The sequence below is a fragment of the Platalea leucorodia genome, assembly GCF_965183815.1.
Source record: "Platalea leucorodia genome assembly, chromosome: 7".
NCBI classification, from domain to species: domain Eukaryota; kingdom Metazoa; phylum Chordata; class Aves; order Pelecaniformes; family Threskiornithidae; genus Platalea; species Platalea leucorodia.
Genome location: NC_138829.1, coordinates 27528132 through 27600220, shown reverse-complemented (window position 1 = coordinate 27600220; position 72089 = coordinate 27528132).

Genomic DNA, 72089 nt, shown 5'->3' with positions numbered 1-72089 from the left:
TGGATTGCGGGAAAATTATAGTATGTGATAAAATCAATATCTTGATTGAGTCCATTATTTCAATATCTCCCAGACTTACATTTTAAAGGTATTTGTAGGCCTGGGTTGCAACAAGACTTCCTCCACTTGAAACTGATTTGTTTTGATGGCAATTGTTTGCTTTAGTGAGGCTATTAGGGTGCGTAACCGAATAGGGTTTGCCCACACGTTCCATGAAGCTATACAATGTACTGAATAAGGTGTATATATATTCAGTGACATGGGTGGTGGGTTATGTGAGGAAAAACCACACACAGAGGAGCCTGGGAACACTGTGTATTTCCCACTGCTGCCTTCTGGATAACTCCGCAGAAGGTGGTGCTAGCAGCAAATTGCTGCTAGCAAAAAATTCTGCCTTGTTTTATATATTTCTGTACTTAGCATTCGTTTGTTTCAGTTTAAGCCTATGTAGAGCTACTCCTGTCTGTAAAAATGAGGTCTTTTTTTGTTAAATAAAAAAAGAACTCTGATTTTGAATGAATTTTTTTTTTTCAAAATAGAAAATTCTCCTTAAATGCCTCAGGAACAAATGTCTCAATTGATAAACTCAATCATTATCCCAAAGCCCTTGAGTTTATAATTCAAATTAAAATAAAGCCTCTAAAGGAAAAGCAGCATGTATTATTATTTTTGTTTTCCAACTATACTAGTGACAATTCTCCAGTCATTTGAAACAATTTTGCCTGACAGGATCCTCATTTTTGTAATTCCAAGGTGTGTTTGGGATGAGCGCCCCAGGTCTTGTGCTTCTCTCAGCTGAACAGAGCAGGAGGACCAGTGCAATATGATTTCCCTCTTTCTGCAGGTCCACCTTTATAGTCCAGCTTGTCACAGTCAAGGTCTTGAAGGAAAAACCAGTGAGAATTAAAATGAGTAGAGTGGGACAAGAGAACAGTAGCTATACACGACTCTGTGCCATGGTTTATGCTCTGTGGAGAGCGAAAACATGGAAAGACAAGAAATAACCATTGTGTGAGCCAGTGTCCAGAATGACATTGAGAGAACAGGAAAAAACTGGACTGATGTGTAAGAGAGTAATCCTGGTGTTCCTCCATAAATCCTTGTAATACTGGATTGGATTTTGTTCTTTTTATTTTTCCTCTCATGCCTTTAACTTTTCCTTTGATTGGAAATTTTTCTTATAAACGTTCTGTGGTAAAAGTCAGTTACTTTCTTTTTTTCACAGTTGAGCTTTACCCTGGGATGTGGAAAATGCCTAGTTATTTTTGGAATAGACCTGGCTGCTATTCCAAGGGGGAAACAGATTAACTTTTGTGGTTTTATCCAGATGAAATCTTTTCACAGGCACAGCTCCAACTAAAGCAAAGGAATATCACCCACCGACTGTCTCCAGTCCTAATCCAAAGCTGAGAGGCTAGTTCTGATAGTGGTTTACTGATTTACAGTACTGAAACTAAAGGAATTGCATGAAAAATGCTGCAACTGCATTACACACCGTATCCATAAAAGATAAACATGGTTTGCCATTTAAAGTATGCTCAAACCTTTTTGACCAAATACCATTTTACCAGGAAGCTCTGGGGGGGATTAAGTAACACATGTTGTTCTACATGCACCATAAATCTGGTATAAAAACCTCTATAAACCTCTTTTTACAAGGGCTCACTGATTCACCCAACTTTGATGGGTGATATGGCAGTGCAGAGATCCAGAGTTAAGGCCTGTGAAACCATGGCCTCAATATCCAATGCTTTTCTAGTATTAATAAGAACCATGAGACCTTAGTGAAAGTTATGAGGGTACTTAGAAAACATTATTAAAGTGGAAACTTTCCTAAAGCATAAAGATTAACACAAGTTATTCAGTTGGCTATCTGACTGTAGGATACCTGACTTTCTTTGTACATTTGAAAATCTGTTGTCAGTCTGAACAGGAGTGCACTTCCAATACAACACACAGGGAGTAAACCAACAGCTACAAAAGCTCACAGTTAAATGTGCAGCAAAATCCCCACAAGGATTGTGCTTATCAAATGCTCTTTTCCACAGTCTTGAATTGCAAGTTCACGTTTTAAATTCAAATTCAAAAATACTGTGAATCTATGTGCTTATAGCTATATACATTATGGGGCAAATAAATGCTTGCCACAGATGTACGCCTGATGTTAATTTTGTTTGCTAGATCCTCAGGGAAGGCTATTTCAAAACAGTGCTGTTTTCAATGAAACATCAAAGCTTTTCCATTTCTTCAGAATAACTCTCTTATTGCAAAGCCGTAATAGCTCAGTTAAAGTGTATGTGAATGTATATACCTTCTAGCACATGAATAACTGACAAAAACCAGTTTGTAGTCCCCGATGTTATATGCTACATTACCAAATCCCAATCAGAATCACCCAATTTATTCTATTAACTTATTCTTCAGCTGTAAAGGTTGCAAACTATGCAAGTTTTGCCATTTTTAGGAATCTAAGCAGGTTTTTAAATTATTTGACTGATTTTTTTCTTCAGTTTTATGATCTAATCTACAGCATTGTCTGCTGGGACATATTTTTGAATGTTAAAAATGAAACTAGAGTAGCATTTCTCTTCTAAGAGGAAAAAATCTTTGCCAAATAAACGTCAAGGATATATACTTAAATAGGAAGATTTTTTGGGAGAATCCTTCCATAGGACATTTCTCTAAGTGCTTAACCTACAAAACATACACACCAGAAAACTTCAGTAATTCAGACACTTCTTTGCCGGGATGTTAAGTCACTCTGAGTTGAGGTGAATATCTATACCTGATCTAAGTATTCCATTTATAGATGGGAATAAAATAGGATTATCATATTCCCATAGACACACATGATCAATAGATAAAGATAGATAAAGACTATACCCAGATATAGATAAAGATAGATAAAGACTACACTCAGATATTTTTAAAGTAAAAAGAATGGCCACAGATTTTATTAAATTTCTCAAATTAAAATATTAATCAGAAGACTTCTTTTCTCATTCAGGAGAAAATTCATCCACAGTCCACAAGCAGACTCCAAATGGGCCTCAATTCAGTGGGATGAACGGATAGCCCTTTTCTTGTGCTTAAAGCTGAAGTAAAGCTGAAGTAAACCTTCTTTTTTTTTCTCTTGTGGAGAGGGATGTGTTACAATCTTACTAGCATTGTGTTAATGACCATGTCTCTATGTTGTTAAAAGGTCAGTTTTTAAGATTTCTTTTCAAAATGTTTTGGTGAGAGGATTTGGTGTAGTCTTGTAAACCAATCCTGAATTCAAGGGAAGATATTGTAAAGAGAGTAAATATTTTTATTTATATGGAAAATGCTCACATTTAGCACTTTTTAATCCTAATAAACAGCTGCTTATGCTAGAAATGTCATGTGTGACTTTCTTTCTTCCATCCTGATATGACTGCAATGCTGATTTTCATTTGACAGCTAATATGTGGAGTATCACCATTTATAACAAATACCTAGATATAGTCAGCAGAGAAAGCTCTCTGGGACCTTTAACTGATCACTGCTAAAACAGGAGACTTTTAAAGGCTTGGGGAGGAGTGGCTGGAGAGCTGCCTGGCAGAAAAGGACCTGGGCGTGTTGGTCAGCAGCTGCCTGAACGTGAGCCAGCAGTGTGCTCAGGTGGCCAAGAGGGCCAATGGCATCCTGGCTTGTATCAGGAATAGTGTGGCCAGCAGGACCAGGGAGGTGATAGTGCCCCTGTACTCAGCACTGGTAACGCCGCACCTCCAGTACTGTGTTCAGTTTTGGGCCCCTCACTCCAAGAAGGACATCGAGGTGCTGGAGCGTGTCCAAAGAAGGGCAACAAAGTTGGTGAAGGGTCTAGATAACAAGTCTCATGAGAAGCGGCTGAGGGAGCTGGGGTTGTTTAGTCTGGAGAAGAGGAGGATGAGGGGTGACCTTATTGCTCTCTACAACTACCTGAAAGGAGGTTGTAGTGAGGTGGGGATCAGTCTCTTCTCCCTAGTAACAAGGGATAGGATGAGAGGAAAGGGCCTCAAGCTGCACCAGGGGAGGTTTAGGTTGGATATTAGGAAAAACTTCTTCACCGAAAGGGCAGGCAGGCAGGCACTGGCACAGGCTGCCCAGGGAAGTGGTTGAGTCTCCATCCCTGGAGGTATTTAAAAGATGGGTAGACGTGGTGCTTGAGGACATGGTTTAGTGGTGGACTTGGCAGTGCTAGGTTAATGGTTGGACTCGATGATCTTAAGGGTCTTTTCCAATCTTAACGATTCTATGATTCTATGAATGAAGTCTCCATCCTGCAATCTGCAGTAAAAGTCAGGATAGCCAATCTGGGTACCAGCTGTCTCTTTTCAATGAGACAACCATTTGGGATGGAGTTTTCTGCAGTTCTATACAGCTATCAATTATTCACTGCCACAATGGGCCATTAAAGACCCATCAGTCAATGATTCATGTCTGGTAGTTATTTTAAGAAGTCTAAAAGGAAATCTCCTACAGAAAAAAATATCTTCATAGTTCCTAAATTCAAGAAAAAAATTCTGCTTATAAGAATAATCATAACTCCAATGTAGGAATGAATTAAACTTTTTGGAAGATCCCCAAAATGGTATCAGCAGCTAGACCTATAAGTTAGAGCCAGGCTGGAATGGGAAGGCAACGAGGCAGGTGTCAACTGAAACGGGATCTGAGGTCTTCTAGAGAAGCAGAGCATTGAGCCAAGCCGCTGAGTATAGCTGTGTATGAACCATGGTCAGGAGAGAACCAAGGTTCAGGAAACTGGTCAGGCTGGGATGCACAAAGATGAAGAGCTAAATAGCAGCACCACAAGAGACTGGGTGAAGGCCAGAAAGCTGACGACTGTGAGTAAGATAGGGCCAGGGAGATGGCAGAGACAGGGCTGAACAATGTTGGACAACCCAGTCACCACAGCAATTGGTGCTCTGCCAGGAGTAATCAGGGATCAGGAATCAGGTGTGAAGAGACAGAAGGCAGGAGCCAAAAATTAAGACAGAAATGGAGGGAGAAGAGGAGCCTTAACCAATATCAGGACCCAAGACTGTGGAGGAGGAGATGCAAACAAGGATGCAGATGAAGGATGCAGAGACAAGAGAGACAAGAGCCTGATGCACAGCAGTAACCAAAAGGAACAACTGGGAGCAACAGATAGGATTGTCTCACACCTCCAATAAATGGGGCAAACCGCCAGCCAGCCTCAGCACCCATCCTCAGGAGGCCTGGCCTCCCGATCCTCCTGGCTCCCCAAAGCACTGATGACAGGCATTGTCCCCAGAGCTAGATAATGTGGCTGAGGCTGAAACAACTGGAAATAGGTAAGATTTGGGATTTCTCTGGGCAAATAAGGACTGTTACATTCATCACAAACTAGGGTTAAAAAATAAATAAAAACTTCCCTAATCTGCTTCCCAGAAAAAAAAGAGGTACTTTGGTAAACATTGCACTGAAGTTTCCTAGAAGTCAAATAAAGATGGAGCAAAGGACTGTGACTTGACTAAAACCAATACTGCAATACAGCAAAAAGAAAACATTTTTTGCTTATGAGTGAGATGGTTTAGTAGGTTTTTTTTGAAAAAAAAAGTTTACAAATTTTGTAAATGGTCACTAAACATTTCAGGTTTTGGTGGAATGAAGTTGTGGCAGCACATGTGCCTGTGTTGGTGTGTATGTGTGTGTATGCATGCATGTGAGTATACAGTTTCCCCTGCCCCCAACCAGGTCTAATCCAAATCATTGCATAATTTGCATCTGATAATATGCTGGCGGTTGTTCTGTCTACGTAGAGCCATCAAAGGACATTAGGAACTCTGATATTTTACATAAGCATTTTCCAAGCTATTTTTATCCCATATACTGCCATCTCAGAGAAATTCAGCTGTTCACATCTCCTGCTTATTAGCTTCAACACAGAGCTGTACTCACACAAAGATATTGGCAACCTTTCTGAAAAGTAGCTCAAAATATTACCCTTTCCAACTTTCATCTCTTCCATGCAGCTCAAGGGAAACACTTGGAAACACTGGTATCTCAAGCTTTGAAATAGTGTTTCAAAGACAACTCCTCAGTAGGCATGAACTAGTTATGGACATTTTTCATCTCGTTCTTAATTCACAGAGAATTACAGCAGTCGGTGATTATCATCTTGATTGCCTCAGAAATAAAAAAAAAAAAAAAAAAAAAAAAAGAAGTAGTAGAATCCCACAATTTGAATAAGTATATTTAATCAACCCTTCTACTGGACCAGATCCAATTATTTATGAGTCTTTTTTGGAATCAGTAAATAGCTTTTAAAACTACTCCTCTAGAGTGACAGCATGTCAATCTTTTAAGAACATGTTTTTACTGCATTTGAATCAGATCAAGATAAAAATAGAGATAAGAGTTATAATGAGAGCTCCAGTACTTTCTGAACTGACTAGTCTGAATGACTTTGCTCATAAAAGATGGTAAATATTGGCAGTGATGCCAGATCCCAGTTTGCTGTAGATGCCATATGTAAAACTTTAAGTCTTACATAACATGCTCAAACTAAGGAGGAAAAAAATCATATTTAAAAAAAAAAAAAAATCTTAAGACTATCTTATGTGGGCAAACATTTCTCCTTCATTTCTTCATAAGGGTATGCAAGCCTATCTACAAACTCATACGCTGATTCATGGGGATCTAAAATAGATTATCAGGTTTTTGTGGCTGAAATTCACGTAGAATTTTCCAGAGTGCCTTAGCCATATAGGAACTCTTAAGTAGCTATGATGTGTTTAAATAGCTGTATTTTGTGAAATGCCATATATATAAGTATATAATATATATATGCCATATTTTTATCTTTATATATATAAAATAGCAACATACATTGTTCATTTCATGGATTTATTTAATATTGAGAATAAAAGGCATCAGCTAATATGCAGCTTCTTTGTTTTTTGAAACAGACATGACTAAACTTTCAAGTAAATTTGTTTAGTAAAGTAGATTTGGGAATATAAAATCTTTGTGTAGCTCAGAAGGGATCCAGAAATCCTTATAAAATCATTTTTACTGGAGAAATTATTTAGGCTGGTTCAGTTATCTGACAAGTTACTTTTCCTTCTGATAGCATTAATTGCTTGAGGGCTGTGATAGATAGGGAAAAGTCTGATTGTTAAAATTTAACTGCAAGAGAACAGTATTACATCTGCCAAGGAGCTACTGAGTAGCTGAGTGATAGAAAAGGTAGCATTGACATTCGTTGCAATAAAACCAGAAAAAATGAAGTCAAATTATGAATCCTTCACAGTAAATATTTTATTTTCCCCAGTGTATTCAAGCTAGCAATGAAACAACTGGTATTTCCAATATTAGATTTTATCTTTGACCATATGGTACAGCTTACAGAAGTAATTTTGGCAGAACCTGATGTCTTTTTTTATGTGCTTGCTAAGTTCTTTTTTGGTACAGGCAGATGCCAACATTAAAAACATATCACTGGGTACTATTAGAGTAGGTACATTAGCTAGACATTAAAAAAATGAGTCAGTCTATATTTTCCTCAATGAACAAAGATGCAATTCACACTGCTTTAAATTCATAGGTCTAAGCCACTGCCCTTTATATATGATAGTCATAAAGGACATATGTCTGAGCCTGTAGTTCTACCCAAAAGCTTCTCATACGATCTAACCAGAGGAACCTTGCTGATTATTGTTTTGGAAGGGAATGTGATTTGTGGGTGGATGAGCGACAGCTCAGGTGGAAAAGCAAGAGGCTGCTTTCAAGTTCAGAGAGAGAAGGACATTTCAGCGCTGCCTGAAGCCACACTGCTGTGTAACTCTGGCAGAAATACGAATGAGTCGTTGCACAGGTTGATGCTAAAAGAGGGTTGATAGTTGGATCAGAGAAAACATTTCTGGAAGTTTGTTTCAAGATAATGTGACTTTCACTACCTTATAGCTAGCAATTACCAGTTTCTCATAAAAAGCAAAGCGTACAAGATCTTGGATTTTGGCTAGGTTGGAAGTGTTAGCAGCACTTTATTCGATACTGCTGTATGCAGTAGTGCTGGCTCCTTATTGCAGGTAGATTAACTTGGAATAGCTGATGCAGCTACTCCCCCCTCTGCCTCTCCCAGCCTTCTGCCATCCCTCTAGCAGATGCTAAATACAGTGTCATGAGTCAGAGTCTGGATCCAGAGCCACTAAATTCAACAGGAGTCATTCCTTTCTGGCCAGAGGAACTGAACCAGCACTTCATGTTTCTGTGCTACCTCCCTAGGAAGGCCATGGAAAGATGCATCCCGGCTTCCCTGGATCCTGTTGCTCACTGAACACAGTCCATCAAACCTCAGCATAGGCAGCTACAGAAATAAGCAGTTTAGGCAATGACTGTGGGGAAGTGGATTGCTAGGGACAGCCTCACTTACAAACAGCCTTACAAACGCTAATGTCACCAGGCTTTCTTCTGTGCCTAGCTCCACGCTGGCTACGCATCCGCCTGCTCACTGCTGGGAAGCAGCATGGGGGAGCAGCCGGCAAGCAAGCTGAGCAGCAACCGCTGAGCTCGCTCCCCGCAGAGCCAGAAAGCAGCGAGGAGGGGCTGACTGCTAGTTCTTTGGTGCTACCAGGTGCTGGACCAGCGATGAGCTCATCATCCAGAGAAAAGAAAACATGTGAAGACAAAAGAGGTTTGCTCAATCCTAATGGGGGCTCCTCCTGATCAGGAAAAGATGGCAGATTGACATCCTACTTGCAAACTTATTTTGCTCTCAAATTTTGCCTGGGCTGCTCTGAATATATGGAATTATTCTAAATTCAAGATGTTTGTTTGCTTTTACTTTACTGAAAATCACAATTTTACTTTAAATTTAGAGATTAAAATTCTAAAAAACACATTTTATTTAATTGAGTCTTTAAGGGTTTTTTTGCATATTAAAAAAAAAAAAAGCAAAACCAGTGAATGTAACTAGTTACTTTGCCCCAACAGTTAAGGTGCTAGCTAAGCATGGATAGCTGCAGCAGTAATGATTTGTTTTGCAGCAGCATCCAATGTTCAGTTAAATTTGTCCTAATGTGATAGGAAATATATAAACACCTGGGAGGCAAAGATCTTCATTACTTTAACTGTCTGCCATTTTGCAATCCCTTCTTACACCACCTGGTAAAACAGCCTTTCCTTTTGTAGCTGTTATTAAAGGGTTATACTAAATTCAGTGTCACTTTCTTACGGTATTTCTAGTAGGTAGATTTAGGATATAAAGGGATAATTGTCAGAGGGAATTTTAACATGCACTGCTGATGTAAAATCTAAATGAAAGATATAATTTTCCATCAAACAGAAAACATCAACTGTAATGTTGAAAATATTTCCCTTTTATTACAAGCTAAATGATCTAATCTGTGTGTAAGCCAAGAAACTTTATAGCTGTTTCTATTCATGCAGTTCATAAATGCCCTGTTTATATAAGCAGATTATGGAGGTATTTATGTAAAATGGCATCAAAAGCATAAAAAAAAAGACACTGAATATATAAAATGTTATATTACAAATCTGTCTTGACTCCCTTTAAAAATAAAAAAGTTATGTTGTGAAAACCAAAGAAAATCAGCAAACTCTGACTCAAAAGGATTAGCCACACAAACTAACACAAAGTAAAAAGTTACCCTATGTCAGCCAATATGTAATGACTATCCATCTGCATGCCCTTAGCAAATACAAAGTACTTTAAATTAGCTAGGTTCTTTGTAACTGAAAGCCAAGCTAACTCAAATTACCTGACATTTTCTGTAGGCCAAATAAGGCATTCATGCTGAGTCTGAGCTAAGAGCAAAGGTTCATTAGAAGAGGCAGGTAATTATCCAACCTAATTTCCATTTCTAAAATTAGATTCCTTGAATACTCCTTTTTGGGGTGCACAGATGACCATGTGTATGTATTTGCAGGTGGTTTTGGGTTTTTTTGTTACCCTGTTTGCTTCTGATCTTTAAGTGTGCATTCTTTACTCAGAATACTGAAAAAAACCAAGGGATGAAAGAATTTTCTTTTTCCAGTTTGCTTTCTCTTCCCAGCTGCATTTCATTGCTATCTTCTATGCCAACAGTTTGTTGCTCCATTGCATCCTCAAAGGAAGACCTCAAGACCCTTGCAGATTCTTGTATGGTTGGCTTGCTCCTCCTGAGATCTAGGATGCTACTTCGACAAAAGTTGTTTTAGCCAAGGTGAAGAAAAAAATTACAGCCTATACAGAAATATAGCCTGCTGCAAACAAATACAAGATTTGGCACGGATATGGGACCAAATATTATCCAAAAGACAGCTAAGAACCCAAGGCCAGATTAAGAACAGATTTATACAACCCTATCTAAATAATATTTCAGACATCTGTGTCCAGGAAAGTGACCCTCAGAAGTCTCACGTTGCCAACCAGGAGTCCTGCTATGTTTTCTCAAGTAAATCACTTAGATCAGGCACCTAAAGTTTACTACATTTGTAGAGGAATGCTTGGCTGCAGGACATTTAAGGCCAAGTGATGTTCACATGTCAGGCATCCCACACCTCAGTCTGGTGAAAGGCTAGATTCAGAAGGTGTGCTCAGAATTTGCCAGCAACACTCTGTCAGTGTCAGAATCACATTCAGTACAAAGCACCCCTCTTTGAAAAGAGAAAATAATCTGAATGCTCATTTTATTGTATAATAGTTAAATGATTACTACACTTCACCAGGGCAGCTCAATTCCTTATTCAGCCTGAGAAGATTCAAATGTACATCTTCAGCCTCTGAGGAAACTGTTCATCCTCTTTTCATAAAACAGGCTGAACTGAAGCACTCTCCATTCTGCCTGCTGAAGTGAGGCCACTAAATGTGAAGTAATGTAAGATACCTACCACTGAAGGAAAACAGGGAAGAGGAAACTTAACTCTGAAGCCCAGTGACAACTGCATTCCTCTGGAAAGAAACTTCTCAGTTGTGGGGCCTCCTCCCAGTTCCACATCACTTTATGCATTGCATTTAATGATGTTTTAATGCACAGGATATTTCTGGAAAAACTGGGAAAAAGAGAGGTGGTCTAAGCTGAACCTCTTATTTTGCAGTTGGGACATACTAAGAGCTGTGAAATGGTGAGTTAATGTAAGTAATCCAACAGGCTAAAACTTCTTAGAATTAGACAACTTGATCAATTGCCATCATATGAGTATGCTAAACGTGTTATCAATTTTTGTAACAAAATTAAACCTAGAAGTTTAAATTTAATTCATTTGCATATGTTATCACTTCTTGCAGTAGGAAACTAATGGCAAAAGACAATCACAGAAAGGTTTGCATTGAACGGTACCTTTAAAGGTCATCTAGGTCCAACCCCCCTGCCATGGGCAGGGACATCTTTCACTAGACCAGGTTGCTCAAAGCCCCATCCAACCTGGCCTTGAACACTGCCAGGGATGGGGCATCCACAGCTTTTCTGGGCAACCTGCTCCAGGGCCTCACCACCCTCATAGTAAAGAATTTCTTCCTTATATTGAATCTAAACTTAGCCTCTTTTAGTTTAAAACTGTTAGTCGTTGTCCTATCACTACAGACCCTGGTAAAAAGCCTCGCTTCATCTTTCTTTTAAGCCCCCTTTAAGTATTGAAAGACCACACAATAAGGTCTCCCTGGAGCCTTCTCTTCTCCAGGCTAAACAACCCCAACTCTCTCCACATACCGAATGTGTAAATTATGTTACTCAATGTGATTAGTTATTGCAAACAAACTTTTCCCAGTTCATTATTCAGGCTCTAAATTGCTTATATGGAGCCATGCTTAGGCTGTTCAGAAACTGTTTACTCAGAAAGCTGTGCATGAAAAAGACTGCCTATTATTTCATGTTCCCCTCTATTCTCTGTTACCCATTCCTTTTGTTTGTTTGTTTTAAACAGGTATCTGATGACAAAAGAGGAGACTGGGATTTGAGTAACTACCCATGTTCCATGGTCAGTTCACAAGTGAACCAAACAAGGTTTGAGTGAGTACAGGCTGAAAATTGCTCATCCAGTCTATTGGACAAAGACTTACTACCAAACATTTCAGCAAAAAATTGATCAGTTCACAAAATATTTGCAAATAAGAAAAATCGGGTTGCTTTCATCAGATACAATTATTCATAATGAATAATTTAATGTTATTTTTAGTACTCTGAAAGCATCAGTTCCATTTAAATGCCCCAAACCTACTATGTGTTTTGATTACTATTGACAAACAATCATCATCTGTCTATAAAAGTGCATTTTTCCTGTAGGGATTCTGTGTCTTGGACCACCGCTACTTTTTTACACTGAAGGGAGAGAAAAAAGAATAAAATATGCTCTCTTCCCATAGTAAAAGCAAAATAAATGTTAAAATGTAGAGACTGTTATGAGATAAAGTTGTCTCCAAGAAAGTGGCATATCCTGACATGGAGAGTGAGGTGGTTTTTGAGACCATTTTTGTTACTGACAGCAAAAAAAACCACAGGGAATATATGATAGTCAAAACTAGAATGTAATGCACAGCTCCCAGATAAACAGAGGAAATATATGTGAACTACATTTAGTGAGGTAAGAACCACAACATCCAAAGGGAACAAATGGCCTCATCTTTCTATAAGGACAATGCAAACTTGCCAATTCTCCTTCTTTTCCCAGTGTAGAGCAGTGTTTATTTTTATACACTGTACACAGACTAATTATTTTTGGACATTTGCCCATGCCTCTGGGACAAGGAAAGGTACGTATGCAACAATTTTATATTATATGCACAGGAAGCTATGTTGGACCTATTAAATAAAGCCTGAACTACTGGATCTGAGCCTATACAGCAAACTAATACAATTTACATGCAACAGATTTTTTGCCCAGGAGCTGACCAATTGCACATCACTTGCATGATAGTTCCAGTACATCTGACACGAAAAACATTAAATGCTTGGTATGCATATATAAGCATAGAAGTTATTGTCCTTTAATTTCAAACGTGCAGGTAGGATACTATTTAGACAGGTCAATAAGGCTGAGTCAGTAGCATCTGTAAAACAGTGTCTTACAAGAAAAAGACAGATCAAGCAATCAAAATCCAGTAATATTGAAATTCTGGTGCTCAGATATTATAATGAGCACTTTACTAAATAGGTTTGATCCATTCTAAAGCTATCTACTGAAGTGAGCCACCCAACATGTGTTTTCCAGTTACAGTAAAAAAGGTTCACTGATTTTTTGAAAGTTCATGGCAGAGTTTATCACAGAGACCATCGGGTTCCAACACCAAAAATAATTCATTTGATCATAACATCTCTTGATGCTTAGTTATGACTGAAAACTAACCTTCCACCTTCTCATGCTGCACATAGCACAACGTATGAACAATATGTGTCACCATGTACTGAGCATATTGAAACTGTCTGTAGTTTCAGACATTACTATTATAAGCCCTATTTTAATAGAACAGGGTTTTTTACACTGGATTTCTGAGTTTCAATGGCTTTCCAAGCAGGATTTTTTTTCTTGAAGGGACCAGAAAAAAAAATAGTACCACTATTTAAAAAAAATAAGAAAATGGAATATTGTTTATGGTTTTTAATCTTATTTTAATAGCTCGCATTTAAAGAAAAAATGTTTCAGCAGAAAGTTGAAACAGCTAAGCAAGCTGCATCATTGAAGAAGAAATTTCTTTATAGACTTAACAATCTTTGATTATATGAATTCTTATGTCTTCCAATAGGACAACTTTTATCCATATGTCTATGTAAAAAATATCTGTAGTGCCCTGCAAACCCTGATATACACATAAGTTACCAGTGACAGGAGCTCTGTGCAAATGCACAGAATTAACTGGGATAATCTGGGCCACAGAAGCCCTTTTCACAAATGAGGACTAGAATTTGCTACGTTCGGCCTAGCAACACAGAAATGATGATTCAGATGTGATACATGCTTTGTTAATTTCTGTAAAGGCAACACTTTTCGAACAATTTATTTTATATCAATAGTTGTAAAAACAGGATTAATATCACACATGTATGCTAACTGAAAAACATGTCTAGCCCCCATTTCAGAGGCAAATAAGAAAACAAATAAAAAATTTGCAAAATTTGAAAACAAATAAAAAATTATTAGAATAATTAGTGCCAGATGAATTGAACTAAAGGAAGAGTCAAACCTGCCCTAGCTGACCCTAGTTTGAGCAATGGAGTTAACCTAGGCAGTCTCCAGAGGACCCTTCCAACCTCAGTAATTTTGTGCTTCTGTGAATCTGATAGTGAAATATCTGCCTTGGCATTTAGTTTCTGAACTGCTTCTGAAAGGTGCCAGCTGACTGCAGTTCTGAAGCAGAGACCTACAGCTGGGTTTATTAGCACTTAACATTTTCTTGTAGCTGTTGTTATCCTAACTAATCAAGCAGCCCAGGCTCCCCTGAACAACCCAACAATTTTCAGCACTGACAGTGAACAAACCCCAGAAAAGAAATGCATTGCAGGAAACATTTGTGTTGCCACTGGGGACAAGCTAGCAAAAGACCTGTAGTAGAAAGGGGAGTGGATCAATGCTTCAAATCTGCAGCATAATGAGTTCCTCCTGTGTATAACAAATGTCACCTTTACTGCTCAGTTCCACTATAAGAGGAATGGAGAATAATGGGGGAAGAGGTGAAGGAGAACACTCCTTTTTCAGGATGAAGCTGCATTATTTCTTCGGAAATAAGAAGGGAAAATGCAATAAAGTTAAGGTGGTAGCAGCTAGAAACAATGGTGCAACAATATTAGCAAGCAGAAAAGCAGTCTCAGGAACACTGCAATTTAACATCATCATTTTCAGAGAGCTAATTTCCAGAAAGGTATGCTGGGAATTACTCATATAAAAAAGACAACCTTAGGAGCAGTTGGCAGGGGATAAGAACATTGTTAAGAAGTGCCTGTCCAATTACTTTGCAGTCTGCCATGGATCTCCATTTCTAATGGCGCTGAATGAGGCACGCTGCAGGCTGCTTTTATTCCGGCTTAACAGGGAATCAAGTTTGCTGATATCAAGAACAGCACAATAGGGGACTTGGGTTCCACAGAGCTTCATGAGATTGGTTTTCAACCAACCCAGAAAGCAAATAACTGAAAAAGTGCTGATGTTTTCACCTATCCAAGTCATGTTTTCAAGCTTTTTCTCTGAAATTATGCAGGTTAAAAGGGCTTTTAGAAAGCAGAATTTGCTCTTTACATGCAGCAACATCACTACAATATAGCCTTTCCTTTCCCCCCAAATATTTATGAGAATCATGATTTTAAAAATGTTGATAACATAGAGAACCTTTTTGTGGAAAAAAAAAAAAAAAGTAACACTGGTTTTAGACACTGTCCTTATTCATCTCCTGCTTCTCTTGTAGGACTGAAGGTCTTGCAGAAAGTGACCCTGGATGACAGCATGGGCTTACAGGTGCTATTACAGTACAGTTAGTAGGAGCAGTGCAGTCTTTATTGTAGAATGCATCTGTGTGTCATATCTTCAGTGTCATGTCTTCAATATCGTTTTTTCCCCCTCTGGACATAGCTAGCACTTGACACAAAAAACATATGTGCTTTCTTCTCATCTAGAACCACTTGTTACAATAATTAATTGATAGAATTATTTGTGCTGTTCAAATTCAATAGGATTCACACCTTAAAATAGCACACCTGGTCCTCCTTTATTTATTTGCATTACAGCAAAGCTTCTGTGAGTACAAACACAGAAGGGAAAGGTGGCCTCTGCCTCGAGAACCTTGCGGTCTGAAATGAAAGAAAGCATATATATATATATATATATATATATATATATATATATATTTTCAAGTGGACCAAGGGGCCAAGGAAAGAATGAGACAACACTAGTGATAATCATGTAGCACACAGACAGCTCACCAGTGTAAACTGTTGCACAAAGACTGTAATAGAAAGTTTATGGATTATGTATCTGCCTTACAAGGACCCTACCAATCAAGAGAGCAGCCTGGGAACCCATGGTATGAAAAGTTTGGAAACTACTACCAAAAGAGAAATGACAGGTAAGGGTGGATAAAAATATTTGTCCTGCTTGGCTACTCAGTACCAGTTTTTTTGACCTCAGCTTTCTCAGCATATCCAGGTGGGACTGAAAATAGACGCAGGCTGGAACAGGAAAATAAAGTAACCATTTTCCTGATTCAATTCATACTACAGGGGTTATGAATTCTCCTCCCTTTGTGTTTTCCTGAGTTCAAACTTTACAAGTTTGGGCTGGAGGAAATAGGAGAAGAATGGTTTCTAGTGTTATTTCCTGCAGATAAAGCTTTTATCTAAAATGTGAGAGATGTGAAAATGGTGAACTTTAGAAGCTGACTGATGATCTTAGGCACAGAGCAGGTTAGGTGTTTTGGACTGGGCCACTGAGTTTCATATTAAATCATGTTTAAGGCATATTATTTAGTGCTGTATCAGAGCACAATGCCTTTCTCTTATCTTTCTAAGCATGCCATCACTATTGAAATGCGAGAAGACTGAGCTGAAAGTAAGCCTTTGAAAATGGTACAGCTGAGGCTGGATTCCACAATACACCTCTGAGAAGTCTGCAAGGCAGGAGGTGCCCAAAAAGCCTTCCCCTGTCCTTGCTGAGCCCAACAAGATCTCACCCTGAGCAGCACAGAGATCCTTCCCAGCCATTCTCACATCCCCTGTGCAAAGCAGGTTCCCATAAAGGCTTCATTGAATAAGCAGTACCTCAGATTCTTAAACAGAAGTCAGTGGAAGCTTCACATATGGATGTTTGATAATTAGCACAAGGCACCCACAGTGCAAACCCCAAGCCAGAAACTTGATCTGAAGTGAAGGATCTAGAGCACAAGTCTTATGAGGAGCAGCTGAGGGAGCTGGGGTTGTTTAGTCTGGAGAAGAGGAGGCTGAGGGGTGACCTTATTGCTCTCTACAACTACCTGAAAGGAGGTTGTAGTGAGGTGGGGATCAGTCTCTTCTCCCTAGTAACAAGCGATAGGATGAGAGGAAAGGGCCTCAAGCTGCATCAGGGGAAGTTTAGGTTGGGTATTAGGAAAAACTTCTTCACCGAAGGGGCAGGCAGGCACTGGCACAGGCTGCCCAGGGCAGTGGTTGAGTCTCCATCCCTGGAGGTATTTAAAAGATGGGTAGACATGGTGCTTGAGGACATGGTTTAGTGGTGGACTTGGCAGTGCTAGGTTAATGGTTGGACTTGATGATCTTAAGGGTCTTTTCCAATCTTAACGATTCTATGATTCTATGAAGTGCAACTCCTTTCAGGCAGTAGAATGATATCCTAGCTATTGTCACCTTTAGCAGTATGTAAATGGAATGTGTTTTCCACTGAAAATAATTGAAAGACTTAAAAACCTCTGCAATGTCTTTTCAAGCTTGATAAGCATTCACTATGCACTTTCCTTTAACATTTCTTTCCCTTGCAGAGCAAAGTTATAAGCCAATGATTTAATGCACTGTACATAATTACATCCAATATCCCTCTAGGATTGTAGGCTATTTTCATCTTGCTCTGCTTCCTCTATATTTTTACCATAACACAACAATATTCAGAGCCTCTATCTACGTATTTCCATCAGTCCATTGTTCATTAAGTAAGTCACGAATGTGTAGAGCTTTGATCAGTTCTCAAACAACAACAGGAACATTTCTAGCTAAAATTTTCCCACAAGATTGCCATAACTGCATTGACAAACCAGTCGGCTGCACAAACAAGTGAGCAAACTATCACATTTCCTTTAACAGTCAACCAAATCTGGCCTTGCTTTCATTTTTTATTAACTCCAAAGTTGGAAAAGATGTAATATTACTGAAATAAAGCACAGGTGGACAACTTAAACATGACTGTAAGTATGTCTATACTGCAGTAGATCCTATTTTGTGCACCTTAGGAAAAGAATCAAGTGCCTAATATTTATTCCATGTGCTTACTACTGAGGGTTTAGGACAGAGTGATCACTGCAGCATAGAGTAGATGTACACCAGCCACCTTTAAGCTAGTTTGTTCAGAGAATAGTAGTAGATCAATGCAAACTGATCTATCCTGTTTCTCAGATAGATTTTTCATCTTATACTTACCTTTATTCTATCATGTCTGTATCAATAAAAATACTGGAGTTAAACCGTTCAAGGCTAGTGATAGATATATGCTCAATTATGTGTCATAGAAAAAATAGCAGGGATAAGACTTTTCTAGTTTAAGCAAAATAGGACTGACTGCAGTATAGATGTAGAAACAGAGCAGCTGGACTCTTCATCCAGACCCCCTAAGGACTGCTGGGGCAGAGGTTTCAGACTGAAACAGAGGATGAAAGATTAATTGATGTGCTTTGCTTTCATGATAAATCAGTATTTAAACCCATGTTCTGAAATAATTTTCTGTTTTGTATTGCCAGGATGGAACAAAGACCATCCTAATAAAATATACCCTAACACATAGCCAGGACAAAACATCAGTGGCAAAATGTGGAGCAAGGAAAATGAAACAAGTCACAAGATCACAGAAAGAGAAAAAGATACCATTGTGGTTTAACCCCAGCCGACAACTCAGCACCACACAGCCACTCGCTCACTCTCCCCTGGTGGGATGGGGGAGAGAACTGGAAGAGTAAAAGTGAGAAAACTCATGGGTTGAGATAAAGACAGTTTAATATGCAAAGCAAAAGCTATGCATGCCAGCAAAGCAAAACAAGGAATTCACTCACTACATCCCATCGGCAGGCAGGTGTTCAGCCACCTCCAGGAAAGCAGGGCTCCATCATGCATAATGGTTACCTGGGAAGACAAACACCATAGGTCTGGATATTAACCCCCTTTCTTCTTCCCCCAGCTTCATATGCTGAGCATGACGTCATAGGGTATGGGATACCCCTTTGGTCAGTTGGGGTCAGCTGTCCCAGCTGTGTCCCCTCCCAACTTCTTGTGCACCCCCAGCCTCCTTGCTGGTGGGGTGAGAAGCAGAAAAGGCCTTGACTCTGTGTAAGCACTGCTCAGCAGTAACAAAAACATCCCTGTATTATCAACACTGTTTCCAGCACAAATCCAAAACATGGCCCCATACGAGCTACTATGAAGAAAAAACCCTATCGCAGCTAAAACCAGCACAGACGCTTGTAATAGTGAAATATAATCACTTCCCTAAGATGACATTCTGCTTTTGTTTGCAGAAGTCATGTGGGATTCTCTCTCATGTAAATGAGAACAAATGATTTGATAATGAGCATTTTGTGTCAGTTCTTAATGCATCTCATGTGAGCCCTGCTCTTGCCAAATACATAATTTCTCACCACAAAGTTGCGGATATTCTGATTTGCTTGGGTGATGAGCAGTATTCCAGATAAATATATTCTTCTGAAGATATTATTGTAATACGACGTAAGATTACCATTGACACTAGTAGGATTTATTATTCAGAGAGCAACACTGACCAGCAGATCAGACATTGTATATTTCATTTGTATTAACTTTAAATCTGGACAACGAAATGGAATATTATTCATTAGGCAGGAAAATTAAAGACTTGTGTAAAATGAGCTGTAACTTTTGTCAACCTTTGGGAAAAGTTTCTGGTTATTCCTAACTGTTATGAGAATATATGAGAAGAGGCAAACTCTGAAGTGTTGTTACAGCAGTCCAAATCTAAGCATGTGGACATAAAGGATGATAAACATAAGAATCCAGTTTATTTGCAGTAATAACAGTGAGATAAATGTGGAAAAGAAAGGATATTGTGATTTAAAAATACCAGAACCCTTCTGTGTTTTGGCAGATTAATTTATGTTAAATGTCCTATGCTGGCCTGCAGAAACTATTTGTCAAATTTGGTAAAGTAGGCATATTGCTAATTTTGAGCAAAGAGAATTCACATTCATGAGTTAAATTTCCTTCAGTACAGATGGGAACAGGTGCCTTATTATTGAGAGAAAATTTGCTGACCTCTCTTTACACTTAATGTGAGACTCCAGATAAATTTGGTTAGGTGAAGCCATGCTAGTTACAAAAGCTAATTTTAGAATGCAGACATTTTTAATGTGAAATAGTAATTAAAATAAAGCAAAAGCAAAAATAAGGCAAAGAATGTAAAAAGGGAGTGAAAACCTGAAAGAAATTGTGAAATCATTTCTCTTGGACCCAGGTGCCTGAGTACAGACACATTCATCACACAGTGCTATTCAGAAGACAGGCACCACATAAAACTGCCCTCTATCTCCCTGCTTTGCCAACCCTCCTACTTTTTTGAACTAAAGGTTATTCTCTGTAACCAAAGGAACAGCAATAAAAAAGTGACTAGAAACACTGCTGGTTAACAGGTGTCATGAAATAAAGAATTCCGAACAAAAACAACTGAAGGAACTGAAATACTGCTACAGTCTGAGCTGTAAGAAGCTGAATGTTTCAACAGAGCCATCACTGAATAAAGTACAGTCAGAATATAAAAACTTTTGAGTTTCCCCTAAATACTATATTGCAGTCACTATTAGCTTTCACTTCTTAATTAGAGGTAAGGAGTACATAACTGACAAGGAAAGTAACCCAAAAAAACCCCAAAACCCAAACCTATCTTCAGCTTTCACAGATCTCTGCTGTTACATCTGTCAGTGCACCCTTTTGAAGACCTTTCCAGATTTCTATGTGCTGCTTTTCAAGTGACAGCCTTGTAAGCCCTACATCTCTTGGTAATGCAATGCTGTAACTCAGTCAGTCTCTGTGCTGCACTATGGTAGCAAAGAGCATTCATCAGTAAACACAGTATCTTGGGCCCTTGCAGGCAATTCCCTTTGGGAGCCTGAGCACGTAGCAGCGCAGAAATCGATTTCAAAACAGAGCAGAGCTTTTGTGTCAAAGGCTACGCAGTACTAACAGAAATGGATTCAAATCAATAGAAAGACATTTTCTGCACATTCTATGAGACCTACATTTGCCATCCACCTCACACCAGCTTACCTCAGTAACGTGTGTTTAAAAATCATCCTACTGGCACGGACAAAGACGCAACAAACACAGTTAAGGGGAAAATTTAACAACTGTCATTTTCATCCAAATAAATTTATCCACGATTCATTAATTCTAAAAGCAAAACCAGAGTTTCAAGAATGGGAAATGTGGATCAAAACCTCCAGTTTTGTAGGTCTTATTCCGCTGCACAGAGCTTTGCCTTTAGAATTGTGTCAGACATTACACAGCTCTGTGCTTTCCCCAGCGCTACTACTGGAAGCACTTACATTTTATGATTTCCTGGCCAACAGATATGTTATCTTCTATTTGTTTTAGCAAATTTGTGATATGCATAGCATGTCGAAAGAACTGAGCAATATACTGAAGCCCATGAAAAGATTTCTTTAACAGGTGATTATTTCTTTTGAGCTATGAATAATATTAATTGTTATATTGTTATTAATATGTTATTTGAACATAGAGAATTGAAGTGTGTTTCTTTTGAAACTTGGAGAATTTACCTTTTAGGACTGCATTAATACTCTGCACTTAGTTCATTATAGGCTTATAGAAATTAAGGAAAAATCTCATTTATAGACTTATTGCACAAAATGAAAAGACAGAAGGATGGAGAAAATGAAGATCTGTCATTACTAGTATATCTTGTTTTATATATGTCCATTTACGTTAACACAGGATAGTCTTTGTAAATATTCTCTCACATTTCTAATAGTCTGAGAGACAAATATGTATTTGTAAAGATCTTTCATTTAGAAGGAATACATAAGGTCTATCAAATTGCATGATCGAAGCCCACATACCACAGTGTGTGGTATAACACACAGAGGAGAGCTGGGCCATGCAAAAGCCCATCAAAAGGTGCTATGACAGTAAGAAACACTAATAATCTTCATACTTTCCTCAAAAAGGACCTGCAGTTTTCTCACTGTACCTTTTCATCTGCTTGACATTTCTTTACAGTGAATTTGACTATGAAATAGATGCAAGTGGTTACATTAAGTTCTTGTGAGAAATTATGAATTCAGAGAAGTTTATTGACATCAGGAATGGCTTCTCTGAACCATTTGCTTAAATATCATGTCAGACTGTCAGGCTTATCTCAAAATTCTTCACCCTTCTGGAAAAGGCTGGCTTGAAATTTGTCACTGAAATACTATTTAATAAACATTGTTACTTTTGTCTAGGTCACAACATTTAAAAAACAGTGATTTTTATGAAAAGTCTCATGCAAGATTTTTTTATTTTTGTAATATTAGAATTATAGTTCAAATATCATTTTGGGGGGTATTCTTTTTATACTATGCTTTATATTTATTTCTCACATGGACTTAACGATCTCTCTGCTGGATTCTTCCAAATATTTTGAAGGCATCTGCTGGTCAGTTCTGCTTGAAAAACCTTTTCTGTGGCTCAGTGTATATCTCCTGTTGTTTATAGTGAATCAATTTGCCTATACAAAAGAAAAAAGCCAGTTAAATATAAGGATGGAAGCCAACCCAACCACACACACATAAGCAATTCCTAACACTTCCCTTCCACTGTATGTGGAGAATAGAAGGGGAACGTACCATAGGATAAACAACTCTCTCTCATTGATTTGTTGTTACAGCCACAGTTCAATACCTAAACAAATAATTCTAAGAGTAGAAATTATTGTCTGGTTTTATGTGACATTTGCTTGGATTATTTAATGTCTGATAAAGTGCAAATTCTTCTCTAAGCTTTCCTGTGACTGGAGTGTTCATAGTGTCTCTCTCCTGGGGAATCTTTGGTTTCCAATAACATATTGACCTCACTCTGTGGGTTCCCCAGCAGTGGGACACCAATTTGACTCTTCCTCCTGTTCCTGTTTTCCTGCAACTTGGCTGAATTTAATATTGCTGAGACCTCTACACCTCTGTCCAGAAGTTTAGTTGAAAGTGGCTGACAGGTTCAAACATTATTGAAGGAGACAGAGCATGACGGATTGGCAGATACCAGAACAGAGACAATGCCATCCCATAAACCTAATTTCCCTTGGAAGTCAAGCTAATATGGAAGAAAATTCAGATCCACATTCACAGCAACATTTAATACCGAACTATTCTAGCCCCTGCTATTGTGACTTTGCTTCTCAGGCCTATTTAATAGAAGCCATATCTCAAAGGAGTGTTTTATACCGTAATTGCTGTGGAGAGAGCAACAATAGGCTTTTATCCAAGAATGGAAGTTCTCACCTGTAAAATACTTTTTTTTTTTTCATAATGCCTAATTAAAAATTAAATAGAAGCTTATCTTTTAAATTCTCTTTTTAAGGTTATTAATCTTTTCCCACTGTGTATTACACATAAATTGTATGAGGACAGTCAGTTCCTTTTAACTCTCTCCCCACACAGTAGATTTATATTCCAGTTATGGATCTGAGGACTTTGCAGTACAGAAATCATATGTAATAGGCAAAGATGTTATAGACCAGTTCCACCGGGGAGTTGTCCACTTGCAAATGACCATTTTCTTGTGACAAGTTACAGCCATTACTGCATCATATAGAAAATCAGGTTTAATATATACTTTGGGTGTTACTGATTCAATTCCATGTTGATGGTAATAGTAGAAAAACATCATAACAGTGTGTTACTTTGATTAAGAGTTGACAGGATTCACACCCACTAGAGAAACTTTTTACATAATACTGTTGAAGCCAGACCTCATAAAAGACTCAGGCAGCTTGCTATTAGGGCAGATATTCATACTTCCCCATGTGACCCCACCTCTGGGCAGGACGGATGTGTTAGGGAAAGATCATTTCATGCTGATCTTTAACATAATTTCTGCTGAGGCTGCAACACGCAGGTTTTCAGTGCTCAGTCCCTCACTGAGAAGAAAAATCCCAGTGTCCAAGCCCCCTAGCCAATGCCTCCTAAGGACAAGTCAAACAAGCAGCATACTGAGCATGGAGGAGACATACTGCTAGAAAACAGGGAAAGCAAAGAGAAAGGGAAAAAATATCAGCAACCCAGCCCTTTCCAGAGATTATGCTTCTAAATCAGGGCTGTGGGTAAACACCTCCATCTGTTTAACATCCCAGTCCTCCCCAGAGACTAGGCACATAAAAATGGCTTTGAAAGAAGACATGCTTTTCCTTACAAAGTGTGGACTGAATAGGAGAGGATGGGGAAGGGTAGCCTGATAGTCAGTATTCCTCCTGAAAATAAGTCATCTGAATTGTAGGTTTTTCTCTACCTGGGGAGATTAAACACATATCTTACATACCCTGGCAACAGATCCAGACAAGGCTTAAGATAGGGAAAAAGGCACATGTTTTATTGGCAACCTGCATACTTGATTATGCTGGTTTACTGTTACATTATTGTGTTCCAAAATACAACATATCGCAAGGTAATGCATCCTTGCAAGGCTGTAAGGTCTTTAATGGTTAATTTGTGTTCATTGAAAATTTAGTAGCCTGTATTTAATATCATATTAACTTTGTGGGAAGGAAATCCTGTGAATTCTAATAATCAAGAGTATCACATCTAAAATCAGAAAACATTAGCAGATGATCTGGAGATAAAAATTAATTTTGGAAGCTGAATCATTAAAGTATGTTCCCTTTCTTTTAAGATTTGGTGAGTGCTCTTTGGCATACATAAATTCTTTCCTTCTTCCTCCTACATACATACAAACTATTTTTTTGTTCCCTGAGGCTTCATTCCTATTGTGGAGAAGTAAAGATTAATGTGACTGTTCACATTCATCATTTGGTTTGGCAGAATTCCAAATGGTGGATTTTGATTTCTAGAACCACAGTAATTCAAGATTGTTTAGATCCAAGGTTTTGAATCCATCTTTAGTTAGAAATGAGATCTAGTAACAAGATAATTTTGTCCTTTGCACACGCTCTCTTCAGAGTAGTTTTCCCCTGTTGAAACTCAGCATTGATTGGCTTTAGGTGTGCTTCTGAAACCTTCTTTCTCCAAAGCCGCATTGTTAGAGCACTTTTATTATTTTTAAATAAGAGTGTTTCCTGCGTTTCCCATGCCTGATTGTGAACTGTTGGTCTGATGCTCACAAAGTTCAATTTGACAATATTGAATGTCCTGGAGTATTCACTGCATGAGGATCTGAGGATCACTTTTCTCTTCTGCATTGCATGAAAAGAGGAAAGCCTTTTTGATTCAAATCATTAGCTAGTCATTATCTTCTTTGTTGATACACATTAATACTATTATTGAATAAACCAGCACTGGAATACAAAAAAAAAAAAAAAAAGTATGAATGCTATAAAAACCTGAATTAAACTAAAAAGCATGAAGACTGATGTCTAAGACTCAGTATAAAAACACATTTGTGGTTCTGTCCTCTTAGAGCTATTGCTTCTAGTTTCTGCCTGTCAGCAATGCCCTTTCCATGGGCTTTTCTCACCTAAGCTATAAGCTATCATGGATACACTGCAGTTGGGTAAAATATAGTAAATAGTATTGCATGGCTTTCTCTATTTGCTTTGCAAATATAATAATATGCAAATTTATATTTCATCTTTGTTTACTTAATTTTTTTTTGCAATTGTAGGGCTTCTGTTGCTGAGGAAGATACTTACTGCATAGATTTTCATCTCAGTGATACAATATAAAAAGCCACGAACTAATTTCTCCTTGACCCTACCAAACTACTAGAGATTCCCAAGCCTCTGTGATGGGGTACACAAAATGCCAAAATTTCATTAAGTATCCCTACCTACCCTGATTATTAGGGTAAAAACCATTTTGATAGTATGCTGAGAAGAGGGTCCCAAACAGCAGCAATGTCTCCTTTCAATGAAAGCTCATCTCTGCTCCACTCTATATATTTCTCTTTTTACCTGCATAATTTCTTGTAATTCTTGATTTTCCACAAATTATTCTTTTCCTTTCGGTCTTCCCACCATCACTCCATTTACATCACTCTTTTTTTTTTTTTCCTTTAAATCACTCACTAAACATTAATGATCTTAAATGTTTCCAGATTCTTGTCCTTCTGAAATGAATTAACCTGGCACACTTCACTCTTCACAAATTCTACTGTGAGAAGAAAGAGGCTCTGTGGACCAGCCTTTAACACCAGTTCTAAACCAGCAAAGAGATATCACAACCTGGTAAAACCTAAAAATATATAACCAGCCTCCTGCATGTATCAAGGAAGTATTTTTCAGTTAGCAGCAGTGGCTAATGGGTACTTTGTTTCTTATACAATTCCCTCTACGCCAGTTTTTCAAAAGGTCAGGCAGGATAGAAAACACAAAAAGATTTTGCAAACTTATCTGTATTGTAATGAGTTTACATCAAAGACTGATAACACAACTTGATGTTTGGAGAGCTGTCTACTCGATAAATGTGCAGGAAGAGTGTGTTGATATGACTTTTGTAGAATTTCAGTCAAGAGTAGAGGAAATTCTTCATGGCTTATCTTCATGATACTTCTCAGTGCACCCACTAACTCAACATAAAAAGCAACAGGGAAGGAGCCGAAGACAGCAACACTTGAGACAATTGCACTAAAGTTAGAAAATCAAGCTATTCAAGAGCAGCTTTAAGCATTACTGGGAAAAAAGAGATATCATTCTGGCTTTCTGAATGTCCCACTTCTGTGACAGTATCAAGTGTATGAGAAAAATTATTTGTATACAGCTAAAAAAAGATCATTCTGTGAAACTCTTCCCCACACCTTGAAACTTCAAACTGAACAGCCCTGTCTCTTGGGGTTTGCTTTTCACAGCTCTCTTTCTCAGTCTAATCAAATCACCACTTAAGATAAACCAGTACCTTTTTCTCGGAATTATTTCCTTGGTTTTCTGTCTCTCGCTGGATCAGACTTGCTTCTTTGTTCTTATCTTCCTCATAGTTCTCACCTTTCCTTGTATTTTTGTCCTTATGTAGTGTTACACAAATATTTACACAATAAGGTAAGAAGATATTTTGATAACGGGTTTGACAGATTGCTACAATGGAAATAACAATTAGTAAATGTATAGAAACACTGATAAAATCTACCAAACAAATGCTATTGTTTAAAAGAAATTAGCAACAACACTGATTATCAAACAAAAGAGTTGTAATCGTCTTACCATGTTTCTTTTGCTAGTAGGGATTGCAATTCATGAATAAGATATAAATTATATTAATGTATCAAATGAAAACACCCAGGACAAGAAAAGAGTCCTGTGAATATAAGTTGTAAATCTCCAATGATTTAGTAAAAGTTTAAGTAGAGACAGGATCATGTGAAACATAGGAAAAGGATCAGATCTAAAACCACAAAATTATGAGAAAGATTAAATCCAAGCAAGTGAAAAATCAGTATTGACATTCAATAGATGTGATGTTGCCATCTGTAAAAATAAAATTTCCAACATATGCACTGTTTGTTTTCAGCAATATCTGCAAAAAACAGACACACATTGCAAATCGTGTGATTGCCGGACATGTGACAAGCAGTAAGCTTTAGGCTCATTAAACAACTTCTTCAAAGAAAAGTATTTTTATTGTACTAAAAGAAAATTAGATGGAAAGGAACAAGATGAATATATAACTGCCATGAAAATACAGAAAAGAGATGTAATTAAAAATTAGGAGAAGCAATTAAAACAGGCACAAGAGTTCCTCAGGAAACACAGCCATGTGTTTTGCTACTTATCTACTCTACATAAATAATAAATATACATCAAAAACGAAATAATTATCCTATAATATGTTGTTCAAATGCCATCATTAACTAGAAAGCAGAAAGAGGCTATGTTCTTCTAAAGTTAATGGGTAGGTGACATTTGTAGATTAGTAAAATATATGCTCATTGGGTGAAAATATCAAATTGAATTATGAAAGTATTTCACTCTAGTCTAACTTCAGAGACAGAAATTTATGGGGACATCAGAACCTTTCGAATACAGTGTCTCTTCTGAGCAGTGACACTGGTGCTGACTCCCCTCTCCTCATCACAACTTCCAGTGTAGCCAGCAGAAATCTTCCTTTTGAGACACAGTTTCCACAAAAATCCATGCCATTGACTACAGAAATACTTTAAGATGAGAGTGGTTTTATTAAATGAGATAGTACTTTTGGAGCAGTAGCTAGAACAAAGCTCCCTCTTCTCCCACGTGCATATTGTAACTGGTTACTCCGGGCTTTGGGCCTGAAAAATGCAGAGGAAAAGGTGTCTTGGAGGGGAAAAATGTTGGCTTATGAGGCATGATTTAACATAGAAGACTTTCTTGCAGGCGTTTAGCATTTGTTATTGTCTCTCTGAGCTGTCTGACTTTCTCCCAGCATTTCCAATCTGTTCCAGTCCTCATCTACTCAATCTCAGCCTTCACTCCTCAGCCTCCCTCAGCTCTTATCCAGCTCATCCCTGTCTCTGCTTTGGCCTCCCCCCATCTCCTCATCTTGCTCTTAGTGTGCTTACCTCCACTATCCAGGCACCATTCCCCACCAAATTCTTTGATCTAAATCTTTATACAGATATTTTTGGTTTTTCCCACCTCATCCCTACCACTAACTTCTCAAATTTGTCCTCAGCAGCAGTGCCATGGTTACTGGTGCTTTGTGAGACACCATCTTTCCTGCCTCATCTGATTAATTATTCATGTAGCTACATGGCTCTAAGCATCCCCTACTACCTCCTGTCACTCATAATCCTCCTTGCTCTCCCATTCCTGGCCTTGACTCTTGCTTGTCATGTCTCAAATCCCTTTCTCCACGTCTGAAAAATCCCACTTTCTCACATTCCCTTTCCTTCCTTTATCAATTTGGAGAGTACTGAAAAGGCAGGAGGGACAACCCCACTACCCAGCTCCATCCCACCGGCAAAGAAATCTTTCAGGGGCAGCTGGTTCCTGCAGCCCCTGGGAGCGTCATCCTCCATCTCATGTCAGCACATGTGAGCTGAATCACTCAGAGCTGGCAAAAGTTTGAGAGCTTCCAGTGAGGGTGCTGTCTTCAGAAACTATAGATATTAAAGTCGATGAATATTGGACATACTGAAACAGTAATTTTTTAAAATGCATATAATGGAGCTGAGGTGGTTTCTCCCCAAATCTGCGAGACAATCTTTCAGAATATCCCATGTTCTGGGGACACTAAAGGGGCAGGCAGGTGGTCTGGAAACCTGAGGGAACTGATGCAGCTCAGAGTTGCTTGTATTTCCTGCTCTCACTAGAAGTGGTGTTGAGCTTAAAATAGAAAAAAAAAAAAAAAAAAAAGGTATCATTTTTATATTCACAGTGGGAACAAAAATGTGGTTTTGTTATATTTTAGAAATATTTTTCACTGCAGTTATTAAAACTGGGGACCAGATTGGAACTTGTTTTTTCCCAGTTTGTAGGGGGTTTTGCAACATTTGTATTTCTCCTGCAGACAATGCCAAGATAGTATAAGAAAGGTGTCTAGTTCTAACATCTTTTTTATCTGGTGTGTCTCAGATTTAGCACTAACAGACTAGGAACACTGTCTCTGTCTGTCAGTGCCAATACAATAACTTCTGTAAGCATTCTGATTTGCTGTTTTCAGAGAAAACAGTAGCAAAATCTGTCTTCCAGGGGGTGAAACTGAGACAGAGAGATGATTTTTGCAAGACTACACCATTCTCCGAGGGCAGAGAGGCCCTGCAGAGAGATCTGGACAAATTAGAGAGCTGGGCAATCACCAACTGTATGAAGTTTAACAAGGGCAAGTGCCAGATTTTGGACCTGGGACATGGCAATCCTGGATGTACCTACAGACTGGGGAACGAGAGGCTGGAGAGCAGCCCCGCGGAGAGGGATCTGGGGGTTCTGGTCAACGGCAAGTTGAACATGAGCCAACAGTGTGCCCTGGCAGCCAGGAGGGCCAGCTGTGTCTGGGGTACATCAAGCACTGTATTGCTAGCCGGTCGAGGGAGGTCATGGATACAAAAAGGATATGAAGCTACTAGAGAGTGTCCAGAGGAGAGCCACAAAGATGGTGATGGGTTTAGAGGGGAAGCCGTATCGGGAGTGGCTGAAGTCACTTGGTCTGTTCAGCCTGGAGAAGAGGAGACTGAGGGGAGACCTCATTGCAGTCTACAGCTTCCTCACGAGGGAAGGAGGAGGGTGATCTCTTCTCCCTGATGACCAATGATAGGACCCGAGGGAACGGCAGGAAGATATGCCAGGGGAGGTTTAGGTTGGACATTAGGAAAAGGTTCTTCACCCAAAGAGTGGTGGAGCACTGGAACAAGCTCCCCCGGGAGGTAGTCATGGTGCCAAGCCCGACAACATTTAAGCAGCATTTGGACAACACCCTCAGACATATGGTGTAAATTTTGGGGTTGTCCTCTGCAGGGTCAGGAGTTGGACTTGATGATCCTTGTGGGTCCCTTCTAACTCAGGACTTTCTATGATTCTTCTGTGGTAAAATCAGTAAAGGAATCCATGTTCCCTCTGTTTAGGATGAGTACTATAGCCATTAGTCTATGTTATTTCTGGATGAGTTCACTGGGAAGAATCATCTAAATAGTTCTGTAACATTTCCTACATATTTTGCAAACCTTAAATGAAGGCTATGGGTTACTACAACAGCTTCTTTCTACCATCATTTACAAAAACTATAAATCCAGAACTTGAATTTTAATAATTATAACATTCAGAGAAATCAAGAAAGGTGAAATACAGCGTTAGTAGCTGACGTTTTTTTGGTCTCAAACTGTGCATATCCCTTCTTTCTCTGTCATTCCAACTTAGTAAACTAGAATGCAGATAGCTCAATTTAGTTAAGAAGCCAATAGTTATAAAGCAAAATCAAATAAACACGCTAACAGGAACGAAAAAAGTTTAAATCCAAGAAATTAAACTTTTCCTTAATTTAGCTGGTTTGGTTTTTTTTTTTTTTTTTCACAGAGCTGTTCATTAGCCAAAAAGGAGACAAAACCTAAAAACCAGTAGCAAACACTATTAGCAAATTCTTCATTCAGATTACACAAAGTAAATGAGCACTTTCTGAAAAGACAATGGGTTGAATGTAAAGGCCAGCAATACAGGAGACAATCACGACTGGCTTCTCAAGGGAGAGGAAGCCAGAGCAAGTGTTATCCAGAAAGACATTGTGGAAGAAATTACTCAGCTGGTATTTGAGGAAAGGAATTCTGTTAGGATACAAAACTGCTGAGGTTTGGGCAGATCCTCCTCACCAGGCATGTATCCTGGAGCGAGTGATGTTACTTCATGGTACTGGCCATGTTATAGCTCAGGAAGGGGAACACCTGCTCAATATTTGCTTCTCAATTTTTGACATTTAGGAAGGGTGAGATTAGATTAGGTTTTTAAAAGAGCTAAGTGGCTAAGACTGGTGAGGGGGAAAACATCAACTCTTCTGTAAGACCATGCGACTCTATCATAGCCACAGTCACAATAAGTTCCTTAGAGATTACTCTGAATACTTGCTTTAGATTTAGCACTTTCAGGCACTGCCTCTGCACTGTTTTCTTTCAAGCCACAAATCAAACCAAGGACTAAAACATAACCAAGCTGGCAAATCAGCTTTCCGCTCTGTTTTTTTAAGTGCAGTCTCTTTTGAAATGCAAGATTTTGTATCCCCTGAATGATCCTCAGATCTTTGTAGTCTTCTAAGCACTCATCTGAGACACAGCATAATGCTACCAGCATAACAGAGTCAGTGAAAAGCCTTGTTATACACAGATAAGACAGAAGAGTTAAGTACAACTAACACCCCTGTCAATCAAAATTCATGTTAAAATGGGAGCTCATGTCAATGCTGTTGTATCTTCCTGACAGCTGAATGCAGACAAAATTTTACAAGCCTTTAGCACGTCTATGAAATGGACTGCTCTGCTATTGCTTTCAGTTGCCTACACCTGCTAAAACTACCCTAACAGTTCCTGTTTCCCCTAAAAGCCATCAGCCTAAAAGCCTCTCTGGCTTCTTTCTCCTTCTTGGAGATGAAATTTTATATGAAGATCACTGTCTAAAAAATATCTATGCTCTAGCTCTTTCAGAAGATGTGGAGTTTGATTTAAGAATTAGCGCATGGAACTCGGAAAAAAAACATGATAATGTGTCTTTTGGCCTTAAACACTGCAAAACTCTGCCTTCACTTATTCATACAAAGAAATTTGTATTGCATGGGAGCTCTTCTACCACTCTAATAATAAATCATCACTGCAGAATCAGTTTGAGTTATGTATGCTCACATTAACTCCACACAAGTTAGTTTAAATGGGGTTAGAACAGAAAACTGTACTAAGCTACAAGTGCTAGTTGTAGTAGCTGGGGAATTATGTATAGGCTATTTCCCACAGACAGACCAACCACTGTATAGGCATTTTGGCTTGAGGAGAGGACAAAAGTTAGATGCAACACATTCATACCCACTGGAGAATAAAACAGTTTTATTCATTTTACCTCTGCGGTGCAGACAAATCCTGAGTGTACCATAGCACCCACAGAGCTGCACCATGAAGGAATCTTTCCCGGTAAGGCAGAGAGATTACATGCAGGAGTAGTATGAAATGCTGGGATGGGTAACCCCTGCCTCTTGCCTTGTTCCCACTAGAAAATACACTGACAGGTGAAGTTAGCAAGTAGTGCTCTTCTCCCCACTAGAGTTGTATGGCTCTGTTGCCGCTGCTTTCTTTGTCCTCACCCAGACATCCACGACGTCATACAGCTGGCCCTGGCAAGATGTTTATTGGATGGGAGACCCACATGCCTCCTTGCTCAAAGCCTTTAAGTAAAGCTGCAGCAAAGTCAGCATGTCCTTTGAAGGGATGCCACTCATGAGTATCTGTTACTGAAGTTCGCTGCTCTCTTCACCCACTGTCAGAAAGCAGAGGTGCAGGCAGCCAGCTGAGCAGCTGACACAAACCTGGAGGAGGCCACAAAGAGAGGTGAGTCACACACACGCCCTGGGTGCCATCATTGTCTCACTATGGCTTTGTCTGTGGATGACACTTTGGGGCAGCTGCTAGCAAAGGATGAGTTTCACTAGAGGGAAACTCTTGTCAAGGTAAGCGTATTCGTTTTACCAAAAGCCAAAATGAAACTTTATACACCCTCACACTGGAGAAGGAGATCAAAATTCAGGGAGTCATTTTGCTGCTATAATGCCTTTTCTTGGTCTGCTACGAAGTGTGTGCACCTGCCTGCAGAGCCTAGCCATTTGTAGACTATTCTGGACACACGGCTGATTTGCTCCAGAACCTCTTCTTCCACATTTCTTATCTTGCCCCTAAGGGCTGTTTCTGAAACAAGAATGCATGTCGTGTAGATCAGCATATCATATCCATAATTGCAAACAACAGAACTGAAAATTAACACTAACTCTGCATTTACATCCAACACGTCTGGATCATTTTCTACACAAGAAATAATTAATCTTCCAGGGAGCTTTTCCATCAACCTAATGGTTGCTTTGAGAATTAAATTCCCCTTACTTCCTTCTATCAAGTCATTAGAGATTAGAGAGATGAGAGAATAAAGATGACAAGAATCTTGCCTTTCGCTTCAGCTACAGTAGGTAAGGGCTGTACTTGATCAGCAAAGTCCCTTGAAAGAATTTAGATGTAAAAAGCCAAGTTTCAAATGAAATCTGAAGCTTTTGTGAGTTGAAGAACTTAAGTGCTTTTTGCTTGTGTTTTGAATCAACTTTTCTCATAATGAGTTCAAAAAAGTTATTGTTATGATCATCTGCAGAAAATAATGCTAAATTAATTCCATAAAATTTTATGAGTGAAATTATACAACATGGTAATGAAATGCAAATATACTTGTTCATTAGGCTCATCCATTTCAATTGTGCCCACAGTACATGTCTCAGCAGGGACTGTTAATCATACAGCAGCATGCAGAAAAGAATATGTTATATTAATTAAATAGCCACATTAGGCAGCTGGGTGCTGAATTATGCCCATGAAATTCAACATAGCATACATTATTATTTTTATTAGAGCAAGAGAATCTTCTTTTTGCTGAATTTTGGGGAACACAGCTTCATTTTGGTGTGCATCACAAGTAACAAATGAAGAACAGTCCAATATTTCAGATGATAACTGTATTCGCCAAAAGAAGCCTCTGCATGAAATTCACAAAACTGTGATCCTTCAAAGATCTATTCACAGGCACATAGATCAGTCCATGCAGTCCTTATTGAAATACTGAAGCACACGGGAAGATTAGAGGGCTGGACAGAGTAGAAAGACTTGGCAGAATTGAGCCCTCAAATTCAAATGTTCAGCCAACAGCTACTCAAGTTTATCCAAGACTGATTACAGTTTATTTGCAGAGGTCACTTGGCTGACATATCCACTACACAGTGCCTTCAAAGACCTTGAGCGCTTTAGAGACTAAGCTACCAGTATGCACGTTAAAAAAATCTTGTCATAGAGGCAGTGCGTGGTATGTTCACGTTCACAGAAAAAGACAGTTTACTGTTATGTAGGGAAAACCAAAGGGAGTTTATGTAACTTTCTGCTTCTGTCATTGCACTATGCATATCTTTAAGGATGCCTCAAAGCCAGTTTCTCACTAGGATTTTGAACAGTTAAAGTTTGGTTCTGGAATCAGAGGTTAACGTCCTGAGTCCCTCTTAAAAACACTGGAACCAGTGGCACAACTGAAGCAGAGAAAAGTCCACTTCAACAAACCTACCCAATGTAAAATATAATTTTTCCTTTACGTATAAAATATAGCACTTCACACTGTAGATTATACTACAAAGACGAAGAATACAACATATGCAGGACAGGGCAAATTCGTATCTTACAAAATGCTCTCAGGTTACTGAAATCTTAGGTTTCCCTCTGAAACACCATGATGTACGAACAGTTAATGACTAATATTTGAAGAAAAAGCAGCATTTACATTTATATACTACCAAGGATTTCAGGCTCCTTATAGATTTGTGGCAGTGGTATCAGAACACATAGAAAATAGGCATCTAGCCCTTACAGAACACTGGATTTTAGGCTCTTTATCTGGCCAATGGCTAGAAACATGCATCAACGAAATTCATTGTTTATAAAGGCCTGGCCTAAAGAGAGGAAGGAAGGGGGGTGGTCTCTTCCACCCAGGCTGTTCTGGGGCTGGGTGATCCTGCAAGAAAACATGCTTCAGTTCTTGTATTTGGAGGAGACACTGGGACTTGTGCTTACCAGTTCCCAGAGGGCTTTAACCAGTGATTGTCACACAAAATGCTGATACCCATACATTCTCATCCTGCCTCTGGGTTTCTGGATAAAATGACGGTGCCTGCTGTGCCTCATGCTGATCCAAAGGCTGTCCATGGGCTTTCAGCATCTTTTGATTATGCACAAAGGATCAGGCCCTCTGGGCTACAGAGTTGGGTTCCTCTTTATACCTGTTATACCATTAGACCATCCTCGCTCTGTGAATATCAGGCCACATAAGTAGCTTCATTCATATGCAGTCTTACTAAATTCAGTCTATCATTCTGGCCCCCAAAGGATTTACTTTGCGTCTAGATGGCGTTTGTGTTTCCCCGCTAGATGCAGAGACACACAGCTCCTGTACAGGAAGACATGTAGGCATACGTGAAAAACAGTGCATGCATAATGCCACTGAGGCTAAGGGACCTGCCTCCTGCCATTAAGGTAGCTGTGACTTTAGAGACTTCCTGAACAGGAATCAGTATCGGATTGGGCACATTTTGTCCCATTTTTAAATAAATGACAGGACCAAACTGGCACCCTGTATAATACAAGGGGAAACTTTAAAAATTATTTTGGAGCTGCATTTTTTGTTTTTTCCTTGTGCATCAAACTGAAATTCACACTTAAAGTGGCCCTAGTTTTTCACCCTTAACAAACATTGAGATGTGCAGTGGTTGTAATGCCATTCACATTGCAGTGAAGACTGCAGCCATGATACCACCGTCTGGTTTCTTCACTGATTTATAAATCAGCTGTAAAACTTTGCTCTAGTTTTAAAACCAATAAGAGATTTCTAGTTGAAAGCAACTGCTTAAAACAGAATTTTATATATAAGTATATTAAAACTACATCGTGTTAATTTGCTGGATTCTCTTTACAGAAAAAGTATGTTATTAAGAGCCTTTCATTGCTTGAGCTTTATGTCTAGATTGATAGTAATCTAAATGAATCAAGAGCTATTCAGTCAAAACTGGAGGTCTGGATTCACTTGAATAGGCTCGTTGTGCTCTATAGTTCCATAACAGTTAATAAGGAGATTAATTGAATAACTCTTTGCATGCTGGCTCAACACATCGTTCCTGGCAAGCCTTACTGAACTCTTATGATGGGATATGAAATCATTCCGGTCACCACTGTGTAGCCCAGCTAATCTGACATTTGAATTCAATTCTGATTTTTAACAAAAGATCAAAAAATTGAAAAGGATAGATTGTTTTGCACAGTAGTAAGTCACAGGAATGTTCTATGTTCCCTAGGTTTGTTTTGACATTTGTCTATGAACAGAACAAGTTACAGCTAGGACCATTGCGATCACTCACTCTGACATAAAACAACCCATAGCATTTAGGGATGTTTCCATATTTGTACTTTCTAGAACCTAGCACAGGTTTTTCCCATACATTTGAGGACAGCTGCTTATCTGGTGTAGCAGTCAATCCATTATGATCACCCTTATCATTTTACTACAGCACCAAGAGCAAACAGAGCAATCACAACAGTAACAAGGATTACTACAGGAGGATGAAATTAAACTGCAGAATTCAGAGAAGAACAAACTAAGGACAGGTAATCAAAATCCTTCAGAAAGCTAAAATAAAGTTTTGATTTGATTACAGTCATGTACACCTTCTAAAATTTAGATTTCCATGCCTATTTTCACATAAATTAATGTTGCCTTATAACAGACTATACAGGAGTACCTTTTAGAGGAAACAGTCCCAGGTAACTTCAAGGTGTTTGTACAGACAAAAAATCAAAAATTAAAGGCTTAGCAGAATTTTGTTAATGTTCTAATTTTGGTTTTAGACACTTTCACCTTTTTAGACACTTTTTAGACAATTTCACCTTTCAAACAACTTTTAACACACCTCTCTGACATCTCATCTCTAGTGAACTTCATATAAACTCAGTGGTCTAACAATTATTTAGGCTTCTTCTACAGCTATAGGCAGATGATTGGCACCTCTCACCTGACTCAGCTGTTCAGTTGTCTCCCACCAGCTAAAATGGGGAACTAGATGGCAAGATTCCTAAAAACTTGCATTTTAGACAGCTAAATTTAATTGAGATGAATATCACAATTTAATTTAAAGACTAAACACAAAATACACGCCCTGGTAATGTTTCATGAGGAATAAGCACAGCTAGCAAACAAAATAATTAGCTACTTGGGTTTTTTTGGTTCACTAGGAAAAGCAGATGTTAGGGCATGCAGGAAATTCTTCATAAGGGCTCAGCATTTCAGCTGGGAAGAGAGAAACACACAACACTATTCCCATGAGCAGCAACAATTTTCAGTGGAAAATTGAAGCACCTCAAAGAGCACTCAGGGTCTGCATCTTCAAGACACACAGATTTCAGAGAACAGAAACTAATCACTTCTGACAAAGGGACATTTGTTAAACTTTCAATTGCCCACAAGAGATCAAAGCTGAACCTTTCCTTCCTACTTCCATAGTCCATAAATCAAACTCAATTAATTAGCTGTCAGCAATTGAAACCCTCAATTGTAATAAATAAATAAATAGATAGAGGATAGATAAATAAATAATTAAACACATACAACAGGATTACTTTTTTGTTGCAATTCTATTAAAGCGGTAAACTAAAACAACTGCCTATAATGTCAGCCAGATTTATTATTCACTCTGATATGGTCACCCAATATTGGCATGGACTGCTGCAAGGAGGTGTTCTCATAATCGGAGAGTTGAAAGCAAGGCCATTGATCATGGTTCTCTTTCCCAGGCTCAATTAAGAAACATTCTTCTTTCTGCTCCTCCTTTATCACCTTTTTATGTTTTTGGTGTTGATTCTTCTTTGGAATTTCTTCATGTTTTCCCTTGCAGCAGTGGACACTGAGTGCTCATAAGTCAAACGTTTGTCATTTAATTTCAGTACAAATATTGCCTGTTCAGATCGGGTTATATTTTGCTTTTTTTCTCACGACTGTATGTCCTTTTGACAGCATGTGATATAATATCATACCATGATAGATCTGAATATACAGTATAATAATTATGGTCTCTTTTCAGACCTGTAGCTTGAAACATGCTATTCAAATTAGACCCACATGTAAGATTTTGCTTGATTACTTTCTCCAAGATCATGAAGGTGTTGGAGCAAAGGCCAATTCACACAGTGCAAATAACATCTTAATAGATTATTGTAATTTTTTTTTTACTTTACATTTTCCAGAGAGTGAAGTTTTGAATGTTATTAACTACCCTACACTTAGTTTGTTTGCACAGTTTTCACTGAGAATGAGCCAGTGCTCCTTTCCAAAAGAATCTGTGGGATATGTTTGGGTGACTGAACAAATCAAAGCAATTCCTATTGCTGGACTGACATTTTGAAATTAATAGAATAGGGCTGGCTAATGACAAGATCCAAAAAAGGACAGAGGTGTCACAAGACTGACCTTAAGGTAGCTGGAACTCCAAGCAAATACAGAGTCCCAGATTATATGCTTATGTTTCTACTCTACTGTGTAAAGGGGAGTCTTCAGCACAAAGGACAGGTACAAAACCCAGGAATCTGAATGAAGCCTTCCGTGCCAATGGATACATACTGAGACAGCTGTGTGTCCTAAAGTCTCTCCCTTTCTGGAACTGAATGGAGAAAACTAAGATTCCATTGATTTTACGCTGGCTGCAAGAGGCTGGACTATACATGGTCCAGCATAAAGCCTGCCAATGCCAACTTAATATACCACAGCTTCAGAGCAGAATTCAGCTGGCAGAGTGAGTTTTGACTGGATCAGCACTTTTTGTCATGAGACTGTTGTATTTCCAACCTGCTGCAGGACATCAAAAGAAAGAGATTCCTCTTCTGTTAAAAACACTGCCACTGGCAGAGGAGGCAGTAGTGCCAATTTTCTTTTTCATATGAAGGTATGAAGTGCTAGAGGAGCCACTCACCTGATAGAAAGACCAAGGTTCAGCTGAGAAGGGCAGGAAATACGCTGAGCTATTTTACTCCCAGCACACAAGCCAGAGTAACTGATTAAGCATAGCAGGAATGTACAGTATCTGGAGGAAATGTATTTACTGTTACAATATGGAACCAATCAGCACAAATGGAAGGAATGAGGTTTTTACCATTAGGGCATTGCACATAAAGTTCTGCACAGATAGGTTATTATGAGGCTGTACTTTTTCTGTTGTATTTAATTGGACCCAATTCGTTGAATAGCATGAGATTTAGTGGGACTTTGCTCCAAGCAGGATCTTTGTACTTAAACATAAGCCTACTTTTGCCAAAAAGACATAACACTGCAAGAAGGAAGGCATTCTCTTTACTAAAGTTTCAGCATTATTTTCACCAGTGTTTCATTAAAACTTTGTTAAGATGAACTGAAAGTGACTTTTTCCACATTAGGTGAAACAAATCCCATTACTTAGTGATAAAATACACTCCTATAAAATGATGCACATATACATGTTCATAATATCTTGTAAAATGAAAAATTAGACAAAGCATGTTCTGCCATGAAATAATCCTATTCATAGTACTTCTTCTTACATTTCTCCACTATCCTTACATATGATAAGTACAGAAATTTAGATGATCTAAGTTTCTTTTTTGTTTGGTTTTTTTTTGGTTTGGTTTGGTTTTTTTTTTTACTATGCATACTCAAAATGGCGCAAGTTCCAAAAAATTTTAATAGCTATGTAATCAGTCATCATATACAGGCAATCACATTCTCTATGAGCTGGATCATTCCCTGCTGTAAACACATCTATTGGAAAGAACTGTGAAGGGAAAATGAATCTCAGAGAGTGTTTGTCATGTCTCATGTTCTGCCCTGGCAAGTGGAGTGCCAAAACAAAGCTGTGGAATTCATTACTGAGACTTCAGGTTCCCGTGGAATGTTTAAATTTTCTTTGTTCTCCCTTTCTATCTCTTTTGTACCTTGAAAATCACATGAACTTGTATGAAGTCATCTCATAAAATCATAAAAACTCAACTCATAAAAACCAAGCATTTCAAATAAATGAATTCCATACTGGCAGAAAAGGAATTTCTGTAGAAAAAAGATGCATCAGAACGCTATAATATGGCCATAAAATTCAAGACAAAGGTAACCAAAGATTTTGTATGATGAAACTACCCATATCTACTACTTGTCTGTATGTAAGCTAGTGTCTTTTGAAGTGGGCGTGTAGAAATATAGAGAAGCATTACTATTTCCGCTTATTGGGGACATATCAGCACCCATTAGGAAACAAACTCACTGTTTTCAGTAGGCTGGTGATGCAACCTAAGGTTTGCAGGAGAATCTATGAAAGAGTTAATGAAGCCTTAAGCTACAGTCATCCTCCCAAAACCTCTCCTAAGGCTGTTGAACTTCTACTTAAAAATAGAGAAATTATACAGCCTGCATGTTCCAGCAGCGTGGCCCACAGGGCCAGGGTGGCATGCAAAAGAGCAATTCACAGCTCTCAACCTAAAATCACTTGGGGTCCATAAAAAATGCTCATTTGTTTAGTCATTTTAGCCAGAGAGGTAAGATGTGTGAGCAGTCTGGACAGCAACAGAGGCTGAGGAATCTTGGTAGCATCTGGAACATTAATTTTTTCATGGACTTTTTTTCATGGACTGTGTCAGGTATAAACTATGTCTTCTCCTATATCTCAGTGACACCTAGTATTCTCTGGGCATTGCTGTAATACGGAGAATTGTTTGATGACTTTTACATCTCTCTAAGGTTATATGGGTTCTGTCCAATGCTTGTTGTTACATCAAATATTTCATCGTCATTTTCTTAACTTTTTATTTAGCATTCAGTGCAAAAGATGTTTACTCCTAGTAGTGAAAGAATGTGTGAGTGAGGGGGATTGAATGATTTCCAACCTTTTTTTAACAGTGGTCCGCATTTATCATTATCCTTAACTTTGCCTTTTTAGGAGTCTAAGCTACTGACAGTTGCGAGCTAATAATTTTTAAGTTGTGTTTCTTTTCCTTTGCCCTTGAGCCCCGACAGAAATGGGACGTATTTTTAATATTCATTATTTTTGCCAACATCTGGATGTATTTATCAGACAAATTATTAGAAACTTCACTGGAGGTTAGAACTAGCGAACACATGGATAACTATGATACACTGTGGCAAAAGTCAACACAACTTTTGTGAAAAGAAAGCCTGCTTTACAAACTCATTGGAGTTCTTTGAAGGGTTTGCTAAGGACTTGTATAAAGGAAATCTTGTAAAAGTCCTCTGAAAAAGGCTTCTGAGAAAGGTAAATTGCCATGGAATAAAATGGAAGGACCTTGAATAGATAAACAATTTAAAAAAAAAAAAAAAAAAAACCCAAACCAGAATGGCAGGCACAAAGCTTAGTCCTTACAGTGGAAGGAGGCCTTGAATAGAGTTCAAGAGGGATATGTGCTGGGATGTGTGTTGTACAACATATTCGTATACAGTCTGGAAAAGGAGCGAGCAGTGAGGAGACAGATTTTGCTGAGGTTCCTAACTTATTCTCGATAAGGTAAAGCTGAAGGTGAAACACAAAGAATTGCACAAGGATTTATGACACAAAGTGAATAGCCAATAAAATAGCAAAAAAATATCAGTATCGATGAACATAAAATCATGTAGTTAAGGGGGAAAAAAAACAGCCTTAATTTCTCATACACAATGGTGAGCTTTGAGCTGGTCATTACCACTAAGGATTGAAAGTGAAAATACAGCTCGGAGCTCAGGAGAGGCTTATGAGGCAAACTGAAGGCCAGGAACTACAGAGAAAGATAGGACAAAATAAAGAATGTCATTATGCCACTCTATAAATACGTAATTCTCCTCCATCTTGAATAATGCATGTAATGCTGGGCTACCCATCTCAAGCAGATTATAGTAGAGCTGGAAAAGTTTCAGAAAAGACCACAAGGATGATCAAAGATATGGACCAGCTTCTGCATCAAAAGTAACTAAGTAGGTTAGGACTCTTCAGAGTGAAAAAGAAATGACTGAGGGGCATATGACAGAGTCTTGTAAGATCAGAGGTGTCATGGAGAGGGTGTATATGGATTTATTGGCCATTCTCTCTTCCAAGAAATGAGGATGTGAAATTAAACTACAAGGAAGGCAGTCCAAAACAAAGGCAGTTGTTATTCATACAGCCAGTAGTTTAGCTATGGTACTGCTGGCCACAAGATGCTGTAGAGTGTAAAAGTTTACGGGGTCTCCAAGAGAGGTTAGCAAAGTCCACAGAAGAGATACCTGCTAGTGTTATAAAATAAATAGAAACTACAGCTGTCTCCACAAGCCCTTGAGCTGCAAATGACTGGATGCCAGAAGAATATTTGTGGGGAGCATATTTACCTTGTTCTTATACTCTTCCCTAGGCTTCTGCTTTTGTTTACTGTCAGAGACAGGATACTGGGCTAGATGGACTGACCTCTAGACTGACCTCTCATGACTCCTCTTCCACCCTTAATCCAGATGTGGCCAACAAATTAGCTCCACTCCTCTGTACAGGGTCCTTATGCCAGGTAGCCTATCACATATATTTCTTTCTGCTCTAAAATTACTTGTCAGACTTTAGCTGCCTTTTCAGTCACTGTTTTAATGTTGGAATATGTAGGTAACTCCAAAATGCAACACTGCAAAAATACTGGCAAAATAAAGAGCCCTTGATTTGTGCTCAGAGTTATTTTCTTCCCTTCAGTGGTTAGAATGCATTGAAATGCTACTGAATTGTAGCATATATTAAATGTTTTGTATCTTGTGCCTTTTGATATTCTTACGTAAAAAAAGCTTTACTCTAACCTTGAATGGCTGACGATATACCATACATACAACACATTGCAAAATAATACTTAACTCAAAGAAATGCATTTCATAAATAAAGCCCTTTATAAATCAGAAGTTGTGTTTTCATACAAGCTGTAAAGTCAAGAAAGATTCAATGTCATTGTGCTCTCAAAGTAGGATTTTTCAGCATGTACCATTTTCTATGAATACCATTCAAAGCTCTTTCCCTCTGTAAACATTTCCAAAGGACACAACCAGAGTCACCTGGTAGACTAGTTTTAAGTACAGTACAATTATCACAGAAAAGCTTTGAGAGTCTGGGAAAGTAGAATATATTATTTGGGATGCTAAATAATGGAGAAAAATAAAACATATCTGAAAGAATTCAAGAAAACAAATCATATTCAGTAGCCTTTACTTATACAGAAGTACAATTTCCAAATGCTTAATTATACTTCAGTAATTCATAATTTTAATATACTATTTTAATAACATTTTAAATTATGTTGCGATGGACAATGACTGCTAAAATAGCAACTAAGAACTGCAAAATCAGATTCTATACCAATTTGCATTGCCAAACAGATCCTTGGAGATTTCCCCCTTGAAAAGCCACAACAGATGGGTAAATTGACAGTGAAAACCCATAACAGGCTTCAGGCCTGTATCTCATCTTCCCGTGCCAGCCTCAATCCTGAATAGTGTAGCTAAGAACAACGTTTACTATTAGAACCATGCAAAAGTATAGCGGTGCTTGTTCCTGCCAGGGCAATAGGACATCCTATTAAAAGTGCTGTATGGTTCTGATCAATGTGCAGTGTGTGGTCACCTTGGGACTGGAAACAAAAAAAATTAGAATAAATAGGCAAGTCCAACCAACCACGCGAAGTTATAGATGATGTGTAAATCATGGTTTTGAAACATTGATCAGAATTAGCACTAAGCAAATATTGCAAAACACATACACAACATAGGCAATTTTAAACTAGCTCATTCTATGCTTGCTCCATACTGAACTGCTTTTTCATAAATATACTAATGGCTGTTTCACACTGATAAACATTCAGTCTTAGGCTATTATTGGAAAATTCACAAATTTTAACACCTTGAACCAGAAAACTGGCAGAATCACAACCTGAAGATATAAACACGAGCCGTCACCTCTGAATTCAGACATTGAGTACCAGTAAATCTTTGCTGTATAACTATTCATTTCTCATGGATAACATAAAGTAGCATTTCATAAACAATTGGTCACAACAGTCATAAGTGTTTGCGATTCAGATAGATATTAAATTGCTTATGTTTCATGGTCATAAGCCTGACAGACATGGGCCTGCATTTGGAAGTGTCATCATGCCTGTAAAAGTCCAGAAGACACTAACAGTGGCGCACTAGTCTGCTACAACCTATTAACTAACACAACAAAGTCTTTAGCTCAAAAATCAAAAGTTAATGGAATTAATGGTGGGGGTTCAAAGTCACTACCAGTGCCTCACTCATTCATTTGGCATCTGGCAAAACCACAAATATATACAATAGTGAACACCAGGCACTATGGAGATTACTTTTATGTCCAAAAGGAGATATGAAACATAAAAGATTCCATGAAATTACCTAGTTCTGTGCCAGAAAGTAAATCTACAGAGTGCTTGGTGGTCCTTGCAGATCCAGCTTCTGGGACTGCCAAGGTTGGTTCACTGATGTTTTTTTGACAGGGAAGGTAATCCTTATTTGGAGACTCATAAATAAAAGCAAAGCATTTGCAAAGAACAGAACAGAAAATTGGAAGACTAACACCTCACAACTACATATCGTATATTTGTAGTTTATTTCTTAAATTTTACAGCCAATGCTTTTTAAAATACCTGTTTACAGTGTTGTTTGCAGTTTGGAAACCATCTCTACAAATAAACTAATTCCAAATTTCAAAGCGCAGTACCAGCTGTAGCTAAACTTTTGTTAGAAAGATTTCAGATCCCTGATGAGAACTCTATTAAAAAATAAGAGAGACTTGTTCACCTCAGCTGGTAAATTTGCTATCTGGGACAATCCCCCAGAACCTGGGAGACCCAGGCTCTCATCTACTTTCTCATTAAATCATTTTCTCTCTCTGTGTGAGAAAATTAATGGTTAGTTTATACAAAGTGGACAACTTTTGACAGCAATTAAGGAACACTACTAACCATAGTTCTCCACGTAATTATTCCCTAGCATAAACTGCAAACAAATTTTCACGCAGTCCCTCAGATCCTTAATGCTCACATTTTGAAAGTATCATTTTCATGCCAATGTACCAAGGAAGTGTCAAAACCTCACCATTTTTAACAAAACTGTTTATTTTCTGGGCAATCCTACTCCAAAGTTGCCATCTACTAGTTCTGTACTGCGATTGCCGCATAATACTTTCATAGAAGGCAGCCACTAATGCTGAACTGCCCAATTAATTGAATCATTCATTCAGCAACTGGATTCTTTGCTCATTAGGTCAACCAGGTGTTTTTCATTTACAAGCTATGGATCTGAAGCAACTGTCTCTCAGTGAGCTATTTTCCTTTTTGTATCACTTGTGCTAATTGCAAACTTAAGACAATGAAATCTTTTAAGCAAGTTTGGAAGAGAAAACTTTGTCAAGGACCTCATCTCAGCTCTGACAACTTAAGAAACCAGGCCGGTTAACAGAATGGAATTAGGACTGTTAACGAACAGAAGCGTACTTTTCTCATCATCAGATCTGATTTTGCCTATTTGTAAACACACAAAAGTCTTAATTTGTTTTCCCCACCCTATGCACTTAGAACGTTTTGCCAGCTTTACACAGATAAAAAAACTAATTAGCAAGAGGAAAAAAAGTCTGAGATTCTTCACAAAAAGAAAAGCTCTGCAAGGGAGCTGGTAGCATGTTGACTTCTATGGAACCAGCCTTTTCTCCTTAGTTGTTAGGAGAGATGAGAAAGGCTTCTTTGCTACCATTTTAGATGGTGACAGGTTCCTTCTAAAACATCTGTCAGAGATTTACTCAATTTCTTTACTTTCACATGTCTGTCGCAGGCAAAAGGAGAGTATTTCCAAGGGTTATGCAGAGTGTGCAGAATATAACTTGTAGATCAAAGATTTCTATGCATCGCTGACAAACAGACCACAGTTTTTACCAGCCTATCAGGGTGGACCATCAAAATAAATCAGTTCTGCAGGAGAGGCATGTTCTGACTACTATTCACTGAAATGAACCATTAGTCTTTTGATAAGGGATTGGCTTCTGTATCTCTCCTCTCCAGTCCCATCTGAAGCACTAAGCTGTGGCTAGCTAGGTGATTTCTAATACGAACTCCATCACTGTCATGGAATGGGAAACTTCTGGACAAATTAGAAAGGAAAATAATGAAGTCACCAGCATCAAAACTACCCTAGCAACTCAACTAGAACTACTTGGTCCCTTAACACCACAGGGCTCAAACACCTATTCTAATATAATATTAACATGCAGCAACTTGTATTATTACAATCAGAGGTGACTGTGCCTTTTGCATCATCCATAGCTTCATACAGCTGTGACGTACTATGCTGAACAACCCACTGTACTTAGCTGGAACAAATTTGCCTTCCTAAGGTTAGCCAAGCTGCTCTCAGTTACATATTACATTGAATGATATGAAAAAAAAAAAAAAGTAAATGAGTAAAAGCTGTGAAGGATTTCTGACATCCAAACATTTCTGCAAGACATAGTATAGCCTCTTGAGATACAATCTCCCTTCTTTTGCTGGAACCAATGGGACTGTTCCACCAAGTCCACCAGTTCCACAAGGATGTCTACAGATAGACGGGACTCTATCCTCAAGTGTTAAGAGTAGACCACTGGAGGATTTAAGATGAAGACTTGGTAGATTGGCCAATTCACTGATTTACTGACAATGTTACCAGACTGTAACATGACCTGGGACTGGTCAGGGAAAGAGAAATTTAATCTTGCTGCTTCTTATTACTCAAAGATGGAAACATGTATCTTAAAGTTTTTGTTCAATGAAGGAAAATAAAAAGGGGCAGCACAAAGATTTCTGCATGCATGAGTATGCATTCATCCAATATCCTTGTCTTCAGCTGCCCAGCAAGTTCATAAATCCTTCAATTTTTTCTGCATTAAATCACATGCCAGCATGCACAATGTTTCCATGTTCAGCGAAGAACACACTGTGTACTTCAGCCTTTAGAGTTACAGACAGAGAAGAAAAGCAGTTGTGCTCTTGGCATACAAATGTAGTTTGAAGAGAAAGAAAAGAAAATATTACCAAAAAAAACCCTCAACCAGCCTCAGGTCTTTACTCCAGGGGCAAATGAACACAGAGCCATTTTCTATTCTAAGACCTGATTAAACATTCTTTTTTTCTTTTTCCCAGGTCATTACTCTTTATGACCAAATTACATCTCTTGACAAATTTAAACTTTGCAGCTAAAGAGAGCAACAGTTGTTTCTTCCATCATTAGTTACAGAGATTTTGCCACCCATTCCTGTGCAAACACAAATTTAACTGGCTTCCTTCTTTTGTGTCCTGTTCCTAATTAGCCAATGCAATAATGCCTTCCCTTCAGAACACGAGCGCTGGACAGTGTTTACAGGAAAAGGCTGGTCCTCTTTCCTATTCCCAGAGCAGTTAATTAACCTCTTCTCATCTTGGCCAAGGGTAGGACATATCTCACACACATATTCTATTGCAAATAGCCTGTTAGATAAGTTTGCTTGATCCTATAAAGTATCAAGCATTTAGTGCATCAAGTCATTATGTGAAATAACTCTGAATGCCTTTCTTTTTTGCCTATACCGATAATTAGGTCATTTTACACCTGAAGCAAGCAGAATTAGAATAAAGAGAGATATGGGGTTTCTTTTGAAAGAAAAATGTCCTGCTGGTTTTACATGTGAGTATTTGTTATATCATTCTCTTGATTTGCTATTCCATCTGTTTCACAACTGTCTAAACCCTTAAAGTATAATCTTAAAAGGACTGTGTGAGCATTCTCTGTGTTCCTTTCACAACAGTGAATACAGGAGGCAGTTTTGGCTGTGACTTGCCTGCCTGCTTAGCTTCACACACATGTATACACAAAGACAGTGGAACCACTCCCAAAGCCCAACTCAATCCTTGTTGAAAACAACGGGCAAATTCCTTCACCTCTATTCATTGTGCTCCGTATGTGAAAAAGTAAACTTATGCTTAATTTTTTTCAGGATTTCTACGAACACCAGCAAACCAAAAAAAAACATTAACTTAAACTAATTATTGAAGGGGAAGACTGTAAATATCCCCATAAATATCAGGAATTCTTCTCAGCAGTTGTAACTCAGCTACCCAGGATTTCTTTTTACAGTGCCTTCGTTGTTAATACTTAAGCATCATCTAACCATGCTAGAAGGAAACCTTCAATTCTAATAATGGGATAGAAAGAATTTGTGGTTTAAGAGCTTTTCTGAGACTTGGAACACCAGAATTCAGAGCTAAGTTCTGCTAATGGCTTTTCATGTGAACCAGTTCTTCTGACTCCATTAAAACTATTTGCATGTCTAATTGGAGCTATCCTTGTAGCTCACTCACCTGTTTCAAAGGTTCCGTACAGCTCCCCTCAACAATTGTGTACAACACCTACAGGTGCAACAACAATGGGGCCAAGTACCTAGAGACATTATGAGCCAGTTTTACCTTTCCCAACTTTTCATCTTTATACTAAGCAATTTCAGAAATATCTGAAATGTTAAATCAGTCAAAGTATTTTATCAGTTATCTTTAAAATAATGAAAAAAAAATTATTCCAGATATGTCGCTTCATATACTGGAATTTAATTTGTCCTTTGTTCATCATAAACAGTCCAGGAGAACATATGTTTAAGAATATGAGCAGCATTTACAGAGAAATAGAAGCTTGACTGAGAACCACAGAAAACAGGTATCGTTAATGAGAATTTAAACTACTGCTGTACTTTATTTGTCAATGTATACCAAAAAATCTCCGGTGACAGCCACCCTGTTTTGGAGCTTGACAGTCGTTAGTGTTTTGAAATCTTTTTTCTACAATGCAGCAAACATTTTGCCTGATTCAATTTAAACCTTTTACTTTTTATCCAAGGCAGGGCACCAAGTCACTGTTGTCTCCTGCTTAGTTTCTGATTCTCTAAAAGCGGCAGGTTCTCTTCTTTAGAACTTCCACTTTTCTGGCATTCCCCATCTTGCATGCACGTAGCTGATTATACTCATGTGTGGGATTTTGCCCCTTCTCTGATTGATTTACATCCTGTCTGTCTCACACTATTGCTTCAATCAATCAACATTTCACATTCTAATCTTCCCAAGTGCTTGTAGTTGTCCTGCCCTTGCTTGTTTTTGCCTGAAAATTTAATAAGGGCATTCTGTATTCTGCTGTCCAAATCCTTAATGAAAACAACAAATAATACTGACCTTGAGAAACTTCTCTTTAACTGAACAACAGATAGCTGCTCTCAGTATGACTTTTCAGCTGCTATGTTCCTTTCCTAATAACCATTGGAATTTGGAGTAAAGGGAGGCATATTGATATATCCAGAACTGTATTTTGCAATAAACTCTTAGAATACCTGATCAAGTACAATCAGCTGCTTTTGGATTAGCTATTGGCAAAAATAATCCTGCCCATGGTCTTTCTTTTTATTGGCACCAATACTTGAAGCTACTAAGATTAGTCTGAGTCTTCTTTTTTCTGTCCATCACAGTTCCAGATTTTTGACTGCTCCTTTCTTCATCCAGAATGTTTTCACAGTTTATTTCTGAAACAGCCATCACTCAAAGCCAGGGAGTCAGACAGTTGGCTTCACTTTCTGTCCCTTAACTGTTCAGTTTTATACATCACTCCAAATGAATTCTGCCAGAGCTTCTTACACATCCATTTTCCCATGAGTGTGTACAACAGCTTCTTCTTTGTGCATGATTCATGGAATCTCTGAGGATGCTACTGTCCATTTTTCTTTATCCCAAATTGTAAAAACACGAGCTTTTATTTCTTTAGAGGTCGTGGAGCTGTTCCTCACCTGCATCAATCAATATTATAGGCACTGAAATAGACTCTGCAATGTACTGTGGATAAAATTTTTTGTCATTACCTGTCCCTGCAAAGAACTGTATATGAAAAGATGAAAGTGCAGGTTCTGTGCAGGGTCAGAACATGGAAATATGGATCAAGTTTTGAAAACTCTTGATATTGACCTTGGTAAAGAAGGATGAAATATTAAAAAATGTTCAATCTCTTCTTTCTAATATGCATAAGGTTAAAGAGATTCCGCCTGCCTCCCCAGTTTCAAGAGACATTACAGGAAAGAGTAGCAATCATGAGAAAAGATTCTCTATGGAAAATAAAGACCCTTCAAAATAGATTTTAAAAATATCTGAAATTATGAGACCTTTCTGCCTAGTAGCTGTTACAATGCTCACACACAGAGAGCTCTTAATGTGCCTCATGGTGCCCTGTCATCTTCACTGTGAGGTGCAAACACTTTGTGACATACTGCAGTGGGATGACCATTTTAATTACTCATTTTAATAACAGACTGGCCACTACAGTGAATGATAATAAACACCTTCCCATCTGCCAGGTTTTTTAAGAGGAGAAGGAAAAGAAGGCATTTTGTTCCTCTCCCAGTCTCAACTCTCCTCCAAAGCACACTTGTTAACCTTCCTGCATTTCTTCTTGCCTTCCACCGAGCTAAAGAACACAATAATTCCTGTCATTAAATAGGCAATATAGGAGCAATAATAACGCAACAACACTGTTGTCAGTGATGATAAGGTAGAACCTATAAAACCATGGTCAAAGGATGGGAGGTAAAACAAGGACCTAGAAACTCACATCTGGTCCAAAGCAAGCATACATGCTTTGATTCTTTCTTCTGGCTGGTTTAATATTCAGTTTCACTTCAATTGGATATGAGTTATAACCTATTTTATACCTAAGTTTCCAGGTACATAAAATTACTTTGTCTCCAAAGGAGGTAGTTCCCTGCAGTTGCTGTCTGGTTTTTGGCAAGACTTCATTGACCTTGACTGTAACCACCTAGTAGCAAATTGATAGTATCACAGAATTCTCTCATTTTTTTAAATTAATTTATTAATAATTATTAATCTTTTGCATTGTGGAATTCATTGCTCTTATGAGCTGTCAGGAAAGAATCAAAGTAAACTCATCAAGTTAAATCAACAATGTTTACTTTGTCTCTACTACTATACTACAAAGATTGATATAGCTAAATATTTAAGAAAAAGGGTTTTGAAAGATCTGAAGTCCAATAATTCATGCATTACTCAGACTAAGCAAAAGAAAGCCTATTTCAACTTTCATGCACTAAAATAAGATGTAAACTGACAATAAGAAAGAGTGATATTAATCATGTCAGCCCTTAATGCAAATCCAATAAGACACAAAAAAGTAAATGAAACAGTAATAAAGACCCAGTTTTAAGTGCAGTTGCTAGTAATCCTAGAATTTTGACCGTTATGAAGTTATGATCTAAAGTTAGATATGTGTAGAAGGATTATGGGATTAAGATTTTCTCAAACAAAATCACAACCTAACAACATGTCAGCTGGAATCAGACAGCATTTGGTGAGGTGACTTGGTAGAAGGGTTAGTAGTCACAGCCTTGGACTAGAGGAATTCAGGCACTAAATGAAAACATTTTCTTCTTTTTGCCTTTTTCTTTCTTAAGGAAAAAAAAAAATCTTAATTTTCTCACAGGAAGATAGCTTTGGGAAGGTGCATCATCAGACAGTGCAGAACTAACGAACAGAGCAAAAAGGAATCAGTGAGGACAGGAATTACTTGTCCAGGGCAGAGAGAGAGAGAGAGAGACGGACCAAGTCTGTGTGAGAGCGCAAGACAGAGATTAGGTGAAACACTCCCTGTAGCTGTAATTTGCACAGCATGGGAGAAGCTGGACCATGACAGGAAAAACAGCCATTGCTTACCTTTGTGCAAGTAAGTTCTGCCTGTGGCTAAATGTGCTTTCCTCCCACCCTCCTCCTTTGGCTCTTCCTGCACCTCCAACATGGAGCTCTTTCCCAGTCTAAGCTAACAGTGTAGTGCATGCTTTTTTGATGCAATATATCATATCTTTGCTAAATCTTTATATAAGGAGCAAAAAGGGAAGTAGCTGAAGGTTGAAAACTGAGCATCCAGTATTTTAAATAAGCTCCTAAACAGTTTAATTTAACATACTCCTTATGTTAAAAGTACCTACTTTCTTTTTGTGTATGATCATACCTTGTCACCCTAGACGGAGTAAATCCTCACTTTTTCATCTAGCCCTTTAGTATGTTTAATAATGCACCGCATGAGTTTCAAAGTGAGACTAAAATAAAAATAGCTGCTTTCCTGCATAAACTTTACAGCTGCTGGCTAAGAATCAGACTTTTCAAACTTGCATTTTTCTTGTCATTGTTTTACTTATGAACACAATCTTAATGAATTTTAGGTTTCAGGATATTAGGTGGGTGGGGGTTGAAGGATATAAGGTGCGCGGGGTTGAAGTTTGCGGTTATTCAAGACTATTATTACCTTACAGACACTTAAAGTGAAGAAGACTAGAGAATTTCTTCTCTGCAGTCATGAACTTATGCTGAAGTTGCAACACAGCAGAACTCATTAAAAGAATCGATTTGCTAATTATAGAGGTCTTTGAGCAGTAAATTATTCAAATTTCCACTTTTTTCTTTTTTAACACAGAAAGAAGTACAAGATCATTGATAAAACTAACACAATATTCTGCATTTGTAAACAGAACTTTGGTCACAAGCAAAATCAGGAAGACTCAGACTGGCAACATCCTTCCACCTTCCAGCTTTAATGCCAGTGTAAATGACTGCTGTGATGTACTGAGCATCCCAAAAAGGGGGGGGCCTAGGGACGTTGCTCCTTATTAGCATTTTTTTAAATGCTATCTGATGCACTTCTCTGAACTTCTAGCCTCTTGCTGTCAAACAGTTTGGATGCGTCTGCTCCTCTAATTTTTATGGAAATTCCTGACAAATTCTGGGAATAGATTACACAGGTAAGGGGACCCATATTTCTAGTATTGTATGGTTTTCTTTCCAATGCTGTTTTAAATCAGTAAAGGTGAGCTACAAGATTGAATAACTATAAAAACAAGAGACAGTCCATATTATTACTTGTTTCCCCAAAAAATTACTGAATAACATTACTAAATAATATTTGATATTAATTTTGGCTCTACCAAAGTAAATAGAATAATTGGTTTTAATTTCAGTCGTGTCAGAATTCCTCTTTGAGCTAAGATTTAGGTATTTTTTTTAATCATTAGTGAACCTATTAATACATGCAGACATCTATCTGTGGGCAGTACTGTGTCATACCGGTATAGAGAAAGGCAGCCATTATAAAATGAATCACTGTGATACTAAGTGAATATTTAAAACATTATTCTGCAAATATAGGGTCATAAGCAGCACTATTTCTAGGAGGTGCTTTTGAATTTTCTCCTATGACAGAAACCCTGCTCCCAATACAAGACTATCTTCTCCTAGTTTAAGGTGAGTATAAATTCACTGAAGACCTCTGTCACATATACAGAGAATTTGTCTCAACATTTTCACAGCATTTCTGCAATTTCAATTTTACCTATTGCATAATAGTTTAAATGGTCTTTTAATGTCATATGTACAGAATGAGAAAGTCATTAAAAGCTCTAATCTTTAATATTGCTGTTACCCTAACTTTCTTCCAATAAATGGTAGAATACTGATTCATCTTAAGTTAATAGGAACTTTGTGGAATAACTTTTTCATGTATGGCTTTTATGATAGCATTTTTCTTGCTGTTTATGTACATTTGTGTGTGTGTGTGCAGGTATGTGTAAAGAGAAGGCATATAAGAAGAGATTGCAAATGACCAATTCATTTTCGGAAGCCTCAAAAAAAAATCTATGTGTTCTTTCTTCATAGAAGCATTAGAGGTCAAAGGTAAGTGATCAAAACATTCAATTATTTGGTTCCATATAGTGAATACATTGGGAAAAAATAAATTATAAGTTTGTTAGAGTAGACAAAAGCATGTTATAAATCAAAAATCATATACTGCCACTACTGACATTCAGCCCTCACCACAAAATAGACAGTGTTTTCTTGCCATCCATCCAAATATTTTTTATAAAAGTAGGATTAAATTTATAATTTTAAAAGTGCTGAATTTCCAGAGGGCGATAACAGCAAAAAGTATAGTTTGACATTTCTTTGGTTTTAATCAGTATTTTATTGTTACAAGGAGAAGAAAAAAAATCTTTTTACATTCAATAAGAAAAAGATATTTATCCAGATAAAAGTAGTGGACAGAACAAAATGTAATTTCAAAGTAAGAAAAATGCTTTAACTTGTATTTAACCTTCAGAGAGAATGTTTTCTATTCTAAAGATTGACATGGATACAGCAGGTAATAAATAGTGATCATTAATCTGTAATTTTATAAGCCAATAGCAAGCCAATTCCAGTTTTGCACAATTGCAAAGCATTTAACATAAAAATACAGTTGCTACAAAATAGATATTTTATTGTGTCACTAAATAGAGATTAATATATATGCTAAAATATACTATGCTTTAGCTGTGAGAGAGAAACTATGCTCATAATGATCATATGGGGGATTTAAAACACAGTATTATATTTCTAACGTATATATAAAATCATTAAAGTGAAATTCAGTGAGGTTTAAAAAGTCAGTGATGGACATCAAATATAGATTATACTATCTCCTAAAAATAATGTATTTGTTCCCTCAGAACAAAAGTGTAAGGACAAAATACTACCATAGCATAAACCAGTTACTTTTTCAGTCAGCTACCACTCCCACCACAAACTCCAAACATTTGGCCAAGTGAGGACTAAGATTTTGCTGTTCTCTTCCCTTCTATGCATTTGCTAATTATTCCTTCTGTTTAGATTCAGAAAATGCTCCCGATACATAGTGAAATGAGTAAATCTTTATGCCTCCTGTGCCTTTACAAACCAATAGTTAAATTTTTTAACAGTTCCAAAGCAGATATTGAAACATGCCCATGCATTTGTTCTCCTGCAGAATTCTATGACAAGTTGAGCTTACTTTTTTTGTACTTGTGAATGTTTGAGGAAGTTATGCATATTCATAGCCTCATTAAAATGTCTTGCTTATAATTACTTCCTCAGCAAGTTCTCAATTTTTTTCCTATGAACTACTTAGAAGAAACACAGAAAATATCACTAATAACGCTCCCTTCGCTTGCCAAAACTCTCCTCTAATGAAAAGGGATCGATAAGCCGCAGTGGCATAAATATGTTAAACCCTTATGACACAATGAGTATCACATAATGACTGCTCTTACGAAGCCAAAATTTATCAGCAGTAATCACACAGTGGTGTTTGATGACACAAATTCATCTTAAAATTTGAACAGTAACACTGGGTTCTGTTGACAACTGTTGAGAGAGGTGGTGTTGGCAACTGAAGTACAATGATTCAATTTTTATTTTCCTCCCCAGAGATATAGCTGAGGTGAGACTACTAAAGTGACTCAGTATTTTCCACCTGTGCATTAGGAATCTTTGAGCAAAACCTGTGCAACAGCAAGGAAGAAGACAGACTAGGATATCAGAGAGCCAGACTGCCAACAGGGAACTAGGAAAGCTCATTCACAGGAACACTGAACAGAACCGGCGCTGAGTGACCTGAGCAGTGGATCCCATCCTAGGTATCCTCTAGTATCGATGGCAAGAGATGGCACCTCCAGAAGATGATTTAGAGTTTGATGATTTTAAGTGTTTGAAATATTCTGACATCTCCCTCCAAAACATAAAGAATTTGCCAAGGGTGACTAATACTCTAAAATTAGTTGTGTCAGTAAAGTCCCTAAGGTAGATTCATAAATCCCACTGATGAAACTGATGAGGATCTACTATGGAGCAAGCTGAAGGCCTAAAGTTTCCAGTTTTGTGCTTTAACTAATCTTGGCCTGCAAAGGCTAAAAAGTGAAACTTGAATATATTCAAGAACTGCAAAGACAAATAAACGGTTACTTTATTTCCCACTAAAGAAAAGTTAGAGTTCATCTACTAAGTTTGTGACTGAATTGCAGGTACTCAATACCCAAAGTCTTGAAGGTCTGACTGTAGGTCAGCCTAGTCATTGACCACCAATTCAGCAAATATTCTGGATTGCAATACCACCCCTAGAGATACAGACGAAAATAAACTAAAACATGTAGCGACAGTAAAGGGACTCAATTCCACCTAGTAAGTAATTCCCTTTTTTCACAGAGTATCTGCACTGATTTGCATCCTAATCACAGTCAATGCAATTTTGTCCCAGTGAGCCAGAAATAGGTTTGCACTGCCTGCCCCGAAATGACAGGCTACTCCTGCATTAGAAGCAGCATCATATGGAAAATAATTCTCCAAAGAATGCTGATGACTGGATGCACCATTTCAATCACTATTTCCTTACAGCCAGAGAAGCAGAACCACACAAGATGCAATGTGTTTTGGTATTTCTTCCATGCATGTTTAAGCATACAGTTCTGTCTTTTTGCCCTGGACTTGAGGGTTCACAACATCTATCAGGAGGTACTCCAGACCTGCACGGTCTGGATTTGCAAAATGAAAACCAGAGAGAAGGTTTTGTATTGTAAGCACCTCAGGAATGAGTTTTCCTGTCAGAATTGCTTCTCTTGTAAGTTTTCTTTTGATTGTATTTGGCATAACTACACGTACCATGTTGAAAACTAAACAATTTGGACAAGTGAATATGTGCACTTCTGTAGTTTTTAACAGGATGAAGCAGGGCTGTAGATGAATGCCCAACACTTACACTTTCCTTCCTAACTAGCATATGAAATGAAATGTCACTCAACAACTAAAAGCAGCCTTGCAACACCACTACACAAGTTTTGGGTTGTTATTTTTCCTTTTCTTTTCCTTGTTTTTTTTTTTTTTTTTTTCTTGCTGAAATACAACGGCATGTTTAGATGCAACTCTGGTTCAGTGTGCACATTACTCTGTTAGCACAGATATCTACAAATGTTCTTCACACAGGTACAAGAAAGAGATGCAGCCCTTCATGATTTGGGTATGGCTGATGTAACAGATTGTCGTAATGGAATTCCTACATCCTATCTGTTAAGCCTCTGCAAACGCGATTTTTCACAAATCACATTTTACCAAATTGTTGTGCTCTGTGCCATCCATTAAGCAGTAGCTAATGTGTTAGGGAATATTACCCACAGTGCTGGTAGCACTGAAGTTCCCAATACACCAATATATTATAGCAGGACAGAAACTGTGATAAAAGCATGAGGTTTTCTGGCTATCCTCAAATAAAGTAGGCACCTATAATTGGTTTTTACTAACATATTTCATTAGAAAATGCTGTAACAACATCAGTGTCCATCTGAGCAAAAAGCTGGAAAACATAACTAATTTCTTACTCACTGCAGCGTAAGCCCGACACCTCAGTGGACTGCCTCTACTAACTAATCGAGAAGAATGCTGCATCTATAAAATGGAAGGAGAAATTTATTCTGGTTTCCACTGAACTGGCCTATGTATAGAAAGATGCCATCATGATTTTTAGATTTAACTTGTGACAGTACTAAAACTATCTTTTAAAAGTCATAGCCTTCCGAAGTGAGGAGAAGCGACATTTTCTTCTTCCTTAAGAAAACTGGCATCGAGTTTGGCGCTGCATTAGCAACTTTGCCATCACTTCAGAACAATGAGTCTTGTCTAAGAGGAAATTAGTTTTGCTGTATCAAACACAAATAAAAAAAAATCAAATACATTGAAACGTGTTTATCAGTGGCTGACATCTTCAACATTTCAGCTGTTGTCTATTCAAATAATGGGCCAGCATTGTTCTGGATGGCTCAGTGTTTCTGAGCCATACCTCCTTAACAAGAGTGTTTTCTTCACTTCATCACCCACAAAATGTTTATCTGTTATCCTATATGATCTACTTCTGCATAAGGGCATTTTTAAAATGAAGACAGTTTTACTTCTGTAAAATACAAATGGTACTGAAGATGGCTGGTTGTTCTTACAAGCAAAGGCAAATGACATAATCACAGAAACACTAAATTGTCTGAGGATCCATCCAGCTCAAATAATGCATTGAGCATTATGGGAAAATAACGGAAGGCTAGTGAAGAGGATAGTAAACACGCTCAAGTGACTTGCAGCTGAGGTGTCAAAAAACACATACATCATACTAATCATTGTTTAGTCTTGTATGCTTGACAAGCAGAACATCTGTGTTTGGATAACATAGGCCTGTGACAGGCTCAGAGGCACCCTATCGAACATGCTTGAGATTCCTGCCCTGCTGTGGGCAAGATCAAAGCACAGTGGTAAACTACGCCTGCGCAAATCCCTGATAAACAGGAGCAAACTGCAGGTTTGGCGATCGTCTAGCATGGACCGAGCTCTGCAGCGCCTCTGTCCCTGCTTGTGTGCCTCTGCCTGAGTGCTGCTTCAGGGATCCCCTGGTTGGTGAGGTAACAAAAATAAATTTACTCTTTGCATTTCATCCGTGGTTTTATGGTTGTTCCTGTGTCCTACCTGTGCTGGCTCACACAAGCACGACAAGGGCTTTTTAAGATCGAAGACATTATAAATTATTTCCGGCATTAAATGACGACATTAAGTAGCACAGGTGAGTTCCATAAGAAATCTGCTCTCGATCACCCTACAAAGAAGCAGCCTATGCAAAGTTCTATTTTTCTTCGTGTGTGCACAGCGGCAAGAGACCTTCCCCATTCCAAGTAGTTTTGTTCTCACTGTGGCTGTGTGCTGTTCAGCTACCAAGAGATATCACGGCTCAGGCAATTGTCTTAAATTCCAGGTTATAGTTACTTACAGAAGTACACTGAAGGTTGGAGGCTGGGAAATACTTTTATTTGCTGACAAAAATAATGAAAAGGTTGCTAGTGCATGCTGATGTGAACAAGAAAATGTTTTAGATTTCTCATTTTTGCAGGATGGAAGACTTCTTTCTGCCCAGATCTAAAATTGTTGGGTTTTTTCTTAACTCTCTCACATGAGTATTTATTATATTTAGCTATTAATAACATTTTTACTTGCAACGTAGAAATAAACACTTCGATTATTAGAACAGCTCATATGTGCAAAAATGACATTCAGCTCCAAAGCCAATAATTCATGGTCAAACGGACATGTAATTAGGGGGGGAAAAACCAGAAATGTGCTACCACTTCTGTGTTCTGCTGGAATGTTCAGTGATATACAAGGAGCAAAAATTGTATGGAATTTAGTTTAATTCAGACAAGGTAGGGTGGATAAACTCTCCTGCTAATATATGCAATAATATATGCAAATGGTGCATATAATCTACAAAATTACTTGACAATCTTTGCAGATTGTAAGGAGGGGTGGATTTTATTAAAGTTATTTTTAGTCCACTGGTTTAGACATTTTTAGACAGTAAGCTGCACTTTAAGAAAAAAAATCCCCATTTTAAATTGATTTCCTTACATTTCTGGTCCTATGCTATTCTTTTGCTTTGATCTCTTCTTCCTGGAATTTGCTGGCTGAGATAGGATATATCTTAATATACATTTAAAAAAAGAAAACACACAACTGCTTCTGATCTCTCTCTCCTTTTGTAATAACCTTTCTTGATGATACATGAACCATTTGGTTTTTATTTATAATCACCAAGAAATGGTGAATTTGAGAATTATTTCAAGGGCTTCGATGCAATGCTTTGCCTTATTGATCAAAAGTGAGAAGTTTCAAATCAATACATGGAAGTGGGGACTAATTTAATAGACCTTAACACATATTGTAGTCCAATATTTCATCAGAAATACCCTTTAATATGATACACACTACAGTTTACATTTTCTGTCTTACTAGAAGACAAATTGCATGAGTAAAGGACAGGTTGCACAGTTATTCTGGAGACTTTTAGGTGCTTTTCAAGAATGATTTTGGTATTTCATCATTTGGTGCTGTAAGATCTTTTTACATCGTGTTTTGTAGCATCTTGGTCACAGCACAGTACTATCACTTTCTATCAAAATTAACAAAAAATCATTAAAGGCAGAAACACCAGAAATTTGGTGGCCTGATGGAGTGAATTTCTTAGCAAGCACAAAAAGAGGGAAAGGAATTCCACTGTGGTTCTAAAAGACTCTCTGAGTTTGAGAGAGCATCAAAAAGCAGGTGTCAGATTCCTATTATAATTAATTCCTAACAGAATTATAAATTGCAATTGGCAAAGCAGAAGTAAAATTTCTCTACCATATTTAGTCTGATCATTGAGAAGGGGAGGAGAGAAGTGAATAATGATTTGTTGATGGCAGAAACATCCCATGTGAGGGCTGCTTACAGAGGTAGGGCACGGTTTTCTCTTCCAGTGATATTCCTACCAAACTTCCTATTCCTCTGTACTGCTGTCTATCCTCTTTACCCATATGCACCCTGCATTGCAAATGGATATATGAGCTGAAGCAGAAGTATCATTTTGTGTTTATTTTGGAACTCGATACTGGGTGAAAAAATAAGCTACTCAGAAATCTGAGGCTGTAATAGCTGACATCATGCCCCAGAAACAGATAAGGATGTCTCCTTTCTTCATATTTGTCCACTCTATGCTACTATTCCCTCTCACCTCTCAAGCCCTCCAGTTGATTTAAATTGTGACGGTACCAAGAAATCTAATTTGGTTCTAAAGTTTTATTTTCACAACAGAGGAGTCAGAAAGGATATAGCAGGGAAGGACACTGCAAATCTAGAAACAATGAACAGATTTAGGCAGCAAGTTTTTTGTTACCTCTTCAGATAGCTGCCTCCCTAATCAAAACTAAACCAAGGGAAAAAAAAAGGCGCTATGGAGGCATTTCTTTGGTTCCTGCATAGCTATATAGCTTAAATATCTTATAATTCTTCCATTGTAACTAAGAAGTTTTGGTAAATCTGTCTCTTACACAGAAACATCCTCTTAGCGTGGAACCAAGGAGGAGGACTGCTAGCAATCCTCTAATGAATGATTATTTTAAAAAAATTAAAAACAAAACAAAACCAAAAAAAACCACTTTCAAGGAAATGGTCTGTATAGGAAGGAATATTTTCCAATCCATGCCTTGCGAAAGTGCTCATATTCAGGGAAGACTGTTAAAAGGATTGCTGTGACGAAAGAGGTATCTGAAGCAAGCTCCTGAGGAAAGAAACAAAACTAAAGAGAAGGTGCCTACTTTCAGTGGCCTCCAGGACACCAAATCGAGACTACAACTTCTTCTCATTTAATCTCATACTATTCGACAATCCTATTCTTCAAGTGGCCAGGACATCCCTGTCTATCACAGAGACCAACAGTTGTGATACTGGACCAAGACTAATCTTCACCAATAATATTGAATCTATCTTTCAAAAATAAAAAATGCAGCTATTCAGACTTCTGCAGCACAGTCAGTTAGTTAACATACTAATTTAACAACTTTCTAGACATACACATAAGATGAGAACCTCCTAGTAAGTGTAGTTTTAAGATAGGAAACTTTGTTTTAGAATCCTTGCATAACCAGTATGACACAAATATATATATGAACATATATGTGTGACATATTTGACAAATATACATAATGTCTATTATGTTACCTCTCTTCAATATTTGTTCTGCTGGGAAATGCCCATCAGATGAAAATATTCTTTCTGGTTCAGAGTAAATGCAACAAGAGAACTGAAAACAGAGTTTCACTGAGCTCTAGATTTGCATTCAGGAAATACAGCCTATGGAACAACAGGGTCAGTCATACCATGACAGCTTCCAGGGTACACTCACAAAAAGGAAACAAGATCAACGATGAATATCCATTTCCTTTCTCTACCATTCCCTTTTTTGTTTCAATGAGCACTGAATACATTTTTTGGCACACAAGTTTGGCATTGTTTCTGCAATGTAAGATAGCACCAGCCAAATATTTTTTTTCCCTCTAATTCCACTAATTTTTCAGTCTAAAAATTTCTGTGTGAATAAACTTGAAGATTAAAGTGATGCCTACTGATCTGGGATGTTTCAAGAAATTCTCAAAAGTGCCATTTCTTTAGCAAAAAAGATAGTGCACATTATAGATGCACTATAAAATATTTATACATCTTTCTTCATTAGTTTTATTCCACATTAATGCATGGCTGGTGCATTCTGAAAGAAAAATTAACATAAAAGATAATACTAAATCTAAATTAAACAATTTCATCAAACTGTGGTCAAATTGCAGGAAGCACTATAAATCCACACCATAAAATTGGCATCAAGTTTTTTCAGGATTCAAAAAACCTCATCAACTGCCAATTAGCGGCCAGATAAAATCCCAGTAGGCACCATTGGTATAGTATTCCATCACGTAAAATTAATGTTGCAGGCACGAAATGAAACAGACGTTACTAGAAGAGCAGAAGACTCAAACCACCGCAGTAATTACAGCAGAGCTGAACAATCAAAGGCAGATTCATGAACATTTTTGCAATTAAGTGGGGCAGCTTCTCCCCACTGTTAACTCCCAAGGTCACATACGCACAGTTTTGGCAGTTTTTTGGACAGCCTCCAGTTTATTCACAGAAGCAGTGATCAGTCTAAGAAGTGCCATGAGTGTTAGTGCAAATTAATTATTTGGGCCAAATTTGTGCTAGACGTGCGTTCTTTTTTAACTGTTAAGATTCTTATCAGCCTGGGGCAAAAGAGTTTTAGGACTCAGCAACATGATTCACATAACCAACATAGTATTAATAGCACCAAAAAATGCATAAGAAACAAAAGCTGCACCCAAACAGCCCTCAACGGATTTTATTTACAAAATGATTTAGCAAATATTTATGACTATTCCAGCATTGCTTCTTAGAAAAGAGAATTTAAAAAAAAAAAAAAAAAAAAAAAAAAGCATACAGTGTGAAGCTCACAGGCTAACAATGAATGATCTAACCAGCTCTACCCAAATTCCAAATTCAGAAATACTCCAGCCCAGGAGGGTGAGGTGTACACCTATTTTAAATAAACTCCGCTGGGGATCATGCTGTAATCCCTGAGTATAACCTGAGCCAAAACGTCAGTGGGAATTGTGCTAACAGTTTAACAGTGTGGATGAGAGTGGGACAGGACTTGGCCCCAAGCTTTGGCTCTCCTTTAGTTTTCTAGTAGACACTGCCTGACTGCCCTGCTGTAGCAATAACAGGTGCAGAGAAAAGCCACACATTTTTCACGAGAAAAATCACTAGAAAACAATGTGTTGAGAAGAAACCACAGCCCTCTTCCAGCCCTGTTTGATGTCAAAGAGCAAACCCTGTGACACTGGTCATTTCTGCCTTGGTGACGTTATAGGGAAGCAGGTCTCTTAAAATGCTACTGCGAACCTAATTCTCCTACCCTAGTCTCCCAGTTGATCATTCATGCATGACAAAATACATCTTAGGGCTATGACCAGCAACAGTAGAGAAGTTCAGAACATGCAATAGGGAGGCATATTCCAAATAATAATCTTATTCTACAGCTACAGAAAAACACCACAAACAAACAGGTTTTGACTCTAGTTCTAGTTATGGAAACTTATCTTTACGCATCACAGCCTCTCCTCATATGACACGTGCTCCAGTCTCTTACTCATCCTAATGGCCCTTCACTGGACTCACTCCAGTTTGTCTATGTCTCTTGTGTACTAGAGGGCTCAGAACTTATCCCAGCACACCAGACAGGGTACAACCAGTGCTGAATAGAAGGGACTGATCACCTCCCATGGCCTCCTGGGGACACTGTGATGCTATGCCATGAACTTCATTCAGTAACAGGCAACTCTGCCAGATTAATTTTTGATGCAATAATTTTCACCCTCTGCCTGCAAAAGCAATATTTCTATTTCTGCTTTTCTTCAGATAGAAATAAAACATGTTAGGTCATAGAAACCTGGAATAGTTCAGACAAATCACTTCTTCAATCTCCCACTTTTTCCTTTAGTCACCAATATTCTTTTACGGCAACTGCTCTGAGATTCCTAGTCTGTAGCACTCTGCTGAATGTACAGTTTTAAGCACTCAGCTTTTCACAGTTTTGCAGCACTGTGATTATAAAAAGCATATTTAGCTTTGTGAATCATGTGGAAAGACATATCATCCAAGATGCTTTATTCTTGGGAAGGCATCTCTAAAATTAAGACTTACCCAAATTGCAGGCTGGAGGTTCACTCATCTGTTGCTCTAGACATGCTAATGAAATGCTGGTTAGACTTGCCTAGGATTTTGGAAAGTGTGGCATTTGAGACCTTAGAAGATATTCTAGGTACAAACATAGTGTACCCAGCCGTGAAACTTGACTGAATTAAACTATTCATGAGTAATTCAACAAAATATAAAGACATTACGGGCTCTGGCCTAGACTGCAACTGCAAATCATGAGAACAGTTCTGAGGGTGTAGACAGATGTTCACTCCCAAAATAGCTGTGAGGTAGAAGAGGTTAGTTGCATACCTCCGTATGGTTGTTACCTTCCCACATCAGATCTGCTCACGTAAGCACTAAATTATTTCATTCAAAATGAACCAACATTTACTTCCTTTTAAATAAAATCCTAATTAAAAATACCTCCATCAGAAAGACAAAGAGCAAAACTAGCAAAACCCTTCAGTTTAAACTTGTTAAGCTAACCCACTTAATAGACTGAAGAAGGTTTGGCACCATTTTCATGAGCAGCTGATTCAGCAGTTTTGAGAGGACAATAGCCTCCATACTAGAGACCTAACCGAGTTTCAGCTCTTCCAGCTAACATGAAGGTAGCGTCTACATTCATCCCTATTCTTTTACATCTCACACCCCTCCAAGAAAGCTAGGCATGGGATCCAGATACACAGATACTGCTTTGAGCAAATATAGAAGCTGTAGTTCATTTGTTAACCCTTTCCTTCTTCCACTTAACAGAGAAGATGGATCAGTTTCTGGCAGTTACTAACATCTAAGCGCTGGCCCAAGCTGGTCAAAATTTGTCCTTCTCAAAGCAAGGGAAAAGGTGAGGAGGAGTTATGAACAAACAGACGACAGAACTGCAGCATGTGCAACTGAACAGCAGAAGATCTGGTGACATTAATATCCTGAGCTGGTCTGAGCATCTCCAGCCCACATGAGCTACAAAACAGTTGTCTCCCAAGGGAACTCCTGGATCTGTAGGATTTTTAAAGCATCAGTTCTTCAGACCTTGGTTCAAACCAAGGTTCTGTCCACACCGGAAACACTGCAGCACCTGAAGTTCATGCACACAGACGCAGGCTAGCTTTAAACTATTTATCTCAGGTTCTGACAGTAGTACAGTACCACACAGTTTAGTATCACACAACTGGAGGGTATATACACAAAGTCTTGAGAGTTTTGCATACAGGACTGATCTTCACCAGTAGCAATATACTAATTACAAATCGGCATTCTGAGGTATACGTTCAACTCACTCATGCAACACTGCAATCCCATCTTTCACAACAGATGAAGCAGAAGAGCAGCTGGCAGAATCCTACTTCAAATATCAAGGCCAAATCATTTCATGAATATTCTTACTCTGAAGTTAGGAACACAAGAGAAACTTACAGTCATGTGTGATAGAACCCTTTGAAAATCATAATCTCCACTTCAGATTGCTGAGGAAAATAAAATTTCAATTTGTAGCCAGAAGCAGAACTTTTAAGATTTCCTGAGCAAGGAGCAGAATGCTGAGAATATGTCATAGTAAATAATAACAATAGTTATAATGATTAGTAGTTATAAAAATAATAGTATTTTGTTTTAGAAATTTAATATTAAATCCATGCTGTATTTCAGCTTTAGATCCTTACTGAGCCTAGAAACTTTGGGAAGTACAGACAGTGATGATTCCCAACTCAGTGAGACTTTACAAGGTTCGCAAGGCTTGAAATTCTAGGGCAAAGAGCCAGAAAACTGTCGTAATCCAATCCACATAACAGATTTCCTTCCAGAACTTGGAAACCCAGGCTTTGAGTAGTAAGGTGAGTGCTTGACCTTGCTTTTTTCAGCACCAGTTACTGAAATTGAAAGACAAAATCTTTCTTCAAAATATGTAATGAGATTGAGGTTTGAGAATTCAGATGCATTCTAGTCACAGCTATTATAATACACCTGTGCCATGAACAGCTGGTGTACGCACGCCATGTTCATCTCGCTTTGAGCTGAGGTTCCTGCAGCTTTGTAGTAACAGCCTTATAAAACTGCTGAAGAAACCTCATGACTCAATTACTGTAAGGAAGGCCAGCTTTCTCAGAAGCAGATCCTGTTTTTTACATTTTTGCAAAACTAGTTTGGGGAAAAAAACATACCGAAACTCTTAAATTACTAGCTGACAAGTCTGATTTTTTATTTTATTTTACATTAAGAAAACAGATTCTACAAAGAGAGTTAGTTATGGCACAAAGTTTAATCACTTTTTCTCTTCTCTTTTTTTCTCATCTCTTTTTGCTTATCTGTTTGAGGGAATTCTTATGTTTTGGTCATAATTTCCCTGCAGCAGAATTTTAAAAGTCTTTTGTAGCTTCAAAATTTTAGTTTGAAACTGAAAGGTATACTGGAGAAGCCAGGCATAAAAATGCTCAGCAACTAAGACACAATCATTCAGATGAGTCTTCTGTCACCATAGTAACCTTTCTTCCACGAATTTGTGCAGGAAAAAACCTAACATGCTATAATGTCATGAAAGTGTATCTTATTATGATTTATTCATGAATCCTTTATACCCAGTGATGAGCACTTCCACATAAAATGCACTGCACTGATTTTGTTTGGGTTAGTTTCTCGAGTAAGGGTCGTGTAGACTAATCCTAATACATTAAATATTTTTTTCGAATACAAAGTTTATACCTCTTTTAGAATACATAAAATAAATCATAATATCACATTCATCATAGTGCATAACTCTAGCCTTCCAATTACTTTCTTGTAAGTATACATTTTTCAGCTTAATTCTTCAGTGTTATCAAATATTAATTAAGATGACTTCTCCCTCCTACATAATAAATCCTGCTATTTCTTCTGAGTCTGCTTCTCTAGGAGAGCTAGTCACTTTCAGTAAGAGTTGTAGAGTTAGATTTAATTGTGATTTGAAACATGATCTTATAAAGACTTATGCGTATTCTTAATATTATACACTGATTTATTAAATAGGTCTGTACCTCCTTGCAGCATAGAGTATAAATTAACAAAAGATAACGTACTTTTCCTTAAGAAAAAAATGGCAATGTGTTCAATGTGCACAGACAAGTCTTCAAATTAAATTGGACTCTTCGAAGAATACAACATGTTCTATTAAAAAGGTCATTCGAAAAGGACACTACAGACTGGCCAAACAGCACTGTTTAAATAGTATGAAGAAAGATAGCAAAGCTTAATATACTATTCAAAGTCTAAAAGTAGTATACTTCATGGCTATAACTTTCTAACTCAGCCTACAAGCAAAACATACAAATTATCCACTTGCTTAAACTATACTGTTTGTAGGACATCACAACATCCTAGATAGATACATTTTAGGACTGAACTTGTTCCATGTGAACTGAAAAGTTCCAATGAAGAAATGCCACAATCTCATAAGAATCAATGATATCTTTGTGAGGCAACGTTTTTCTGAACTTATCATTTGGCAGATTTTTACATTTGATTTCTGTGCCCATTCAGGAGAAAAATAGCAGAGTTTCCTACAGCATGACCACAAAATGTATAAAAAAATCCAAAATGGTTACAGTCTCATATTACTTTTAGAAGGAACAAAATGTTTTGAATACATAAATCAGGTGAATCTTTTGTAATGGATCTATAATTTAAATACTGTAGGAGTATAAAACATCCAAAATCTCCAGCCATCTCAGGAATATAACGTTATCTTCTCCTAACATGCCTAGCAAGTCCTTAGAACTGTCAATTATATTTTGCACTTTTTAAAGGCAAGAGAGATACTGTAGCTCTGGCATATTTTTCTTCTGAGAAGTTGCTTACACAGTGCTATACCCAATTTGGAATGGGAAAAGGACAAAGCCTTGGCAGATTTTAGTGCCTGAGCAACTGATACGATTAAGGCTACTCCCGCATTAGAAAACAAAAGGGTTGAACAAACAGAAGGAAGGTCTGTCATGCTATGAGCTTCAACCAATGGCAATGATAGGGAGAGTTAGTGAAAATCCTTAGGGAAAAACAGTAGGAGAAAGAGGATTTTTCCAGAACAGTGTCTTCAAAATCTTCCCATCTACCTTGTTCTCTTCCTTCCCCTAATATTCGGTGAAGGAAAAAGAGGGTCCTAATACACAGAAAACAAAATTTACCTAGATGAGTACCAGAAAACTGCTTTGTACAAGACATCTCAGAATACACAAGCTGTAGGAAAGACACAAAAGCAGGATTCCTCCAGAGTCCTGCTTGGTTTCACTGTGGATTGCTGAAAACCAGAGGTAGTTTTGACAGGCCAACAAACCCACAGTGGGGAACCCTACGTTTCTGAGGTATACAGGGCTGGGGAAGGCAGGCAGGCATGTCTCTGCCTTCCAGGTTTGCCGCATGGTGTATAACATAACATCTTAGCCTCTCAGCTCTGGGTAGGACTTGATTCTTGCCTAAAACTTCAAGTCAAAAATCCAGTCAAAGAGAGATAAATAGACTATCTCATGCTCTGCACATACAGAGAGTACCACCAAATCCAGACTTTTTTTTTCGGCAACTAGTTATGAAACATTTGTTGATTTTAACAGTTTCCAATTAAATCAAATAGAAGATGTTGACTACCCAACTATAGCAGAGAAGTATTAGGAGTTTGATCTACAGCAAAAGAGCAAATCCTACAATTTTCTGCAATTCCACAGGACTTGTGTGTCACAAATCCCTGCAGTTCTGAGGAGACCAGAGTGGGACTTACCCCAAGAGGTGTCTCCAGCATCCCATGAGGCACCCTCCCTGTTTCCCGCCTGATTCCTATTCCCAGTTATCCACACCACATCCCTGTTAGCTTGAATCTGCACTTCTCTTGAAATCCAGGAAGTTCCCTTAACGGTGCAGAGCATGTGTACACCACCCTTGTTATCTACAGTGGGGAGCAAGACCTGTTCCCTGGGCTGAGTGGTAAGAGCTGGCTTGCATGCATTCCACCTGGGGCACGTGAGAGGAGGTCGCCAGGGAGACGATGGCTCATTTCTCCTCTGAGTGCTCCTGGGAGCGTGCCTCTGTGAGAGCTGTGTTGCAGTCTTTTATGCCTACCCAGCACAGATCTCTTCAGCATGCCACCTGCACTCCATCCATGTCTTGTCTGTTGTACACAGTTGTGACCCTCCATCTCCATATTAGAAGCAATGGCAGACACACAGCCACAGTTGGTATATAAAATCTACTGCAAAGCTATGCTATGTGCTCTCCTGCCACTGCTGTCTGTGCTGCTGCCCTGGATGCAGTGACATATGATGGCTACCCTCATTCTTTGGCTTCAGGGCAGCATGGCCCACACTAGAAGAATGAATCTTACCATCATCCTGCATGAACCGGTTCTCTCAGAACAAGATGTGGTGAAAATGGCTGCCAAAGATAATTTCATTCCTCCTCCCTCATATAGTAATAGTCTAGGTTGTAGCCATGGCCAGGACAATCTAGACTTCCTCAAGAGGAGATATGGGTTCTGTCGGGGTTAGCATCTACTTGTAGGACAATTACCATAAGAGCTTATGGTAGTTGAGGACAGAATTTTACAATGTGGAAGGTCACATTCGTGGTCCTCAGCATCTGCCCTTCCATGTCATCCTCTGAGCATTTTTGTCCATCAGGAAACATGGACATGGTGCGTCCTGGAACCCTCTCTCTGCAGCCCTCTCCATCTCTGTTCAGCTGTGCATATTCCCAGGACCCAAGACCCAGCTTTGATGTGGCCCAGCTGTGTACTCTTAGCTCCACCTGCTGACAACACTGCCAGCTTGGGAGACAACTGTAGGAAACTGAGGAAAGCTTAGAGAGACACAGTTACAGAGAAGATGGTAGAGGCTGAATCATCAGTCACAGAAGGATTCAAGCGGGGAAAGACCAGCTTGGAAAAGGTGTAAAACACTCTTAAAGAAATTAAAACTAGGAGGCAAATTAACAGTTGGTCAGGTCAACTGTCAGATCATTGGTGTTGACAGATTTGGTGCAAAACAGCAGCTTACTAACAGTAAGTATCCATCCATGGGACCAGTGGATACTGACCCTTCTTCAACTGGCTGACGTCTGCCTGGCCAGCAAAGACTCTTTGGATGTCTTAGCAGGTGCTTAGCTCAGGCTAAGCATGCTAATGCATAGCCTAATAGCTTATTAAATTCTAGAATTTTTTTAAATTGTTTGTTGGCCAATAGGTAATTGTTTTATATTTGTAAGCTGCATATATCCTGCTTGCAGAGTCTCTTTGTGCATGACTGAAGATACTTGAACACAGTGACCCAAAAGAAGAGCTGTAACAGGTCAATGGACAATGCAGACAGCCTCATCCTTTTGATTGAAAGCCAGAAACTGAAAACAAGATTGCCGATTTGTAATTTAGGGTAATTGGTGGTAATTTGCAGAGTGCTGCTCAGCCCATTCTGCACAGAAGGTCACAACCTAAACCCAGAAATCATCACTCATCTGAGACAAAAAAAAAAAAAGAAACAGGAAATTACTTCTTTTCTTCCAGAGGAAAGCTTGGACGCGTGGGTCATTCAGAAGTGACCCTGTATGGGATCAGGAAGATTTTCAGGGCTAAGGTGCATTGAGAGAGAGGCAGGAAAGGCATTTGCAATCTGTCACGAGAGCACTAAACCTGAGACAGGTATTTGAGCTTCTGTGCCATGAGCTTTGTGGAGGGTTGCAGCTAATTTGCCTGTTCTATTAAAAAGAATAAAGGGAGAACTTGGAGAGGAAAAAAAGCAAGAAAAGAGCAAGAAAAGAAAAAGGGTCTGAAAGCAGAGATGGGATTTTGGAGAGGGGCAAAATGGCAACTTAGTGCACAGCTAAGGGATAAAAAAAAGTAAACATCATGCTAAGCTGGACGAAAAGAAGGGGTGTAATGCTGAACAGTGTGCCTCCAGAGAAGAGAGCCTATGTTCAGTCTCTTTGATGAAGCAAGTTCAGGCAAAACATGATGAATAGGATAGAAAACCTAATACTTTAGAAATTTGAACCAAGGAGTTAGGTCAGCAGTTGAAAGAGACTGGAGCAACTCCAAAACTATTGATGAAAGCTAGACTATGCTGTGAATCAGGTCATTCAATATGCCAGAAGACAATCCAGTCCCTGAAAAAAGTGATGCAGGATAAGTACGGTATACTGTGCAGGACACAGAGGAGAAGACATCAACCCTCATGACAGGGACCAGGATAACTGACACAATCCAGATTGTTCCAAATCAGATCTACCAGATTACCACGACAACGCGTTCCCTTCCTCCACAAAAAGAGTCAGCGCAGGTAACGTTCCCCGGAGTAAGCATAAAACTGATGACAATGGAAATGAGCGACAGAAGGAAACTGATTTATCCTCAGATCAGTTAAGAGTTGTAGCTCTTCAGTAGTAATACTGCAGTACAGTCGATATTAGGAAACCTCAAGAATGACTGTGAAAGCCTGCAAAGCTATTGCAAGGCCATTTACACATCCATCAGACTGAGAAACAGCCCAGTGTTAGACAATAATTAATTGCTAATATTTGTAAACTGCATAGTGCCTGCTTACAGTCTCTTTGCACATGGCTAAATGCCAAAACACATAGCCCCACAGGAAGGGTGGTAGCAATGACTGGCTCATAGTCCGATCACCCGCAGGTTCCACATATGATGCACGAGACATAGAAGACTGGAGCATCTGCAATAAGGTACAAGTAAACCAACCTGGCAATTGAAATGCAGCCTTTATGCTCCGTTCTAGGAACTATTAGCTAAAATCTTCAACAGGAATTTTAGTTCAAGTCATTGATCTTTTGTCTTCATGGGCCTGCAGCTCAAACACAATTACTTGTCTATAGAACTCAGAGAATGACAAAAAAGAAATGCAGTAAATAGGTGAAGATTTCCAAGTATTTAATGCCTTTCACAACTGCTCAACTTTGTACCCTTTTTCTTCTACAAGAAAGACTGTTTCCTACAAGGCTGTTTTTCAAAAAAGACCATTTCATTCCAAGCCTTTGTATATAAGAGGTTTTAAATAA